At 43.4% G+C, this 72,089-nt stretch overlaps 1 long non-coding RNA gene across 4 annotated transcripts; it reads left to right on the plus strand.

Moving 5' to 3' along the window:
- The first annotated feature begins 9,198 nt into the window (after positions 1 to 9,198).
- Positions 9,199 to 37,295, plus strand: LOC102398520. 4 transcript variants are annotated; one of them, XR_006544270.2, is made up of 5 exons: positions 9,199 to 9,429; positions 29,839 to 29,948; positions 34,656 to 34,774; positions 35,242 to 35,984; positions 36,533 to 37,295. It is a non-coding gene; the product is annotated as an uncharacterized LOC102398520 (long non-coding RNA). The 4 variants fall into 4 exon arrangements; XR_006544269.2 differs by having other exon boundaries at positions 9,217 to 9,429; positions 35,258 to 37,295; XR_006544271.2 differs by lacking the exon at positions 35,242 to 35,984 and having other exon boundaries at positions 9,218 to 9,429.
- The last annotated feature ends 34,794 nt before the right edge of the window (positions 37,296 to 72,089 follow it).

Below are 72,089 nucleotides of genomic sequence, written 5' to 3' on the forward strand. Positions count from 1 at the left end.
AAAAAAAAAAAAATTCTCAATTTCAGCTTGATTCACTTCATTAATAGGTCCCTATAAAAATAACAGCTAACACCTCTACAAAAATAACAGCTAACAACTCAATGTGTCAGGCAGTTTTCTAAGCCCTTCACATATTTTAAGTGGATTTAATCTGTACATCTACTCTATGAAGTAGGTATTCTTATGATCCAGTTTCACAGATGAGGAAACTGAGGCTCAAAGGGGTTGTGACTTGCTTAAAGTCCATTGCTAGGATTTGGACGGACCCTGTAGGGATCTGAATGCATGCCCCTCTGACACACATATACAATACCAGCATGTAATAAGAACAGCTAGCGTATACTATCTGCCTAGTATGTTCCAAGCACAAGAAGAGGCTCTTAAAATATAGATCAATGCAGAAACTTACGGTGGGTTGCAAAAAGGCTACAAATATAATAAGATGTTTCAAAGGTTAAAAAGAGAAAACGGTTTAACTGCTACACGGAGTGCCCAGAGGAGGCTCAGAAGTAGTTTTCACTGAGGAGGTGAGGGCCGTAATGGACCTTCAAGTGTAAGAAGGCAAGAGATACATAGGTTTGTGGCTCGAACATGATGGTCTTTGGAGGGAACGGACAGGAAAGTACAGGACACAGCCCGGGAAGTCCAGGGGCAAGACCAAGGTAAAGCTGAATGCTGTTTCTTTATATTTCTTGAAGTACCAACAAAACATCCTGCATTCTGGAGGAGACATGGATGAACAAACCTTGACCCTGCCCTCAAGGAGTTAACACATCAGGGACTTCCAAGGTGGCACAGTGGTAAAGAATCTGCCTGGAGGCCAGGGTTCGATCCCTGGGCTGGGAAGATCCCGTGGAGAAGGAAATGGCAATCCACTCCAGTACTCTTGCCTGGGAAATCCCATGGTCGGAAGAGTCTCGCTGGCTACCGTCCATGGGACCACAAAGAGTCGGACACAACTGAGCAAATGAGCACACACACACACACACACACACACACGCAGTCAGAATGCTAAGGGCTTAGCACACAGTAAGTGCTCAAAAACTGTATTCTTTATTATAAAGATTGTTGTTGTTGCTATGTAAAGAATAATGCTGAGTGTTTCATAAACCAGGTGAGCCGCATCACTGCTCCCTTCCAGCAGATAATCAACAATTCCAGCATACCTCCAGGTCCTTAGGGTCTTGTGAACTGTGAAGCTAACCCGTGTGTTCTGCCTCAATTAAGAGTAGAGAAATGGCATCTTCTCCATGCTGTGATTTTAAGTAATATCAAGGTTTCATAAAACATATTAGCATAGGTCTAGGTGAAACAAAAATAAGATAGCACACTGGGAAATTAATTTTAAACAAATTACATGTAAAATGCAAGGATTCATAATATTGTCTCTAAAGCAGTCTAATCTTAATATCATATATTTTGCTTTATGAAGCTCCCAGTTTTAGATTAATCATATTGTTTTTTTATTTACTACTTCATATAATAATTGGCTTATCTGTGATATTAATATGTATGAATTTTTTTAGTTTGCTCCTTCAAGAAAGCATTCAGCTTGATGCTTATAATATGTTGATTTTAATATGCAATGGATGTGTTTATATGCAGATTAAATTGGATTGCATTTATACTAAACAAGAAAACCAAAATGTAGAGAGGTGCTGAGACCTGAGTAACTCTCATTAAAGTATGGGAATCCATGACAGAGCTTTCAGCTCACTCCCCTCTAACAGCACAGCCGTAGATGGAAACTTGCCATTTACCTCATGATGCGCTGCGCGTTTTTACAACGATATAGCAGTACCTGACTCTGGGTTTCTCCCATCACAGTGGTTCTCGGTGAGGGAAACGGGGAGGGTTTTGACCCCGGAAGGACATTGAGCAACATCTGGGGATAGTTTGGTTGCCACCACTGGTTGGAGGCAGGGAGGGAGGAGTTACTGGCATCTAATTAATAGAGACCAGAGATGCTATTAGGGGCTTCCCTGGTGGCTCAGCTGGTAAAGACTCTGCCTGCAATGCAGGAGACCCAGGTTCGATCCCTGGGTTGGGAAGATCCCCTGGAGATGGGCATGGCAACCCACTCTACTACTCTGGCCTGGAGAATCCCATGGACAGAGGAGCCTGGCGGGATACAGTCCACGGGGTCACACAAAGTCGACATGACTGACTGACAAGCAGCAGCGGAGATGCTATTTAACATCCTACAATGCACAGAACAGCCTGTCAAACAAAAGTATCCCTGCCAGAACGTCAAAAGTTCTGAGGTTGAGAACTCAACCCTTATTACACAAAAGTAAAATTGTTGTTTTTTTATAAGTAAAGGATCCTATATATGTACATATATATATATATATAATGTATATACTCATTTATTCAACAGATATATATTGAATCCCTACGATGTATCAGAGAGACTCTTCTAGGAAAAGTCTTTCACAGAGTTTACATAGACAGATTGAGATAAAAGATAGGTATAAAGATAGAAAAAGCACGTGATACAATGTAGCGGGTAAGCGCTATGAAGGGAGAGGTAGGAGAGCCGCACTGACACGCATACACTGTCACGCGCAGAGCAGACGGCGAGCAGAGCCCGCTCAGCGCTCGGTGATGCCCTAGAGGGCGGGAGGGGGGCGGGAGGGAGCGCAAGAGGGAAGGGCTACATGTGAACTGAGCTGACTCACGCTATTGTATGGCAGAAACTAACACAACATTGTGAAGCAATTATACTTCAATAAAAAATACCGTATTTCAGATATAATACTTGAAAATACACCAAAACACGAATATCTACAGTTTGGTGTATATTCCTCCATTTTTTGTTTCCATGAGCATACGAACTCTACCATATGTACTGTTTATTTGTTCATTCACTTTTTTACAAGTGAATATACAAATACATATCCTTCTTGACAACTTTCCTTTTTCCCACTTACTTCTAAAGCCCAAATGGTCTTGCTTTGTCTCGTTTTGACTTTTGCAACAAGTCACTGAAGAGGAGCAGAGGAGGGAGGGGCAAGTATTTAAATAAGTTTTGTTTCCGTCCCTTACCTTTTCACATCCAGTGGAAGAGCAATCAACAGAGGAGAGAGACCTGAAAATCAGACCAACAAATAACACAGGGTTGCAAGGGGCAGCCCAGGGCTTCAGGACTTCTCTTTCTCAAGGGTCTGGTTCATGTCCTTCACTCATGCCTTGTCATTTTCTCCATAGATATCTTACACAATTTTTGTTCGTTTTTTCCTAGGCGTCACTGTCTTTTAGGAACACATTGCCTCCCTGTTTACAACCTCCCAAAGCGTCCCTAGGGACTGCTGCTGCTGCTGCTAAGTCGCTTCAGTCGTGTCCGACTCTGTGCGACCCCAGAGACTGCTGGGTAAATGCCAAACCCCTTGTTTGACACACTCAGTACTTCTTCATTAAGGATCTTCCCAACCACCTGTTCTAAAGCTGCAGCCGTTTCCACAAATGTTTCGTGTACTTTCAGACACCTTCCCTTTGGGGCCCTATCCTTTCTGTCAAGAACATCCTTTTTCTTTACTTTACCTCAGAGACGAACTTATCCTTCAGTACCAGCAAAAACAACACCTCTTAGCAAAACCTTTGATGACCCTCTAATCAGGCTGTGTGGCAGGAGCAGCTCTTGAACGATTACCCTGTGTTTTCAGCCTGGCTCCCTCACCCTTTGTTTCCTCACTAGCATTCCAAGGAACATTTTCTCCCAAACCAAAAATGAAGACCCAGAGAAGCTACAAGACTAACTCCGAGATGGAATGATTTACATGCGTGTTTCCAGGGGCAGCTTCTGTCTCTCAAGAAACAGGGCTCAGACATGGATGGAAGGAAAAGAGGAAGGGGAGGGGGCAGACGAGGGCCTCAGCCTGGAGAAGGAGTCAAAAACTTGGCTTCCTGAAGCTGCAGGGGAGGATTCATTACCAACAGGATTGTGTCTCCAGGACCTCAGAGCAGAACATGAGACCAAGTGTGAGCATGTCCCCATGTAGACAGTGCGACCCAAGGATCTGAAGTACCTATAAACCCTCTGAGCAAAGAGGGGTCTGGATATCTTGAGAAAGGGAGAGCATCTGCCAGGGAAACCCTTGGCCCCTGAGCAAAAACTAATGAAAGAAAAACAGAAAGGTTCTTGTGTGAGTTTCCTAGCAAGGGGAGGAGAATCTCCAAAGAACGCAGGACAGTGCTCAGAGGAAAAGAGTCAGTGTACACATCTGCTGGGGCCAGAGACCAAGACGCAGTTCACAAGGCTGTCAGTCACTTCCATGCTCGCCCAACCTCAACCCCATCCCCACTCTCTGAAGAAGAGGGTCAGAAGCCCCTTTGGACAGACTTGTGACTACAGAGTAAAGGAAGGAACAAGGCGACCACTTTCCTATTTACTGGATGTAGACTTTCTTGGACAGCTTGTCTAAGGGAAGGAGATCTTTTTAAGTCAAGTTCAGAAATTGGCTTATTATATGAGGCAAATAATACCATTTGTAGCAACACAGAATGTCCTAGACATTGTCATACTGAGTGAAGTAAGCCATACACAGAAAGACAAATATCATATGATATCACTTAGATGTGGAATATAAAAAAACAGGGGTACAAATGAACTTAATTGCAAAACGGAAGCAGAGTAATGGATGTAGAAAACAAACTCATGGTCACCAAGGGATGGGGGCGGATAAACTGGGAAACTGGGATTGACATATACACATTGTTATTAATATAGCCAAAATAGAAAACCAATAAGAACCTGCTGTATAGCACAGGTGCATACATGCATGCTAAGTCGCTTCAGTTGTGACTGACTCTTTACGACCCTATGGCCTGTAGCCCACTAGGTTCTTCTGTCCACGGAACTTTCCAGGCAAGAAAACTACAGCGAGTTGCCATGCCCTCCTCAAGGATAGCACATGGTAAATTCTCAATAAACGTCCTGAAAGAATGAAGACATCCTTGAAAACTACCATTTCAAGATAACAGAAAGAGAAGAGAGAGAGTATAAGAGGACAAAATCCCCATAGGTAATTTCTATGCACATCTCTTACATCTCCTGCACTGGCAGGTGGGTTCTTTACCAGAAGTGCCACCTGAGAAGCACCCATTCCTGTTACTAAACCAGTGAACAAGTGAGGTTAATAAGAACCCAGAGATCCAGGGAAGAAAGGCCTTAGGAAATGCATCTTCTCCTTGAAGAACAGTATGATGATACTGCAGTGTTTCAGAATCTCAAGTACTCTGAATGGCCTATATGGCAAAAGAGTCTTTCAAAAAAAAAAAGAGTGGGTATATGTATACGTATAACTTGTTGGGGGCCGGCATGAGGCACTCCGCCCATGGCAAAGGTCATGAGGAAGGAGGCTCGACATACGCAAAGGCGGGATCGAGCCTCAGGAGTCCCCCTGGAAATCCTCGAGCATCTACCCCCATAACCAGAGCCTGCCTACTTTACTACTTTGTGCTCTCACCTACACCTCTGACTTTACGGGGGGCTGTCCCCCACCACCTCTTTCGGAGAAGGAGTTAACTTAAAGCTCCAGTTGATAAAAACCCCTGGGCGTGACAAGAGTGTTTTAACCTACAAACTCCTCTGAAGGTTCTCTAGCCTGCCTGACAGGCTTGTCCGGCCACATGTGATTGCTCACAGCCTCCCAACCATGAGAGGCACAAGATGCTTTAAACCTTCTAAAAACAGGTTCCTTAGAAAAGTTAGAAAATTATTAGTATAAGTATAATGGGCTAATTAGAAATCATATTGGTGAAGGGTTTTTCATTTGTTGAGCCAATGTTTACTGCTAAGTCTCCACATCCCCTGCCCTTATACACATTAATGAATATATAGAAGAAATAAGTATTAACCTTTGATATTAATCACGTTAGACCTTAGGCTAAGTAAATTCTTTCCTTAACTAAAACCCACTACACCCTCACCCTATAGGAATGTAACTTTATTTGGGTGGCGTCTGTTTTAAGAATAATCACCCCTGGAGAAATAAGTGTCCTGGTTGACTGACCGCTGTCACAAGGAGAGGGTCGTAAATTGTCAGCAGGCCCCCTGGCCAGAAGATGATGTAACACCCCTAAGACTTCTGTATACATTTGTATGAAGCACCGGACTTTGATAAAAGTCAGGACTGCTGACCCCGCGTGACTTTTGCATAACACCTCGGTGTATAAAAGTAGACCATGGAAAATAAAGAATTGGGATCAGTTCCTCGAAAGACTGGTCTCCCCATGTCTCTCTCTCTCTCTCACTCTGGTTGAGTCTCCATCTGGAGCGCGGAACCCACCATGCTTACTAATTATGCCTGGGCTTCTAAGATCCGACCGGGGAGGCCTCAGTGTCTCCTCTCCTTCGGGAGAACGGAAGGACGCCTGCGGCCTACGTAAGTGGTGCAAGCTTCTTGTCTTGAAGTTTTATTGGTCCCCCGCGTAAACCAAGCTACTCAGCCTCTTTTCTCCACTGAATTTTCCTCACTGAGCTATCCTTATTCTATTCCTTAATTAACGTTTAATTAAGCAGTTGTTCCCCGACCCTCGCCTAGCCGTCTCTCCTTCGAATACCCTGGATCAGCCGGGGCTGGTCCCCGGCAATAACTGATTCATTTTGCTGTACAGCAGAAATGAACACATTGTAAATCAACTATATTTCAATAAAAAATTTTAAAAGATACAATTAAACAGATTCTGTTGAAGTAAAAAGAAATTCTAATTTTGGAACTAAAACTGTGTTTAGTAACCTAGAGCAACTGCAGAAGTTTCTATTAACATAAATGATCAAGAAAAATCATCTAAGAGCAGAGGAAAACCCCTCCCAGCTCAATAAAGTTTTAAGTGATAGAGGGAGATAAAATAAAATTGCTTTATGTTTACACCCCATTATTCCTAACCTGTTTAATGTTCTATTATATACATAAAGCCACTGCTTAGCATAATGTCTTACACATGGTAAATTCTCAATAAACGTCCTTGAAAGAATGAAGACATCCTTGAAAACTACCATTTCAAGATAAAAGAAAGAGAAGAGAGAGAGTATAAGAGGACAAAATTCCCATAGGTAATTTCTAGCCCACTTAAATTTAAAATGACATTAAGATTATCATTCCATTTATTTCTGGGAACTTGAAAATTTCTCCTCTGCACCCATGCATGCGTGCTAATTCGCTTCTGTCATGTCCAACTCTTTGCAACCCTAATAACTGTAGCCCGTCAAGCTCCTCTGTCCATGGGGATTCTCCGGGCAAGAATATTGGAATGGGTTGCCATGTCTTCCTCCAGGAGATCTTCCCGACCCAGGGATCGAATGCACATCTCTTACATCTCCTGCACTGGCAGGTGGGTTCTTTACCAGAAGTGCCACCTGAGAAGCACCCATTCCTGTTACTAAACCAGTGAACAAGTGAGGTTAATAAGAACCCAGAGATCCAGGGAAGAAAGGCCTTAGGAAATGCATCTTCTCCTTGAAGAACAGTATGATGATACTGCAGAGTTTCAGAATCTCAAGTTTTCAATAAATTATTCTATCAAAACACAAGCACCCATAAAATAAGGACTCTGTCTATAGAAATTCCCCCAAATGGCCAAACTATTTCTCAAAACATTTATTCAAACAGTAGCCATACCTCCCAGTGGGGATTCCCTCTCTTCGTTTCTTTTTTTCCTTTCGTGTTTATTGAGATATAATTGACATATCCCAGCACTGTACAAGTTTAGGGTGTAAAGCATATTGACTGACTTACAAGTATGAAATGATGACCACAGTAAGTTTAATGACATCCATCATCTCATACAGATACAAAATGAAAGAAATAAAAATATATATATTTTTCCATATGATGAGAATTCAAGATTTACTTTCAACTTTCACATAAAACACACAGCAGTGTTAATTATACTTATCAATGTTGAACGTCCCTCAGTTCAGTTCAGTTCAGTCGTTCAGTCGTGTCCAACTCTTTGCGACCCCATGAATCGCAGCATGCCAGGCCTCCCTGTCTATCACCAACTCCCGGAGTTTACTGAAACTCATGTCCATCTAGTCAGTGATGCCATCCAGCCATCTCATCCTCTGTCGTCCCCTTCTCCTCCTGCCCCCAATCCCTCCCAGCATCAGTCTTTTCCAATGAGTCAACTCTTTGCATCCAAAGTATTGGAGTTTCACCCTCAGTATCAGTCCCCCCAGTTAACACCCAGGAGTGATCTCCTTTAGGATGGACTGGTTGGATCTCCTTGCAGTCCAAGGGACTCTCAAGAGTCTTCTCCAACACCACAGTTCAAAAGCATCAATTCTTCGGCACTCAGCCTTCTTCACAGTCCAACTCTCACATCCATACATGACCACTGGAAAAACCATAGCCTTGACTAGACGGACCTTTGTTGGCAAATGTCCCTAGTACTTATTTATCTTACAATTGAAAGTTGGTACTTTTCAACTGTCTTCATTCAATTCCCCCTCCCCTCAACCCTTCCTGAAAGAGAAAAGATCTCTTTTTCTGAGTTTATTTTGATAACTATATCAGTTCCAGTTATACAACAAAGCTATTTGATACATCTATATATTTCAAAGTGAATTCCAAAATAAGTCTAGTTACAATATATCAGCACACAAAGACATTAAAACATTACATAGTTCCTGATATGCATTCCCACACCATCTCCATTTCTTTTTCTTTTTGGCTTGTGGGATCTTAGTTCGCTCACTAGGGATGGAACCTGTGCTCCCTGAAGTGGAAGTGGGGAGTCAACCGCTCCACTGCCAGACACATCCCTGCTTTTCTTCTTAAGGGTAGTTAGGATTTTGTCTCTAAGAACCAGTAAACAAGGAACACATCAGACAGAGAAAACAATTGTGCAGAGAAATATGGGAGCAAAGAGATACTGGAGACACGTTATCTGCTTTTGTTACGACCCTCCGGAGTCACTTCTACCTCAAGTGTCCTCCTGCCCTGTGACACTCGGGACAATGGAAGGAGACAAGCTCAGTCAAGATGCAGAGGAAAGCCTCGTGGTCTGATCAAGGCATGGAGGGGTTGGAGTTCCCGCTATAGAGACAGGCAGTGGGCCTGCCGGAGAGGCAGTGGGCCGGGCTGCTCTGTGAGGTCTCACCAGCCGAGGGGAGCAGGCTGAGCTCTGGCGGGCTGGCTACGGGGCTCAAGGTTGCAGCTCACAGCGCAGGCGCAGAGCCTCAGCTCACAGCGCAGGCGCAGAGCCTCAGCTCACAGCGCAGGCGCGGAGCCTCCGCTCACAGCCCCGCCGCCATCTTGGACGGAGCGCCGAGCGCCGCGCCGCTGCGCACGGCCCCAGGCGGAGGGGCCGGGGCCGCCATTTTGAGCCAGGAGCTCTGGTCTCAGTGACTGGGTTCAAGGCCTCTGCGTGCAGCAGCCTGTGAGCCAGTGACACCAGAGGAAGCATAAAGGGATGACAAAAAAGGTAAGACTTTGTTACCCAGATTCTATTTTTATTTCCTGGGAATTGTGGATGGGTTTTGTACGTGATGGTTTGGTTCAGCAGGAACATAGGTTCTCTGGAACAGGAAGAGGCATAAATGTCGGGGCGTGAGGTCAAAATAGTGGACCAGTTCCGCCAGCGGTCCCGACGTACACCCTGCAAGATGTCACCCTCTGGAAAAGGAGAATTTTCTCCCTGCATTGCCTCACTGGCTTCCTCACTTTTAATCAGATCAGCGGATCTGCAGTCGACAGGTCGGGACAGAACACAAATTGTCCTCAAGGTTTTCAGGCTCTCTTTTCTCAAAATCCTGCAGTTAACAAATGTGACTTTTAAAATAGGTTTGAAAACAAACCAATTTTTCTACTAAAAGGAAAAAAACAAAAGAAAGAAAACAAACCCAAAGTATTAATATATTGGTTGAAATATGTAGGCAAGGGCGTTTCTCCAGAATGGGAGGAGACTCCTTCCAGGCTGGAGAAGATGAATTTAAGCAAAAGAGACAAGGGTGGTCCTGTGGTGTCGCAGAGGTGGGAGGCCTATACCTCACTTCATATAGCCCACTAGAGAGGCAGCAAGTGGGATGGACATTTAAACTGTGCTCTATTTAGAATCAATAACCAGCAAGGACCTACATGTAGCACAGGGAACTCGGCTCAATGTTATGTGGCAGCCTGGATGGGAGGGGAATTTGGAGAATGGATACATGCTTAAGTATGGCTGAGTCCTTCAGCTGTTCACCTGAAACTGTTACAGTGCTGTTAATTGGCTGTACCCCAATACAAAATGGGCTTCCCTGGTGGCTCAGTGGTAAAGAACCCACCTGCTAGGCAGGTGATGCAGGTTCAATTCCTGGGTTGGGAATATTCCCTGGAGGAGGAAATGGCAACCCTCTCCAGTATTCTTGGAAAAATCCCATGGACAAAGAAGCCTGGTGGGCTACAGTACATGGCGTTGCAAAGAGTCAGGCACAACTGAGCAACTAACACAACCACTGTAGCTCACAGAATCTCTCAAAAGTTCTGAAGGGCCTCCAAGGTGGCTCAGTGGTAAAAAATAAATAAATAAATAAAGCTGCCAGTTGATGCAGGAGCCGCAGGAGATGCAGCTTCAATCCCTGGGTTGGGAAGATCCCTTGGAAAAGGAAATGGCGACCCATTACAGTATTCTTTCCTGGGAAATCCCACAGATAGAGGAGCTTGGTGGGCTACAGTCCATGGGGTCTAAAGAGTCAGACATGATTGAGCTACTGAGCACACATGTACGCAGTCAGAATAAACCTAAAACTGAACTGTGATGCTGGTCCCAAGATGACCCATCCTACGGCCAGCACTGGGCACAGACACTGTAGTTTAAACAGTGCTGGACATCAGACACTGATGTCAGAATAGCTTCTACCTCTACTTAGATATGACCACTGCTTTTACTACAGTCAGATGGATCCTGTGCAGTCTTTCCTTTCACAAGCTTCTCAACAGAATCTGGAACCTGCAAGGAGGCTGGGGAAGCACTCATCTAGTGCTGTTCCCTCATCAGAAGTGGGAGGTGAGCTCAGCTTCGTAAACATGAGGGTTCCTCAGACTTGAGAAGAGAAGACAGACACTCAGCAACCAGAAACAATAACAAATCTCCAGGACAGAAGGTAATCTGCAGAAAGAACTTAGTTTAACAATTCAGCAGAATGGGAGCTCCAAGTTAACAATTAGGTCGAAATCCAGAGAATACAGTTCCATTGTGCATTTCACTTTGCAAACTAAAATTGATACCCACTCCACCATGGTGATGTGAGATTTTCAAAAACTAAAGTTGACAAGCTACAGGTTTTCTGTTTGTTACAACCAAATTCCCTAGTGCAGCAACAAGCGCCCAGATTCTCTCTCAATTTCCAGCTGGAGGTTTTTTTTTTTCTGTTTATTGCATTAATTAAGCATCCTAGGCATTAACTTCCTCTGCTGCAAAATGGGAATAATAACACTACCTAAACTCATAGCATGATGGTCAGGATTAATGAGCTATATGATAGTCTCAAAGTGCTGCACTCAATATGCCAGCAAATTTGGAAAACTCAGGAGTGGCCAGAGGACTGGAAAAAGTCAGTTTTCATTCCAATCCCAAAGAAAGATAATGCCAAAGAATGTTCAAACTACCACACAATTACACTCTTCACACACACTAGCAACCTAATGTTCAAAATTCTCCAAGCAAGTCTTCAACAGTACATGCACTGAGAACTTCCAGATGTTCAAGCTGGATTTAGAAAAGGCAGAGGAACCAGAGATCAAATTGCCAACATCCATTGGATCATAGAAAAAGCAAGAGAGTTCCAGAAAAACATCTACTTTATTGACTACACCAAAGCTTTTGACTGTGTGGATCACGACACACTGTGGAAAATTCTTCAAGAGATGGGAATAGTAGACCACCTTCCTGCCTCCTGAGAAATCTGTATGCAGATCAAGAAGAAACAGAACCAGACATGGAACAATGGACTGGTTCCACACTGGGAAAGGAGTACATCAGGGCTGTATATTGTCACCCTGCTTATTTACCTTATATGCAGAGCACATCATGCGAAATGCCGGGCTCAATGAAGCACAAGCTGGAATCAAGATTGCCGGGAGAAATATCAATAACCTGAGATGCGCAGATAACACCACCCTTATGGCAGAAACCTAAGAGGAACTAAAGTGCTTCTTGATGAAAGTAAAAGAGGAGAGTGAAAAAGCTGGCTTAAAACTCAACATTCAAAAAACTAAGATCATGACATCTGGTCCCATCACTTCATGGCAAATAGGGAAACAGTGGAAACAGTGAGACTTTATTTTCTTGGGCTCAAAATTCACTGCAGATGGTGACTGCAGGCCATGAAATTAAAAGACGCCTGCTCCTTGTAAGAAATGCTATGACCAACCTAGACAGCTTGTTAAAAAGCAGAAACGTTACTTTGCCAACAAAGGTCCATCTAGTCAAAGCTATGGTTTTTCCAGTAGTCACATATGGATGTGAGAGTTGGACCATAAAGAAAGCTAAGCACCAAAGAATTGATGCTTTTGAACTGTGTTGGAGAAGACTCTTGAGTGTCCCTTCGACTGCAAGGAAATCCAACCAGTCTATCCTAAAGGAAATCAGTTCTGAATATTCATTGGAAGGACTGATGCTGAAGCTGAAGCTTCAATACTTCGACCATCTGATGTGAAGAACTGACTCATTTGAAAAGACCCTGATTCTGGGCAAGATTGAAGGCAGGAAGAGAAGGGGACAACAGAGGATGAGATGATTGGATGGCATCACCAACTCGATAGACATGAGTTTGAGCAAGTACTGGGAGTTGGTCATGGACAGGGAAGCCTGACGTGCTGCAGTCCATGGGGTCACAAAGAGTCCGACACGATTGAGGGACTGAACTGATAACAGTCTCAGTTACGGGCCCCAGTTCTTCTTCATCTCTGTATGTACACCCTTTGCCAGATCACTTTACAGTGTTTCTCAGTAAAGAAGAAGAATCCTTTATATCTGGGTTGACCTTGGACTTCCTTTGGCTGATAGAATGTGTTGGCAATGATGGCAGTTTGAGTCTAGGTTTCAAGAGTCAGATGTATCCTGGTTGGCCTTCAGCCACCATCATGAGGACCTGCCTGCCTGCCAGAGGATGCAAGACATGGAGCAGAGACACATCATCTATCACCCAGTGGCCCTAACTGACACTCAGATATGGGACCAATCCAGACAAAGGCCACTTAACTGGCCACCCTCAAGCAGGAATAACAAATGCTTATGTATACGTCACTGAACTTGTATAGCAATACCTTACTGCTACAGAATGGTTAAAAGAAAAAAACAATATTTAGCAAACAAAAGGCAACGAAGCACAGAGTAAGAACTCTATAAATATTAACAAGCATGCCAAGAGGAAGCATCCTGTTAGTGCCAGCAGCTGTGTAATTTGACAGACCAAGGGCTGCTATTCCGTATAAAATCATCGTCAAGATTTTCCAGTCAAGGGCACTGTCCAAGGCATAGATATTCTTAATGTCACAGGTAGAAAATGTTGACCCTTCCCTCTGAAACACAGACCTGAGTGAAGGCTAAAAAATAAAGAACTTGCGGACCCCAGCTGTCTAGATTTGATGTCTACTAGAAGTGTATTTGGCCTTGCTGACTCAACACATAAGTAACATGTGATAAAATAGACCATTGCAGCTCAAAATCCTATTTAAGCCTCAGATCAATGGTTTAACTCTTAGGTCAAGACAGGTAGACACTGCTATGTGATGGAAATGTTGTTTGGGAAAAAATGATTTTTAGTGGTAAAAACCAAGACAACCACATCTCTTTTCACTGCTTTAATGTCAAACCAACTCTTCAAAAGGTAAATTCCAGATCCATGTGAGTAGATTGTGGTGCAAGCAGGTTGTTTTTATTCTTTATGATTTTATGTTTCATCTAGCCCCAGTCCCTTCCCTTACAAACTTGTCTCCCCCAAAAATTCACATAGTAATCACAAAATAGTTTACTTTGCAAATCTACTGAGATTGTCAAAAATCTGTTCCTTGTGCTTGAAAAGTAGGTGGTGTATAATGAAGTCAAAAATTCAGTAAATAGAGCTCAGCAGGCCCTGCTTTTTTCTCCTGACTCCAGTGATGATCATAATTTGATTTTATAGTTTTCTATCCTAAGCTACCAGCTAGAGAGCAATCTTTACTGAGTCCTGAACTTTCCCATCATTAAATGTCTGCACCTATTTTCAACATATCAAAGTGTCCAATAACTACATTTTATCTACCTTGAATAAAGTTGAACAGAGACATGGGGGAGCATACACATAATAAACTTTCCTTTATGCTTTAGCAAAGTCCTTGTGGTTTGGAGTTTCAGCTTTGTCTATGACTACTTTTTCAGGAGCATAAAGATTGTATAACACATCTTCCATAGAGACCAGGACATATGTTTACAAGGACAGAAATCTGAGTAATTTCCCACTGGTCCAAAGGGAATATTAAACTCTTCTGTCATTCTGTAGTATATTATTTATGGTTCCTCTTTTGTTGGCTTTTTTTTTTCATTTGTAAGTTCAACTCCATGTCCTGATAGAGGGTGATAAAATGCTCAATATGTTAAAAAATCTTATCACTAAATCAGGAACAAAACTATAAATTTTGGCCTTTGAAATCAAACTGACTGGTGAGGATCATTTTGCTCCTGAAATATTACAGTAGTGATCAATTTGCTGTAAAACTAAGCAGTTTAGCTCAGCAATCTATAGTTGGAAAGCAAGTTGTTCAACAGGAAAGTTTATGCCCAGCCCAAGGGATAAATTAAATTTTATGGGGAAAATATGCATTATTACATGCTTATCTGTTTAACATATTATTCTTTTCCACATCAGTATAATAAATATTTTTAATCGTATATTTTATCTCACATACATATAGTGATGTGGTAATTTTATTCCTCCTGTATCAGCCCAAACATGTTCAATTAATCACAGAATAGAGAAAAGCTTTCAAATCATTTTTTTAGAATTCTGATGTGCTTAGCAAATGTACATTCCCAGCTACATGGAGTTGCCTTACAACAGGAAAATAGTTCAAATTCTATTTCCTCAAAGGGCAAGCATCAACTGATCTATTTTATCCTTTCTCCCAATTTCAACCCCCTTCTCTTTGCATAGCAGCTCTCAGCCGAAAATGCTTTGGCCTTACTTGATTCCATTCATAAGGAGTGATTTCACTTTGAAGATTTTTTGCCTCAGAGTACATGATGGTTGTAAGAAATCAAAGTTAGAGAATATGAATTCAGGGCCTGTGCATATAGAAGTAGTAAATCATGAGAGCTAACATTAGTTCAGCCTCAGTACTTGTCAGGCTGACTTGCCTTATTCCATGTAATTCTTAAAAAATTCTATGGGGTAGGAATGTTGCTATTCCTGCTTTAGAGATCAGAAAACTAGGCTTTGAGAGACTAGCTAAGCAGTGGCTGGAGCAGACGGAAAGAACCACTTAGGAAGCCGTTGCTCTAACCCCAAGAGAGAAAACTGCAGCCTGAAGCAAGATGACAGCATTGGAGGTGAGGACGAATGGGTGAATTCAGGAAATATTTGGAAGATGGAATCAATAGGACATGATGGTTTGGTGGCTGGTGCCATTCCCAGAGAAATGCATTTGTGAATGTTTGCCAGGGAGTTCTATCTATGCATGTACAAGAATAATTTAATACAGAAAATACCCAGGCGTGTTTCTACATTTTCTCTTCATCCCTTCTATCTTGCATGCAAATGAATATACAAGGAAATGTTACCTCAAACTTCAAAGGGTAAAAAAAAAGTTGATTCTGAAGCTTATTCTAAAAGCATTAACAGATCAGTGCATCATGGTGACTCTCAGGCGGAGGTGGTGAAGCTCCATGGTGTTTCAATGTCTTGTGACAGGTTTTGTCCCAGACTGTCTACTCAAGGATGTTTGTATAGCATATAGCCTTGAAAACTAGAAGTAGTGTCTTCCTCCAGGGCAGAAAACAGATTTGTTCCTTATCTGGAGAATAAAAAGGTAATGCCCTCTCTTTAAGGCAAAGTTTGGGAAGATATGCCAATGGCCCCTGTATAATATTGGAAGTTTCTTAAACATGGGGATCCTCAGCTGCAGCATAAACCAGCAGTGTGTGCAAATTCTACTGAGGCCACTCCACAATATCCACATGGGACTTGCAAGCAAGGGGGACAGACACGAGGAAGCTCATGCCTCCAGCTGTGCTGTGAGTAACAAAACCTTTTGTATCTGACCCGCGTCTTATGGCTTCTGCCAGCATCCATGAAACTGTGGCGGGCTAACTTCTTAGCCCGCAAGCAAAGTCAAGTCATAGACCTTCCATAGATCTTGACAACAACATGAGCCATTATTGAGTGATTTTTAAAATTAATTTATTTTTGAAACTTACTAAATTAACCAATATTCCTCCCTCCTCTCCAAAGTACCTAGAATAGCCTATCAATTTACATTGCTCAAATTCCACCTTTTGGATTTCTACTTCCTTTTCTTAGTTTAGTTTTCAGTTGGTAAAATTACATGGCACATCAGTATTATCACAATCCCGAAATATAAATTATCAGAACTATCTATACTTGGAAATATCTTAACAACATTCTAAATAGACTGTTTCATGTAAACAAACGGGCATAAGCACTCCATCCATCAATCAATATTTACTGAGAGTCTTCTGTGTGCCAGACATGGCACATGTAATAGTAAGAAAGACAGACACAGTCTCTGCCCTGGAAGAGCATTGAGTCTAAATAGAAATGCAGATAATTGATCAAGCAATTACAATGAACGGGATTAAGGATCATGTTGGAGAGATGGTAGCTGCCGTCCAGGGTAGCTAACCTGTAAGTTGATATCTGATAACCTGTAAGTTGATATATACACCACTCAAATGCATAGAAATCAGCCAGGAAAAGGTGAAGAGGGTTGTGGAGCAGTGACTCAGCTTTTGGAAACAGCTTATGAAACGTCTGTAGGAGAGCAAGGACAAGGTGCATATACAAAATAAAAGTGGGACGGGAAAAGAGATGAGGGGAAAAAACAGGCGAGGGGGGTTTATAATCATGAATAAGTATTCAGGTCTTACCCTGCAAGCAATGAGAACACAATAAAGGGTCTTAAGCAAGGAAGTGACCTGATCACATGTACTTTTCTTGGGCCAAGCTGAGTAGCTTCTGGGATCTTAGTTCCTCAACCAGGAACTGAACCCAGGCCACAGCAATGAAAGCACTGAGTCCTAACCCCTGGACCACCAGGGAACTCCCCAGATTTACATTTTAGAAAGTAGAAATCACTCTGGCTGCTGAATTGAAAACCCATTGTGGGGGAATGACTAGAACAGGGACCTGGGCACTACTGACATTTTGGTCTAGAGTTTTTTGTTGGGGATGAGGGGCTGTGCTGTGCATTGTAAGATTTTATCACCATCCCTGACCTGTATCCACTGGATATCAGAAGCATCCTCTTGATCATTAAAAAAAAAATCCCCTGGGAAGCAAAATCAGCCCATTTGAAAACCAGTGGAGAGGAGGGAGGCCAGGTTGGGAAGCCATAAGCCAGGAAAGAGATGCAGGCAGCCTGGACTGCAGGAATGTGGAAAGGAGATGGATGTAAGAGAAAAGCAGAAGCGTCCTTGACGTTTCCCGCCCATCTGTTATGTCCCTGAGAAGGGTCTGCTGCAGTGACCTACTGCTCCACTTGTGTAAGGAAGTGAATTTTACTACTTGCTTTTGCAAAACCTACTCTTGTGTGTGCCTGTCTCATCCCTGCTAAGTTGTATACTTTCATACATATGTATGCATACGTTAAGTTTTTGCAAGCATAATTTAGACTTTTCAAAACAGTGACACAGTAACAAAGAAAAATTGAGACATGCATGCATTTTGAATATTGATTCCAGTTTCTCACATACTACCCCTGACATTTTCCATGCTGCTTTGTTTTTATGCATTTGTTTTCTCTGCTTTCCTGTGTCTTGCCCAACTTTAAAGGAATCTGCAGCTAACAGGCAATTAGGCCCACCATTAACTGTAGAATGTAAACACTATTCCAGACCAACCCACCAGAAAAATCTGCTGGTTAACCAAATAGGGCCTTCATAGTCTGAGGGAAAACTTAGATAACAATATTTTCATAAAATTTTCTGTGGTAGAAATGGAAATTATGTTTACACGAAGTGAACTGTGTGCTAGGAGCTTTGCAAGTATTTCCTCAAATGTTAAATCTTCACAAGTGCTGCAAGGGAGCAATTATTTATCTCATTTTATATTTACAAAATCTGAGACTCAGAGAAGTAAAGGAACTTACCTAAGGCCACCCAACTAATAAGCTACAAAGCTAGAATAGAAAGGCAGTAGAGCAGGGCTCAGCAAACTTCTTCTGTAAAGGTTTTTAAGTATTTTTAGCTTTTCAAGCTATTCAGACTCTGTCACAACTACTCAGCTCTGCCTCTTTAGTTGGAAAACATACACAGGCGATATGTAAATGAATGGGCATGGCTGTGTGCCAATAAAACTTTATTTATAGACTGACATTTCAATTTCATATCATTTTCCCATGTCAAAAATATAATTTTTCTTTTTATTATTATTTTTTAATTATTGTAAAAGGTAAAATTAATCATAGTTCATGGCCAGACAGAAAAAGGCAGTAAGCCAAATTTGGCCCACAGGCCAGAATTCACCAAACTGTTGGTGGAGTGTGGGTAAGAAGACAAATTCTAGAGGCCAGCTCCATTGGTGTGAATTCCTGGTCCCGCCCACCACCCTCCCCCGCCTTCATCTTAAATATGTAAACTCATTGAATTATTTAACCAACATCTCTGTACATCAGCATCTCAAGTTGGTTCCCCCAAAACAGACCCTGAGACAGGTTTTGAGGGCTTATTTGGAAAGTGATCCCAGAAGCACTGGTTGGGATGTAGGAAGCAAAGACATGGAGGAGAGGGAGCCCAATATGGAAACCATCAAGGAGCAGGTCACTCCTGGGGACAGCTGGGCCAATCCTGCCAGGCCCTCCAGGAAGTAAGCCTCAGCACCAGCACCATCCTGTCTAGCAAGGAAGGGGAGGTGAAGGATGTTGACCGTCTGCTCCAGGGGTGGAGGGCTGCCAGGGATAATGACAGGGCAGCACCTCTGCACCCTTGTAGATAGACCATTCCCCGGGGACAAGAGAAGGCCCTGGGGCACAGTCCCAGAATGCCTAGGAGATAGGGGAGTGGGGTGAAGAGTCCCTATCAGTCAGCTTCATCACCTGCAAATAGGCATAATAATAAGGCCTACCTCTTGGGCATATTGAAAGGCTAAATGAATAATAATGTTAAGTGCTTTAGGTCTGAGACTAAAAGAGGTGGGTGAGGCACTTGCCTCAGGCATAGAATTTAAGGGGACACCAAAAAACTCAGTAATCAGCATCAATCATATTTTGGTGCAACCTTTAAAAAAAAAAACCAAGGTTAAAAAAATCCGTGATGAACTGAATATCAAAATTTTGCAAAGAAGTAAGATCACTAACAGCTCTGTGTGAATCTACACTAGATCCTGAGTCAAAACAAACACACACATGCATTCCCACAGGTATGCTTTTATATACTTTTTAGAAGTTGAACTTTTTTCAGAATTAGATTTTGAAAAAGATAGTTTTGCACCCATTCAAAGAGAAAGTGAAATTATCAGTTCTGTTTGGGGTAAAAATAAAATATTTAGACTTAAAATAATGTTATGCATTTTAATACACCTACTTATCAATTTTTCAGTACTTTTTTCAACTTTAACATTCTGAGGGAAAAAATAACAATTAAAAAGATACATATAAGCATGCATATGGGAAAAGCACATTTGCCTCAGGTTTCAATATGATTCTGTCTTTATTTAAATTTTTGATATTTTGTTCATTTGGGATTTTATATTAACTTTGTTTTTTTTTAAAATGTGTAAAATGAGTTAACTTCATACCTGAGTTTTTTTGATGTGCCCTCTCCCCCAAATTTTGTACCCACAGTGAATGTCTCACTTTCCTCACTCTAGAACTGGTCCTGGTTAGTTCACACTGGCATATAAGTACTTAATAAATGTTACAGCTCATCCTCAAACCCAGCTGGTCCAGCACAGCTGCAAGTGTTCTTTTTTTACAACCCCTACACTGCCTCCTTGGTCTACCAGGAATAACCACATATTCACATCTTAACAGGTAACCAGTCACCACAATACATTGTATCTTTTTTTTTTTTTTATCATGGCATGTGGAAACAAAAATGGCAGCCTTTTATTGAATATTTCTGAGGCATATGTGTTGATAACTACTCACATAACCCGTTATGGAGGGGGGGAAGTTAGCAAAGCCAAGGCAATTATGGCTGGATAATTTGAAGGACCCACTTTTTCTTGACAGCAAATTAATTGACGTTATAATGGGTATGTCACCCTGTCATCCGTCAGCATTTATTGAGTTCTGACAGCGTGCTGGGTTACACGTGAAACAACACACGCACGCCAGAATTCCAACTTGTTCCTTGCCAAGTGTGATCCATCGATAATGTGGTTTGCAAGGTATATTTTTTAAGTAAAAGGGAACTCATGTTTCCTGTGCTCCCTGTGTCGTCTCAGCCTGCCTCTCTCCTCTCTGCCTTTCTCTCACTCTTTCTCTCACTCTTCCCTCCAGGCGCCCCCCTCCCCCTGCACCCTGTATTTATCTTAGCGCAATGCTTCTGGTTTGTTTTGAACATGAGTTGTAATCAGCTTCTGAAATGGAATAAAGAGAATTCTGATTTGTGGGAAGAAATAGATTTGTCTGATAGATGCATTTTAATGATTTCTGTTTATTAATGACCTAGGCTTTCCAGAACACATTCAAGAACTGAAGTTGCACTCGGCTCTGCTGATCTGGCCTCACAGCGTATTACTGTAAAAACAGTGAAAAGAATCAGCAGCAGCAGCCCAACCAGCTAACCTGAGCTCCCCAGGCCTGTCAACAGCTCTAGAGGCTGGGGTCTGGAGGAGTAAATACACAATAGCTTTGTTGAAAATGATCCGGGGAGGGGTTGGGGGGGAGGAACGTCTATGGCTCAAAAACAAAAACACAAGTAATTAAAAAAGAAACTTCATTTCCAGTTGCTGAATAAGACATTAAAGAATTGCAGGGAGAAAACCCAGTAGAAAAACAGCTATTTAATTTTTGAGTCATGGTTAGAAATTAAAATGAAAGAACACTCTGGAGTGGATTTATTACTTTGTCCTTAATTCCACATTCCCATTTTTTTTAATTTATTTATTTGTGTGTGTATACTTGCTTTGGGCAACACATTCCAGTATTAGATTGAGGCCTAAGTAGTGAAATTTCATCCTTAACCCCACATTTCCTTTATTCCAGCAGCTCTAGTTACAACCTAATGTTATTTTAACAGTTTTTCTTTAATTTAACGATATTTAATTTGCATTCGCTCAAGTGACATACAATAGATCATGCTATTACCATGATTTATATCAGATGAACTGGCATAAATTCAACATTATAAATTGCGCCTGTAAATGAAACTATTATTTTACAGGAATTACTGAGCAGAAAGGGTAAGGACCCTCCAGTCAACCTTAGTCAAACCCACTCTTTAGAGTTTTATATTTTATGCCCGCAATAAATGCTTTTGTGAAAGCCCATAACCCACAGAAAAGTCATTCGAAGTACATTAATTACGATAATACCATCCAAAAAGCTGCAAGGGCCTATTTTTGTGACATCATTCTCTGATTTCTTGCTGCCTTAAATTATCCCTTTGATGGCTGTGGAGATTAACAGTCATACTTTTGTCATTAAATATAAGGCATTTTAAAGCTTAATCCACCTAAGTTCTAATTGATATTGCTTTCAGTTGGCAGATAGCGACCTGATTTATAATTTAAATATGCGGCATTATATGCATCTCTTCAGTATAATGAAAAAGCAGAGTTCCTCTCATCTTTCTCGGCAATGTTAAACATCAAGGGAAAGGCGCTTTCTTTTTTCCTTTTATATCCTAAGCCTAATTGAAAACTGTTCATTGAATTTCAACATGATAGAAAAGTCTTTTTATCTCTCAATTTGTCCATTAGCGATTATAATTGAAGTATCTGCTACACAGCTGAATAGATATTGTTCTTGTTTAAATTCTGAATTTCTCTAAATCTTTCAGAAGACATCAAAAAATATATATGTATATGTATGCACACACAGACTCGCATATGTATGTGGCTGAGGCGATATCAGCTAACGACTTTGCTTAAATGGAACATTAGACTAGCTCACTCTCCACGTGGATAAAGCCACACAAAGAAAGAAACCATCTAATTTTGCTGGAGAATGTGTTGCATAATAATCTTACCGGCATGACCATAAGGTTTGCTAATTGCCACATCTGTTTAACAGCTGTCAGAGGCTTCCCACATGTTGTCATCAATATTACAACACAGTGCATTACCAGGAATTTTATTGTTTTCAACTGTTATTTATTTGCCATAGACATTACTACAGCTAATGATGTCTATTTATGTTATACCACTAATTGTTTCTGTTTTTTTTAGAAACCTGTATTCAATCTACTGTCTTAGTTGGGATTACACCTTTCTTTCCTGCCCCCCATCCCGTGACCCCTGGCTTACTGTAACCCCCCTGACAACCTCTTCATGTTAATGATGCTAATTCTTCTTCATCCGCAGTCATAAATATCCTAATGGGTTTGTGGAATTGAAAAGAAAAAAAAGTTTGCAAAATGTCCTCATTTCTTACTGGGGCTGCTGAATTCTTTCAGTAAATCACTAAGCTGAGCCCATGTTAGTGAGGATCACCGTACAAATACATCACTGTTTAGGCTGCCTTTGTGGAGGAGGAGTGAGCCGTGCCGGTTTTTTGTAATTACCTTTGTATCTCACCTGGTTCCTCTCTACAGTGTTTCTTTCTTGTAAAGCACAGCAAGCCACAACATCTATTAAGCAGAAAGCAGAGACTGACGAACTGTGGACTGAGTGAAGTGCGCATGACCTGATTTAGAATGAACTGACAGGTGTCACTGATCTCTATTATACATAGAATGTGTGAACTCCATATGATGTATTATTTATCCCTAGTAGATGCCTTTTTGTTTCATTAATAAACCTGTATATCAGAGATATACAGTACTGATGCAGTTTGAGGCAGTACAAAACGACAGGGTATTTGCCTGCCATTGCTCAATTATTTTCCTCATTTTTCCCCTGCGTCTTTGCATGAATTATTAAGACCTTGGCTGTTTATTTAAGAATCTAATTTTAGTGCATGTGTCCAGCTGAATTCTGTTTTCTTCTCTAATGAAAGGAAAATCGTGCGAGAATTTCCAATCTTGGACTCTGGTTTTAGATTTGCAGTGCACAATGCAGGTTGTAAAGGTCACTCTGCTTTTGAACCATATAGCATAGACATTCGATGAGCCCAAAAATCCATTTTGGTTACACATCACATCGTGCCAGCAAATTAAAGCAGAGTTGCTTGGTTAAGTCAAGCACAATTTGCATGTGCTTAGAGAGAACTAGATTAAAAGAGCAAGGATCTGATTTGAGTGAACCCTACAGAAAATCTCTTAAGCTAAAGGAAGGTAGACGATTGGAGATAACTTCTGGAAGCTGCTGTGAGCGACCATTGTTCATCGTTATGTCTAACACTGCCTGTTCTAATCACCACATTTGGATGTCTCTGGTTTTCATGTCTAGTAATGCACATTCATTTATAACCAAATCATCCCACAACCTGCACAGAGATCTTTGAGAAGTCTCATTGGGAGAGTAGATAGAGATGACCTTACACATAAAGTTTGCTTTGCTTTTCTAAATAAGAACTGAAGGATAACATTTTGTTATGGATTAAAAGTGATTGAAGATGATACATAGATGTATAGTTGGGGGATTTTCTTAATTATTTTTTTTTTCATTAAATGACTTCTTCAGAGATAGGTCTGAGACCAAATCTCTTTAGCTTGTTTGTTCAAGATCTAGTGGAAGGAAAATGATAAGAGTTCAGTGTCCACATTGCTTTGAGAGAGGAGTAAGTGCTGCGGTGTCTGATAAGAAGTCTCATGTGGTATAAATCAGGCAGTTTCTGGAAGCACACTGTCCTGCCTCATTCAAATTTAAAATAACTAAGGAAATGCAAAAAATCACTATATGCATCAAAACCACCTTTTTCAGAACCGGACACACTCCTTCACACTAGTGGAAGTTTTAATAAATTTACCCTTTTTTAGGGCAGCTTGGCAATAGCTTTCAAAATGTGTGATTCTGTTCCAGCTGACCCCAGTGTTCTCTTTATAGAAACATAACACTGTTGACATGCTTGCGCAGGGGTACAAAGTTAAATGTACAAAGGCAATCTTGAAAGTTGTTTGTAAGATTAAAGATTTTTAAAGAGAAAACTAGAAATGCTTCAAGGTTGACCAATAGAGGAATATTTGCAAAAATTTATGCTTGATCCATTGTTTGTAACAGCAGAATATTGGAAGAAAACTAAAGGATTATTATTAAATAAATAATCAATTTGTATGAGATACCACACATTAAAAATAATAAAGATCTATAGTACTGATGTGGAAAGACATACTGGATGATAAGTGAAAAAAAAAACAAAACAGTAGCTTACAGAACACCATATGTAATATAGCCAGAAAGTGTCTGTACATTTGTGGATATAAGGTGTATTGGCTGGTTAAAGATGTACACATCCACTACAATGCGTGGATTCCCACAAGGGAAGGGCTTTGGCCTGTCTCACTCACCAGCATACTGCCTACATCTCCATATCCATGCCTGGCACAAAAGAGAGACTCCAAAATTACTTGTTAAATGAATAAATGAGTGCTCATATGCTAGTACAAGAAGGTGTGTGTGAAGGGATACAAAGGGAAGGATACAATCCAAGTGCATAAAGGATGGGGTGCAGGATTAGAGGAGAAAGACGAGGGAAGTTTATGCTGATCCTCTACACTGTTGGAGTATTTTTTGAATGAGTATCTTTCAAAAGGATTTATCAGAAAATTAAAAGGATTTCAAGATAGAGTAAAACTGCAAAATGGAAAGGCATGTTGTGGCTCCCATTTGCCGTTTTTGTGTGAGTATAGGGTCTGTCACAAAACTCTGTAGGGTCTCTTCCATCGTGCCCCATTTTCCCCTTCCCTCAGTTTCCATTAGAAAACAGTGGGTGACGATGTGACCGGCAGGAGTTAGAAGGAATAAGTTGCTCTTCTAAAGCTCCTGTGATTGTGCTCTTGGGAAGCTGACCTCAGTGCTGTGGATTCTGACCTTGTGAAATACTCAACAGGAAAAAACCTGAACAAAGCCATCAAGGACAGCTCAATCAAGGTGTCTGACTGTCTGCAGCAGCAGTCGAGAGAGCAGGGGAATGGATGGACATGTTAAACATTAATAGAAAGTATATTAAAGGACTTCCGGTTTAAAATGGCGGGTTGAATTCACCCGTTTATCTTCTCGCCTTCTCAAAACCTTGCTACCATGACAGTAAAGGGACTCAGGAGTTATAAACTCCACAAGGACAAAGAAAGAGAGTGGAAGAACAGACAATGACAGGGGAGAAATGTCAGCCTGATTTTGAAAGACGGCAAGTGAATGAACCAAGTGATAACTGACTGGGTTCCAGAACCTTCTCATTAACCTAGGACTCTTTGCAACCCCATGGACTATAGCCTGCCAGGCTCCTCTGTCCATAGGATTTCCCAGGCAAGAATACTGCCATGGGTTGCTATTTGCTTCTTCAGGGGATCGTCCCAACCCAGGGATCGAATCCGCATCTCCTGTGTCAGCTGCCGAGCCATCGGGTAGTCCTGCTTGAAAATACAAATGAACATTCAAGCATCACCGTGTATTTGAGCAAAGCCTCTACGATAAAATTCAGGCATGTAAACAAACGGGAGAAAGGAGGAGCTCTAAGGAACTAGACTGCGTGGCATGCAAGAAAAAATTATCAAGTGTTCTGAAATATCTAAAGTGGGCTGTAGCTTTAGTGCATACAACAAAAAATAACTTTTGGAAATTGAAGGATAGAGTGCAACAGTTAAAAATTCAAATGGTGGTTTAGAAGATGATAGTGAAAATTCTCCCAGAAAGTAGAACAAAGGGGGGTGGGGGGGCGAGAGAGATGATTAAGAGAAAATATTAAGAACATTAAAGATACAATATCCAAACAATAGATGTTTTTAAAAAACAACAGCAATAAAAATTAGGAGTGAAAAAGGAGAAATAACATAAATTATCCAGGAAAATTTCTAAAGATGAAGAAGACCAGCTTCAGGAACCCATCAGTTACCCAGCTCCAAAAGTGAGAAAAGTCCACACCAAGTTACATCATCATAAAATTTCAAATCCTAAAAATTTTGCAGAGAGATTTTAAAAGTATCATCACACATCACAGTAGCCATGATGAAACCTGAAACACAATACATGTCTTCAAAACACTAATATGAAAGTATATCTTTCTGGTAATTTCATAACTAGCCAAATTATTACTCAGGAATAAAAATATTTTCAAACTTGCAGTATCTCAAAAATTGAAATTTCTCCAGAAAAAGGGGAACCTTTTCTTTTTCTCCAGATAAAGGGGGTACATCTGTCTAAGAGTGAAGCCAACCAGAAGGAAAAAGAGAGGGCACGGGGCGGGGAGGTGGAACCTTGCTGCCATCCCATGAGCCCTGGGCCCAGAAGTGAGGAGAGGGTGGGCATGGGCCTGACCACAGCGTCTGCTTCACTCTGACCAGTGCAAGCCCTGTTATTAATGGAACCCTTCTGTCTCTGCCACATTCATAAGTTTTTCTGAATTGTGCCAAGCAACGTGGATCTCTCTTCTTCCTGATCATGAGTCATCCTTGTTGATAATATTAAACCAGTGAGGCACTTTATTTCTAAGGTCTTGCTTCCTTTGCTTGTAGGTTTTGTGTTTCTCTCCTGCATATAATCCTGTCCTTCCCAAAGGGTTAGTTAAAGCTTCTCTTGGACAGAAAGGGTGAGTTCCTGGATCCACCTCCCCCTCACAGCCAATCGGCCACTAAGTTGACTGTTTCCCCTGCTTGCTCCTCCCACCTTCTCTCACTGAAATCCCTGCTGATCTCCTTGCTTTCAGATTCACTCCTCTAGGATCAGTCCTCCACACAGATGCCCAGCCATTCTAGAATGCCAGTCGGATCATGACCTTTCTTCCTGTTTGAAACACTTTGACTGCTCTCGGTGGTAGTGGAGCACAGCCCAGCGTCCTTAACACATCATGCAAGACCTGGCTTCCCACCTGAGTCCCACCTGAGTTCACCTGAAATCACTTGGAGGTCTTTCATACCCTATGACTGCAAACTCCAAACCCTTAGCCTGGTGTGCCCACCCCTTTGTCTGACACGTTCCCGTGCATCCTTCTAAAACCAGCACAGATAATTCCTGCTCTCTGAAACTTTCTATAGTCCTTCGCTCCCCAAACAGGGACTGCTGGTTGCCCCCCCTAATACCTGTCCTCTATTAGAGCACTTACCATATCTTCTACAACCTCTTGTGACATGTCAGCTTCCCACGCTAGGTGATGAGTTCATTTCTGTGCCCCCAGATTGAGACAGGCTCTGTCCTTGGTGGATAATAAATACTTGGTGACGGATCAGTGAGTTCTCTTCTAGAACCTACTTCCTAGCACATTCATGGAAATACATCTCAATAGGTGTTTAGCAAAATAAATTGAAGCTTCTTTACTCTCAGTAGGGTGCATCTGTTGGCTTCGTCTGTCCCACATCTATTCCTCATCATCCTGGTGCTAGAATGATGAATTTTTTAGGAAACTTTCTCCCATGGTCTCTGCCACCTCTCCCTTGTCTTCCCAGCTCACGAAAGCTGACTATCAAATTGTTAGCAACCTGTGAAGTCATTTGAGATTGTGCAGGTAAGTTTGAAATCAGCCACAGTGGGAATGTTTGCACATAGAAATGTAATATATTCAGAAAGATTAAAACTAACACATCTAAAGGGATTCCATAGATATCATTACTTAAAGTGAGTTGCTCAGACTCTTTGCGACCCCATGGCCTATACAGTCCATGGAATTTTCCAGGCCAGAATACTGGAATGGGTTGCCATGCCCTCCTCCAGGGGATCTTCCCAACCCAGGGATCAAACCCAGGTCTCCCGCATTGCAGGCAGATTCTTAACCAGCTGGGACACCAGGGAAGTCCATTATCTTAGGATGAAGCTAAAACAGGTTTGTGTTTTTTTTTTTTTTTTTTTTTCAAATTTGTCCATTTCAAGGAAAACATTCAATAAATATACCCATCAGCATTCTTGACTCCAAGCAACAGAAACCAAGGTTGGTTAACTTAGCAGAAGTTTTATTTGTTGGCAGGAAATCAGGAAGTCCCCCCAAAGACAAGAAGGCTGGAAAAATGAGTAGGAACCAAGTTATGTCAGAGGAACCACTTCAAGGTCACTCCAGAGGAATTTTAACTCTTGTTGAGACACTAGTCTCCAAGTGCCATGGTCACTGCTGCTACAGGACATTTCTGCCATTGGGCTCACAACACTGTCCCAATGCCTTTGCCACCAATCCTCACTAAGGGACCTGCTTGTATAGCCCCAAGGTTTAAGTGCAACAAGATATGTTATGAGCCAAGCCAAGACACCCTGTACCACAGGCATCCCCACATTAGTGGGGAGAGGGAAGGAGTACTTGCTGCTGCTGCTAAGTCACTTCAGTCGTGTCCGACTCTGTGTGACCCCATAGACTGCAGCCCACCAGGCTCCCCCGTCCCTGGGATTCTCCAGGCAAGAACACTGGAGCGGGTTGCCATTTCCTTCTCCAACGCATGTACATGAAAAGTGAAAGTGAAGTCACTCAGTGGTGTCCTACTCTTAGTGACCCCATCAACTGCAGCCTACCAGGTTCCTCCGTCCATGGGATTTTCCAGGCAAGAGTACTGGAGTGGGGTGCCATTGCCTTCTCCTATAGGGGGTCTCAAATGTGGCTGCTCCTTGGAGCCATCCAAGGAGCTTTACAATATGCTGCTGCCTGATCCCACCCCCGAGGTTCAGACTGCATTGGTCTGGAATATACCGTGGACATTCGAGCTTTTAAAGCTATCTAGGAGGTTTGATTGTGCAGTCTAGGTTGAAAAACACTAGGCTAGGCCGCGCGACTTTCATAGTGGGCAATTTTCTTCACTGAAAGGAGAATCGGCCTTATCGGAGCCTCTTGCCTACATTCTGCAATTGATTTCCTTGCTCTCCTTATATGCTCTCGTGCTAATGCTGTTTTCAGCTCTTTCAATTATGCGATTTCCTTATCTTTGTACTATTGAGAATACCTTACAAGATTTCTTAAACAGTAACTAAATTTATCTGCCTGTCATTTTGTTTTCATTATCCATGATAGCAATCTCTCGCATAGCTGATGAGAACATATCAAGTGATTGGTTTTAAACAAACAAACAGAAATCCACAGAGTCAACATTTATCCCAAGGTGTATAGGATATGTGTTGCTTCGGTGGCTTTGGCGTGCTCTGCATCTGATTCAGGCGTTCACTCCGGCCCACAAAGACTTCTCCCCTGAGCCCGTGGTTGGTTGTTCTTATCTACTGCTCCCCTCTTATCACAAAGACTGGTGTGCTGTTTTCTGGAGTGTGTTGCTGTGGCCCAAGTTTTGCTCCATAATGAAAGCAATAATTCTGAAAACATGCCGAAGGAATAAAGACGCGTGGTAATTGTCAGAAGTTCATCATTTTGAACAGAAATTGCTCATCATGGTTGACAGTTGATGGCTTTTAGCTGTAGAATGCCTGTAAAAATAACAAGAATTTTAGCAACCTAACTTCTGTCTTGCTTTCAGATGAGCTTATCGACAAAGGTGTGGATCCATGGAACACATGAGGAGATCAAACTCAAAGCCATGTTGAACTGCAGCTATGACTCTCCGTGGTTACCCACTTGGCTATCTGGGTACAGTGTTCATGCATTTCTATTTGCCACCACCTGCCCCAGAGTTAAACTCAGATGATGCAACGGGCCAGTCCTCTGTGATTCCTCTAACCCAGAATTTCTCCCCTCAGAATTCCCGATGTCTTGAGCAGATGTGTATTTAGCACGGCAGGCGCCATAGGCACTGAAGGACGTTTAGCTGCATCCCTGCTCGCTCTCGGTCCACAAAAAGAGACAGCACATGTCTCTCCCGGAGCTGTGCAGACCAGAACTGCTCCAGCCATTGCCAAGTGTGCCCTGGGTAGGGGCAAAATCACTGTCAGTTGAAAACCACTGTTCTAATCCTTGCTGAATACCCTTGATGCCATCCCAATGGAATCAGAATCTTTGGGCATGGACCCCAGGTGCCAGCATTGGAAAAGCTACCCAGTGCTTTTAAACCATAGCCCAGGTTGAGAATTTCCATCCTAAGCAACTGGTCTAATATTGCTATAGAGCTTCCTAAAGTCCTTCTCAAATATTTTTATAATCGGGCCCTCCACTTAGCAACACATGAGCAACTACTATGTAGAAACAATATTAGCTGTAATGTCAAGTACCATCTCATGGAATTTGCAATTTAATGAGGTCATGAGAGTGCGAGGGAAATAAATTGTTTTTCATGTGTGAGTACATATGGAAAAATACCTAGAAAGAAGACCTAAAAGGAACGAGAGAAATGAGTGCTGATCTATGGAAGAAGGGCAGGGGAGTTAATAGACAGGTGGGACCCAGGAAGCTCATCGGGGGTGAAGAGCCACACGACCTCTGAGAGGACAGGAAAGGGGTAGGGCACTGTGATGTTTTGAAGAGCCTGGTATATTTTTTAATGAAGAGGGTTATGAAGACTACAGTATATGTTAAGCACTGATCTTTTTTTAAATACCAGCTTGATTATAACACACACACCATAAAATTCACCATTTCAAAGTGTACAATCCAGTGATTTTTAGTATATACACAGAATTATGCAATTGACACCACTATCAAATTTCAAAATATCTTCATTACCTTAAAAACAAACCCCATACTCATTAGTAGTCACTCTCCATTCACTGCAACCACCCCAGCCCCTGGCAACCGATAATCTACTTTCCGTCTCTATAGATTTGCCAATTCTGGACATTCCATATCAACAGATTCATGTAATATATGGCCACTTGTGTCTAGCTACCTAGACAGCATCTGAAAACAAAGCAAAGCAAAATGAAAGGGAAAACAAAATCTTCCTCCCAAGAGGCGATTTAGCCTAGAGCCCAAGAGATAGGCTTTGGCACCAGACAAAATTTCAAATTAAATCAAGTCCTCCCTCTAGCTGTTTGATCTCAAGCAGACACCGTTGGTCGACCACCCAACTCCCTTCTCAATGTCCAACTCTCACCATAGAGACTGGAAAGTCTAAGTAGCATTGTCCCAAGTCCTCCAGTTTTGCCAAAAAGGAGACAATGGAAAGTCTCAGATAGCTCCTAGGAAGGATATTTCCTTCCAGGATTAGAGAGAGACGTACCAGAAGAAAACATCGTGTCATTTGTCCTCCACTCCTTCCTTCCTTCGAAGGATGTGTGAAGGCAGGAATCTCGGACACACGGCTGCCATATTGTGACCATGAGGGAAAGGCTAAGAAGATTCAGAAATGCCAGCCCAGATTCTGATTCTGTTGCTCCAGATCCAATAGCAGCAACTGTGTTCTCAGTGATTAGTTATGCCTGAAAAATAAGCCCTTGTATGTCTAAGCTTCTGTTACTTGGGTTTTGGTTACTGGGAGTATCAAATTCCTGCAGCAGAAAGTTACTTCACTTCTATGCACAAGTTCACACACTGGGGAAGAGCTCCCTCGCCTGTATCTCAAGAATACACTACTATTTGTTGAAAATTGGTTTCCTTTTGGGAGTGTGTCTTCTTTGGGGAGGCTCATGGGATTTGCATCCTGTTCTTTTGCTAAGATATGAGCCTGTTAGTCAACCTACACTAATCAGAAACCCCTCCCTGAAATTTGATTTTTGAGATGGAAAGTTAACCAGAATTCATTCTTCCCAGTGGAAAGCACAATGACTAATGAGCCTGTTCCCACCACAGGGCTGATCCTATATTTATCCGTGCATACCTTCATCCATTCATTCTAAAAAAAATGTTTATTGAGCACCTAAGATGTGGCTTCTCCGGTGGCTCAGCTGGTAAAGAACCTACCTGCCAATGCAAGCGATGCAAGAGACATGGGTTTGATCCCTGAGTCAGAAAGATCTCCTGAAGGAGGAAATGGCAACCCACTCCAGTATTCTTGCCTGGAAAATCCCATGGACAGAGAAGCCTGGCACACTGCAGTCCCTGGGGTCTCAAAAGAGTTGGATACGACAGAGTACACACACACGCAGTTTAATAGGTGCCAGTGTAAGGACATGGAATTGAAAAAAAGAGACAAATATAAGTTGTTTATATCCTAAGTAGCTGGTGAAAAGTGAAGTTGCTCAGTCGTGTCCAACTCTTTTTGACCCCATGGACTGTATCCAACCAGGCTACTCCATCCATGGAATTTTCCAGGCAAGAGTACTGGAGTGGGTTGCCATTTCCTTCTCTAGGGGATCTTCCTGACCCACGGATCAAACCCGGGTCTCCCACATTGCAGGCAGATGCTATACCGTCTGAGCCACCAGGGAAGCCCCAAGTAGTTTATATCCTAGGACTATAAACATCTGTGTCTTATATAACACCAAGTGGTGATGAGGCTATGAAGAAAAAGTAGACTGAAGGGGATAGACTGTGAGAGAGATGGGGAAAGGTGACTTCTATTTTAGAGGGTGATCAGAGAAGGCCTCACTAAGGAAGCTATGTTTGAACAGAGAAGCTCTGGCAAAAGTGTTCCTGGCGGAAGATAGAGCAAGTGCAAAGGCCCTGAGGCAGGAGCCTGCTGACTATATCTGAGAAACAGAAAGGAGGAAGTCAGTGTGGCTGGAGCAGAAGGATGGAATGGAAATGTGATTGATGAGCAGGCAGGGGAAGAGGCAGGACCCAGATCAGATTGGATCAAGCCACTCACCAAAACATGAGCAAACCATTTCAGCTTAATCCCTCTGGCTGCTGGATGTCGTAGCCTGAGAGGGGAAGGCAGGGAGGGCCAGCAAGGAGGTGACGGCAGTGTTTCCGGTGAGAAATGATGATGCCTAGGATCCAGTACTCTTGTCTGGAAAATCGCATGGACGGAGAAGCCTAGTGGGCTGCAGTCCATGGGGTCTCGAAGAGTCAGACACGACTGAGCGACTTCACTTTCACTTTTCACTTTCTTGCATTGGAGAAGGAAATGGCAACCCACTCCAGTGTTCTTGCCTGGAGAATCCCAGGGACGGCGGAGCCTGGTGGGCTGCGGTCTATGGGGTCGCACAGAGTCAGACACGACTGAAGCGACTTAGCAGTAGCAGCAGCAGCAGGATCAAGGTTGTACCCGTGGGGTGAATGGGAAGTAATCAGATACCATGCATATTTAGAAGGTAGAGCTAACCAGGTTTACCAAACACCTGGATGTGAAGCGTGAGAAAAATGGGAGAGTCAAGGACTAGTCCACCCTGATGGGCTGAGGAGCCATTTGCTGAGGGGGAGGACCACAGGAAGGACCAGATTTTTGGTAGACAGGGTGCTGACAGACATCACGATGGTGGTCATTATTGTGGGCCTCGGGGCTTCCCCGTGGAAAGTCTAGTCCCTCCGCTTTCCCACCATTCAGAGCTCCCAGCATCCTTCCAGTAATTTGGCTGAAACTAAGCAGAGTTCGTTTCTATTATTTGACACCAAACCCCTTCACTGATACAAGGGGCTCCCTTGGCCCTTGAGTGTCAGCACAGGAAACTAAACCCCGTCCTGACTGTGGGAACATGTGTTCTGAGCAACAACTAACAAATTCACAAATGAACTTTCGGACGCCACCCACTTCTCAGCAGGAGGCTGACTTTTCCTCTCCCGGTGTCTCTCCTCAGAGAGACAGCTTCTGCCAGTACAAGGTGGGGAAGTGTCAAATACTATTAAAACCTGATTGCTAATTCAAATGCGATTGTGCTTGATATGCTTGTCGTGTAAAAGTGCGCAATGTAGCTTCATAAAATTGATAGAACTCCCTTTGAAGATATTTTTGTCACAGAGGCACTCAATAAAACTGTTTCCATGAGGCTCCTCTGCCTCTTCAGTATTTTGCTAGTGACACGTGAGTGAACTAGTCCAGAACCTAGCGAAGCATGTTTCCCAAAGAATGTTAGAGGAGAAGGAGGAGTGCTCAGATCCTTCCTTTTATTTCTTGTCGTTAGGAAGTTCTCTCCCAACTGCCTGACGATACGGTTCATCTGGTCACTGGGAAACCAAATCAAAGCTGTTTTGCTTCAGAATCAGACGCGATGAATAAATAACCCACAGAGGTTGCTGTCACTAACTCAAAAATAGCTAATTATAAATACCAAGTCCAAAAATTAATCTGTTCAAGGAAATGTTTCTTTTCTTCCTGCCAACATCCAACAAGCGTTTTCAGCCTGGGACCCAAGAGAACCACAGATTCCCATTCACTAGCAAGATGGTGGAACTTGACTCCCGTCTTTGTTTTTCATTTGTTTGTTTTCCCATCTAATGTTTTAAGTTGATACACTGTAGTTTCCTTCTTACTCGATTCAAAATTTTTTCTTTTTTTTTTCCACGTGACGTGTGTGATCTTAGTTCCCAGACCAGGGATGGAACATGCACCCCCTGCAGTGGAAGCATGGATCTTAACCACTAGACCACCAGGGAAATCCTGACTCCCATACTTGGATGCAGCCAGCATGGAACAGAAGTAGGTAAGTGACTTCTTAGTGGTAAAGCTGACCAACTTTGGAGGGACACTGACTTGAGTTCAAAGCTGGGTGGTCTTGGGAAAATTCTGTCATCCTGGATGCTCGGTTCCACATCTGTAAAATGGGGCTGGTATACTACCACTGCAGTGAGAGGTGGTACTCTTTTAAGTGTAAGTGACAGAAAATCCTATTCAAATGGGTTGAAGAAAAAGGAGATTAACTCAAATATTTGAAAATATTGAAACTAGAGCTGGCTTCTACCCCAGTCACTTTGGGGAGCTCAGGACCTGGTAACCCTGTGTCTTGGCTTTGCCCTCCACTGTATCAGCTTCACATTCAGGCTGACCAGTTCCAAATGGGGACAGGATGGTGGCCGGGAGCTCCTGGCTTTTGTATTTTTCTAATGAAAACTAGAACAGCCCTCTCCAGCCATTTGAACACTGGCCCAGTGTCATGTGTCCATCCCTAAGCCTATCTCTGAACCAGTGATGCTCTGCTCATCCGGAAACCTGCGATGGAGCCATAAAGGTGTCGGTGCTGCTCAGAACACAGGGACACGTGGGGAAGACGCTGTTCCCAGAGGGAAAGTGAGTGCTGCTGCCAGGACACGGAAGAACTCAGGCCGTGAACCCGAAACCTGGTAAACGTGCAGCCTAGATCCTGTCAGGGTAGATGTTTCAGATGCAGTTTATTAAAATGAAAGCTAAAAAAAAAAAAAGACAAGACTGGAAAACAGGAAGTGATTGGTGCACAGCAGCACACAACAGCTGGCACCAGTATCTACTTTATTAGGCCCGTCCAGAGCGTTCAATAAGAAAACACTGGGCTAACGCTGGTGTCAGTTAAGAATTACTTTGGTTCGGGGGTGATGAAGATGTTTTGAAACTAGACAGAGGTGGTCGTTGCACAACATTGTGAATGTGCTAAATTTCCCTGAATTGAATTCACTTTAAAGTGGTTATATGGATTTCACCTCAGTATTTTAAAAGAATACTTTGGGCTGCAAATAAGAGAAAGCCCTAAGCTACTGACCTTAAAAAGTAGAGATTTCTTCATCTCATACAACAGGAAGTCCAGAGGTTTATAGACCAGAGCTGGTCAACCAAGCCCTCAGGCCTTCCTTCTTTCTGCTTCATCACTCTTGGCATAAGGCAGTGATCCCCATGGTCACAAGGCGACTGCTTCTGCTCCAGGCCTCACATCTGTATTCCAGGTGAGAAGAATAAAAATGGCAGAGGGACAAAAGGGGGAAGGTCGGAAAGAAAACTGAAGTTTAACAGAAAGGCCGGTTTAGTCTTCCCCACGAGAACTGTGCTAGTGTCCGCCCCTGGTGGCGCGGGAGGTGGGAGAACAGCGCGTTTGTTTATGTGGACACCCTGAGCGCCGAGGCAGAGTCGGAGTCTGCTGACAAGGAAGAAACAAGAACAGAGGTTAGAGAGACAACGAAGATTGCCTTCCAGTGCCCACAACGAAGTAGGGCTTCCACAGATGTCAGTGGACACAAAAGGAGCAGGGTGTGGTGCTGAAATTCTGAAGACAAAAGACACAGTCCTCTGTGCCATCACCTCTGAAAGCTACTGATTTCTAAGTGTGAGATTAATTAGGCTTATTTTTGGTATTAAATACAAGTTGATTGAATAGGAGAGCAATGAAAAGGTAAGCAAAAGAGACCAATAATCCTCTTAGACCAATCATTTGCCTTTTTTCTTGTCTTTTCTTTTTTTCGTTTTCATTTGAATGAACTGCATGCATCTGAAACAGCTACCCTAACAGAATCTGGGATGCAAGTTTACCAGATTCCAGGTTCACTGCCTTCACATCCCCCGCAAAGAATCTCTCTGTAAAAGCTTGATTTTTGAATCCCGGTACCTCTGTGTGTCTTGTGTTCACGCAGGACGTTAATGTACTGAGGATGACTTCTCTTTCGAGGTACAATGAAAACATGAGAAATGGTTTTAATAAAGAGGGTTTGAGAGAGGTCTCGGGGGGAGCAGAGGAGGGACTTGGTTTACATCTGCACACTGAAAGGGCAGCAGAGGGCTTCTCCCGGGGTCCAGTGGTGGGCAGTCCGCCTGCCAACGCAGGTGACACGGGCTCGGCCCCTGGTCCAGGGATACCCCACGTGCCTCAGGGCAGCTCAACCCGTGCGCCACAGCTTCTGAAGCCCACGCACCTGGAGCCCATGCTCTGCAACAAGAGAAGCCCCTGCAACGAGAAGCCCGCACACGGCAAGGAGGAGCAGCTCCCTCCCCGCCCCCGCCCCCCACCGCAACCAGAGAAAGCCTGCAGCAGCGAAGACCCAGTGCCGCGGAAGAAAAAGACAGCAGAGAACACACGCAGAACCCATCACTGCTCTCATCGTGGAATCTGTGTCGCTGGATTGTCAATGTTTAGCTAACTATAAAAGACACTTGCTGTTGTATGACTAAATGTCATTTACATACCGTAAGCATTACACTCCGTTTGAACAGAAACTTCATTCTCTAATGAAATATGTTTCAGTTTTTTTCCTCGTGAAAAATAATTATTGTGCATTTTTGAAAGTCCAATAATAACAACTGAAGATTCCCTCCCAGCCCCAACCCACAGGGAAAAATCCTGATCAAACATCCATCTCAGGCTCATTTTTATACCTATTTCCACCAACATACACACATTCTTAAAAAACAGAAATGGAATCCTATGGTGCTATTGAGCCAGGAACGTTTATTCTCGTGTCTCGCGTTTCCCTGGAGAGAGACCACGGGCACGTGACACGCGTGCTCCCGCCCCCAGAGAAGTGAGTTACTTGATTGACGGGCGATAGCCATTGGTCCACATGGCTCAGGTGGGCGGGCTAACAGTAAAAAGCTAATTTAGAACCTGCTGCTTGGAAAATCCCATGGATGGAGGAGCCTGGTAGGCTGCAGTCCATGGGGTCGCGAAGAGTCGGACACGACTGAGCGACTTCACGTTCACTTTTCACTTTCATGCATTGGAGAAGGAAATGGCATCCCACGCCAGTGTTCTTGCCTGGAGAATCCCAGGGACAGCGGAGCCTGGTGGGCTGCGGTCTATGGGGTCGCACAGAGTCAGACACGACTGAAGCGACTTAGCAGCAGCAGCAGCCATTCTTCTCTATCCCAGAACCATGTAACCTGAGGCAGCAACCTTTGACAAGTGTAACTTTTCCCTGGGTAAACTGCCCAGGTGGACATACTGCTCAAAACAATCCTCAAAAAAAAAAAAAAAATTTTTTTTTCATCAGAAGTAAAGCTGACATTTTTATATCTCCATCTATCTGAAAGTCCTCTGGACTCATCTAATTATTTTCCTAAGTAAACTCCTAGACATGAAACTGCTGGATCAAGACACATAGACATATAAAGTTAGTTAGCTAGTTATCGCTAACTTCCTTCTGGAAGGATCTCTGGAATATGATTGAACCACAAATGTCTTATTTTTCACATCTTTATCAGCACTGAACATTTTAAAAAAACCTTTCCCATTTCTCTGAAATAAAAATAATGTGTGATTTTACTTGCAGTTCTGCTATTACTGAGACTATTATGATTTTTCATGTGCTTAATATATTCTTTTTGAATTGTCTGAGAAATTAAGTTTTATTATTATAAAGCCAATGTCCTACTAAACCCTTGTTCAATGTTAAAGTGTTAGTCATTCAGTCGTGTCTGACTCTTTGCAACCCCTTGGACTGTAGCCCACCAGGCTCCTCTGTCCATGGGATTCTCCAGGCAAGAAGACTGCAGTGGGTGGCCATTTCCTTCTCCAGGGGATCTTCCTGACCCAGGGATGGAACCCAGGTCATTGCAGGCGGGTTCTTCACCGTCTGAGCCACCATGTGAACACATCACAAGGGCCTCACGCAGCCTCCTCTCTCACCACTCCTCAAATGCAGCCATCCCAAGGTCAGGACTCGGAGTTGCAACAGAAACCATCTCTGGCTGTCTTGAGTGGAAAAGGATAGTTTATAGTGAGAGAATCTCCATGAGGGACTGAGAAGCGGGCTGGAGGCAGCCCAGCCAGGAAGCTCGCCTGCGGTGGCCATGCAGACCTGCTCGGGGACAGACGTCCCCTGCAGCCTCAGCCCCTGAAGCCGGCCCCCCTGCTTGGCCCTGCGGTGGGCTCTGGACAGCACCCAAACGCCCCTGCAGCTGCTGCCTCCAGAACCTGGACGGGGCTCCCCTCCACTCACAGGAGTGCACTCCACGGGGCGCCTGCAGGAATCTCAGGGTCCGCAGTGGGTGTCTGAGTTTTGCTGTATGAGAGCTGCCGGGGAGGCTGGGACGGTGAGCCTTCTAATGACAGACGATGGGCGCTCACGTGTGGCGAATCGCCCATGCCTGGGGAGGATGCAAAAAGGGCTTGTGCTGCCAAAGAAATAGCAAGGGCCCAGCACAGTTCTGGAGGACCAGATCTATGTGTTACAGTGCCTTGGGACCTTCAGAAGCTTCCATCCAAGTCAGGCAGCCCAGAGTCCCTGCCCATCCCCCAGTATCCCTATTATCCCATTGTCCCTCCCTCTAGGGTGCGCCCTCTTTCTTCAGCCTATCAAAGCCCTGCTGATCCAGGCTGCACTCCAATAAAAATTATGCTTAAAATATATTGCAGGATCTGAAGTTTCAAACAGTCTCTAAAAAGAAAAAAAAAATCAACTTGTCCTCTGCTTCTTTGTTGCTACATTTAGAAGACACTTGGAGTGAGAGACATTCTTCTAAGAAAGAGAACTTTCTCCAGGATGGAAGACAGATCCCCTAAAACACACACCCTAAAACAGAGATTCCCGTCTTCCTAATACTTATATTATTTTTTTAAGTTTGCTTAATGAACAAATAGAAACTTATTCCTTAACCTGGAAAGCCTGGAATCCGCCCGGCTATCCCTTAGCACCGTTCTGGCACGAGAATGTCGGAGCTCTGGGCAGAAAAATCTACCTCACAGTGTTGATTGACATCTCAACAAGCGTAGAAAGATGTAGCGTGTTTTGATAGGTACGTCCCACATTTTTTACTTTCTCTTCACTACACCGGATGGTTCCTTCTAGAAATGGTGATCAGCCACTTGTATATCCCAGACTGAGCTTGAGGAAGGAGTATATTGTTCCGTAGCGTTCCAATTGCATCATCTCCTTTTAACAGGCAGTCGGGCCCTTCCCAGATGCCCTCAGGGTAGTGGGGGGGGCCTCTGCATCTGCTCCTGCCAGCTGAGCCAGGCCCACTAAGGACACCCACAGTTGAGAAGAGCAGACCCCGCATTACAAAATACGCGTTGGGGAAAAATACTCAAATATGCCAGAATTAGCACAGTGGTTGTCTTCAGGAGATCAAGTTCGCGGGATTTCCTCAGGTGGTTTGTGTTTTCTCAATTGTCTACTAGGTGCGTGCATTTCATTTTCACACAGTAGCTCATCCGCTCCAACCCCTCGCCTCTCTCCTCTTCATCTTCAGGGGGGAAGATCAGCCCATCTTTCAAGACCCACGCCGCCTCCTTCAGGAGTCCCCACAGCTGGGTGATCTCTCAAGTCAGTCTCTGTCTCCCCGGCTCCCCTGTCTCGCACTCTTGCCGCGATTAGGTTTGGCTCCGTTCTCAGTTAACCCTGCCTGCCCCTGCTGCCCTCTGTGAGCACCGACTCTGTCTACTTTTTCCAGCCATTACTGGCACAGTAGCTTACATGGATCAAGTACTCAACAGTATTCAGAGTTGAATTCTCATTTTTTTCTTTAACAAAGGTTTACCTTATCAGATTAATGGTCTGAAATGACACTTCTCTCTGAGAAATCGAACCAGGTAGGGCACAGCCATATCCTTGAAGAACCAGAGCCTGAGATTTTTCACAAAATCCACACATGGAAGCTCAGAGGCTTTGCCACATTCTCACAAGCTTCGGGTGATCCTGGAAGCCCCCAAACTCCACCCGCACCCCTGTAGGAGATCCACTCAACATACCCACCAACACGGGCACCAAAGACACACAAACCAAGACATCTCCTGCAGGGTAGTGTGAACTACTCTAAAACTTGGATTCAGCCTTAATCTCTGAATATAAGTGAAAGAACATCCACAGAGACTGTGGAATATTCTCCAGTGGTTATAAAGACAATGTTAGTTAAGCCTACACATAGTGAAATAAAAAGATCACCAAGACACATTGTTAACTAGAAAAAGCAGTACATCAATACATAGGTTAAAATTCCATAAAAGTAATAAAAACTAAAAGCTCACTTTTAAATGACAGATACATATAGGAGATATCTGTAGTCTATACATGGATATGTGAACAGTGATTATTTCTGGGGAAGGAGGAGAATTTTCAGGAAGGGATAAAAAGGGATGGTAGCATATACCTCTATGTTAAAAATTATGTCCTGAAATGATTATTGTTTGAATTTTTATGAAAACATATTCTACATTATATGTGTGATTATAAAAATAAAAAAGAATTGTAATTTTAGGACAAGTTAGAATTCCCAGACATGTTTAGATGAAGTCTTCTGTAGAACACCATGGGAATCAACTTATAAAACTTTAAATAACTACGTTTTGCTTGTCTGCGTTATGTCAGTGGCATATTAAGTTACAGCCTTAATCTGCAGCAGTTAAAGAAAACTGTAATGCAGTGAAACAACTTAAATTGAGAAACTTGTATTGATTATTTTACTTTTCTGAATATTGGGGCGGGGGGAGTGAGTCATAATTTATTTTTAAACGTGTGGTTTCAGAATCACCAGAATCTCATACAGTTTGCTTTGAGAAGCCCAAATCTAAGGAGAAAGGGAAAGAATCTAGAAAAAAAGTAGGCCATGATTATCAGGGAGCTAAGACAATACAAGCTGAACAGACTGAAATCTTGAAAAATTAAAAGAATGTCCTGGAAAACTGGCTTAGATAACAAAAATCACTCTGGAAAAAAAACAGCAGAATCACCCACCTAGACCACACTGCTTCTCTTTGTCTTTTCACAAAGGATCTAAGCAGACAGTATTAATATTTACAATAAATTTTCTTTGTGCAGTAACATATATAGAGAAACAATAGTCAAAAGACCTGTGGGATTGCAATAATTTAAACTTATACCTTTGCTTCTATTGTAGCATAATACCATGGGGATTCTATACATATTGAAAGACTCAGGATCGTGTTATACTTCTTAAAGTGGAATTTCACACACATAAGCTGAAAATAAAACAATGTCTTGGAGAAAATTTCATAACATGCTCAACAAGAATTGTATCAGAATTCAGAGCCCCATAGTCATTTTTTCAAATTATTTTTACAAGAAAAACGTTAAATATGCAACTAAAGAGCGCCCTCTAGTGGGGGATAGTGTTTGTACAAAAACTCAGAATTTGACCTATTTCCAGAAAATACTGCATCTCAGATTTGCTGTGGATGAAACAGACTATCCTTAGAATATATTGCTTCAAATCACAAAATTCTTTTTGAAATCACTGCATTTCACAATTCTTCTCTCTAACTATTAAATGCAATTGGCTATTCTTTAAAATAATTGTTTTTCTTTGAAAGCATATCAAGACTTAAAACCATCACTTTTTCCTATTAAAACACCTTCCTTTGTTTAGAAATCCTTGAGCCTTGCAAACGTGATTCCAAATGAGTATACAATGAGGACACATTTGCCCCTCTTTGAAACATATCTCCTTTGGCCTTCAGCGCAAATCTGCTGATGCTGTCCTATGGCCTGATGCAGACAATGATAACCAAATTAAAATCCCTCTTTAGGCAGAATTGAAAGGTGCTGAGGAAGCCTGCCGCGGCACATTTCAGCAATGTGCCTGAACCCGGCCATCTTTATACAACCATTTATCCTAGTTCTTCCCTATTAGGTACACACACGTGAATGCGGAAAAGAGTTTAAGCCCTCAAATGCCGAGAAGGTTGAACATACGACCCAAAAGATCAGAAACAGGAGTTTCACCAAAAAAAAAAAACCCTCAAAGAAACGCAGGAACACTGACCTTGAATCTGGACAGCATTTAGTTTATTTTACTCAGTATCGCACCCTCACGATTTTTACCAGATTAATGTCCCATCTGTACAGCTCTTACCTGTTTAACTTATTTAAAGACCAAGATCACATACCATAAATAGAAACTAACCACAAAAAGAAAAGAGTAGTATATTACATTCTAGAAACTGGATTTTCTATTGGGGTTTGCTTCCTTCTTAGTGGAAAAGAGGAGATTGCAGGATAAGTGTTTAGGACAAAGCAACACGCAAGTAGACTCTCATCCGTGTTTCTGGAAGGACTGAACAAATCAGGATTCAGTGTTACTGAAGCTGTGTCCATGTAGCACCAAAATCATCTCTCATCCTGGCAGCAGTCCATGTCCACATTTTTAGGAGGCATTCTTCAAACTCGCGCTTCTCACATGATCACAGAAAATAAAACTCAGGAAGGGAAAGTGCCTTGCCCAAGGCTGTTGGAGCGGGCCTGGCTGGGGCCTGCCCACAGTCCCTCAGGCATTTCCACCGCAGTGCTCTCTAGGGCAGCTTCCCGCTGCTAGCATCCCGTCTCTCTGCCTGGGGGCTCCTGCGGGGGGGGGGGGGGGGGTGCGGGTGGCAGCCCACTCTGCTCATGCACTCAGGGCTGAACCAGGAGTCCTGGAGAATTAACATCCCAGGGGCAGTTCTCAACCAGTGACCAACAGGAACCGGTATATAAATACCCCAGCTCCCTCTCCCTCCTGTCCAGCAGGCATGCAGTCCGCTCTAGCTCCTACGGTTCCCACGAGGGATGAGGCTCCTGTTACTCGCAGAACTAACCTATTTTATCTTGTTGCTTAGTCGCTTAGCCACGACCATCTCTTTAGCAACCTCATGGACTGTAGCCCACCAGATTCCTCTGTCCATGGGATTTCCCAGGCAAGAATACTGGAGTGGGTTGTCATTTCCTTCTCCAGGAGATCTTCCGACCCAGGAATGAAACCCACGTCTCCTGCATTGGTAGGCAGGTTCTTTACCACTGAGCCCCCAGGGAAGTCAGCTTGCTTGACAGCGCATCTTTCACTGGCTGTTCTCAATCCTAGTCTCACTGCCCCATTCCTTTATGGATGTTTCTTGGGGTCACTCCCCAGATAATCTACTTGCACTTGGGTCTGTATCTCAGGGTGTGCTACAGTTCAGTTCAGTTCAGTCGCTCAGTCGTGTCCAACTCTTTGTGACCCCATGTATCGCATCACGCCAGGGCTCCCTGTCCATCACCAACTCCCGGAGTTCACCCAGACTCATGTGCATCAAGTCGGTGATGCCATCCAGCCATCTCATCCTCTGTCATCCCCTTTTCCTCCTGCCCCCAATCCCTCCCAGCATCAGGGTCTTTTCCAATGAGTCAACTCTTCGCATGAGGTGGCCAAAGTACTGGAGTTTCAGCTTTAGCATCATTCCTTCCAAAGAAATCCCAGGGCTGATCTCCTTTAGGATGGACTGGTTGGATCTCCTTGCAGTCCAAGGGACTCTCAAGAGTCTTCTCCAACACCACAGTTCAAAAGCATCAATTCTTCGGTGCTCAGCTTTCTTCACAGTCCAACTCTCACATCCATACATGACCACTGGAAAAACTCAAATTAAGACAATTAAGTAGGAAATGAGCAATAGAATCCGTTTCTTAAGCCCACTTTTCCACTTCTTTTAGGATGGTGTTATTTGTCTCTTCTTTGCCATTGCTTCCTTGTCCCAAGGTCTTTGGACTGAGCCAACTCTAAACCATGGTGCCTTTCAGTTACAAGTGTGCTGGCTAGAAGGTGCCAGGGCTGAGGAGTTCCCCAGAAGGTGGAACTTGCAGCGCAAAGTCCTGGGCAAACCAGGACCCGTTGCTCACCCTAGTCAGCCACCACTTTTCCCTTGTGAAGGGGCTACAGTTCTGAATCCAGAAAGCCTGGCCTCCTATGTGTAACACGTAGGCACAATCCGTAAGACACAGCTCTGGTAATGCAGCGCCTGGAGTTCCCCAGGTTATTACAGACAGTAAGTCTGCTGCGTACAAACCTTCCAGCTGCCAACTTTAAAAGATGCAAACGCGTTCACGTGTCCAGTCACATGTTAGTCCACGTGTCTGGTGCGCATTGTCACGTGTTGCGTCCTCTACGAGTTGTTGTGCTTTCATGTACTTTACAGTATAGGTGGTGCTGGTGGTGAAGAACCCGTCTGCCGTTGCAGGAGACACGAGAGACAGGGGTTCGATCCCCAGGTCGGGAAGATCCCCTGCAGGAGGGCATGGCAGCCCACTCCAGTATTCCTACCTGGAGAATCCCATGACCTAGGAGTCCATGGGGTCTCAAAGAGTCAGACGTGACTGAAGCGACTTAGCACGCACAGCACACACAGAGCGTTTGCCATTCCCTTTATTTCCTTCCCTTTATTCCGCTCCCTTTATTTTGAGCCCAGGATGTCCGGAAGTCAGTGTTAAAGCTGGTGATGTAGCTGGGACTACTGTGCTTTTCGAGGTGTATGTGTTAGTCACTCAGTCACGTCTGACTCTCTGCAACCCCATGGATTGTCGGCCACCAGGCTCCTCTGTCCATGGAATTCTAGGCACGAATACTGGAGTGAGTTACCATTCTCTTCTCCAGGGGCTCTTCTCTACCCGGGGATCGAACCCAGGTCTCCCTCCTGGCAGGCAGATTCTTAACCATCTGAGCCATGAGGGAAGCTGTTCTATAAGATTAAAAATAGTTTCTTTACTCTTTGTGTTTGTTTTCTGTGTGCTGTTGTGTGAGAAGTGTTATAAAGCTATCACATACAGTACTACATAGCAGATTGTGTTAGTTGGGTACCTGGGCTAACTGTGTCGGATTTGTGAACAAATTGCACGTAGGAGCCCACTCTTGGACCAAAACTCAATCATATGTAGGGGACTTGCTACATTCAAGTGACATAAAGGATGACTTTTTACTCTGCTGGGTATACGTTTATCTTCTTGTGTGTTAGGAAACATTTAGCACAGCAAATGTGTATTTTAGAGACATTCATGTCGAAGAGGATACTCAGACAGTCATTTAGATTTACTTTTCTAAATGAGCTCATTAAATAGAAACAAATTATGGTACACATTTTACACACTCCTGGCAAAAAGTCTTGTAGAAGTTTGTTAGCTATACAGATAATACTAGAAATCATATATTTATACATTTTTAAGTAAATTAAATTCACTCTTTTAATTTGTTAAATAGATATCTTTTCAACTGTCCTTCAGTAGTCATTCCTCTTAACCTATTAAAAATAAAGGTTTCTATTTGACAGAATCTCAGACAAATGAAGCCAGCAGCCTCTATCAGGTGGCAGAAAGATTCAGTTCCTGAGCAACTGCTGGGTGCCGGTCATTGGACAATTAGAAAATACATACTGAGCACTCACTCTTGTGCCACTCGGTCCTTCATCTAATAGAGAGGGAGGCAGACACAACCCCGGCCTTGGGGAGCTGACAGTCAAGAGGGTGAGACAGACATTAACTGAATACTTACGCAAGTAAGTACGCAATTATTGTAACTGAGGTAAACAAAAAAATAACATTCAGGAAGCTGTGTTCAGATGCACAAGGGAAAATGTATCTTTATTTTCTGTAACAAACCCTGGAGTTAGTGGGGTGGGCGGATGAGAAGATGTGCAGAAATAAAAATCAAAGCTTGCTCTTTAAGGTATCTCGGTCTCTTCTGGTTTAAATGCAGCCTCTTTGGGTTTGAAATAGTGTCTTTCAAGTGAACCTCAAAGACGTGTCTCTGAAGTAGAGGTCCACGCTGTGGGAACGAACTATAGCTCTGTCACGCCCTCGCTGTGAGATCTGGGGCGAGTCATTCAGGCCCCCTGAACCGCAGCTCCCAGTCTGTGAACTGGGGGTGGGGATGGCGATGCCTGCTCCTCACTCCAGCGGGGTGGTGAGAGGTATATTCTCTTTCCGTCAGAGTTCTTCAGTGGCAAGCAACAAAAACCGATAGGCCACTGTTGTTCGGCCAGCAAAAAGGAAATGCACTTGGAAGGAGATTTGGGAGTCTCCAGAATTTATGGGGAGGCTACAGAACCGGGCGTGAACAAAGGTCAGGACCGAGGCAGGAGCTCAAGCAGAACCACAGACAGGGGTCACTGCCTTTGGACCCTCTTCCCGTCTCTGAGTCGCTTCACTCACAATCCAAAGTCCAGGGTTAAGAGAGTCTGATTTACTGAGCTTAGTTCACTTGCCCACCCTTGCCTGCCCTGGAATAAAAAGAAGTTTCTACCTCTTTGGCCTCTATAGTGGGACATGTGAAGGCTTTGATTAACCATGCTCATGAGGGAAAGATAATTTCTAAAAATGAAAACAGGATCCTGTCGAAAGAGGGGGAAAGTACTGGGAAAGTACATGAAAGGTCACCGAAATGTAAAGTGGTGGTTATTCCATTTTTCTTAGCTTTAGTGGAAGCCTTGTCTGCGCATTTGTGGCAGAGGGCGGTGGGGAGGGAGCGTCTGCTCCCCTCAAGGCTTCTTCACACTCTTGTTCCCAGCGTCACAGCAAAAATACAGACACTTAATGGCAAACCTAGGCGCCGAGCTTCGATTTATACTAAATCCAAATTCTTCTCCCAAAAGCATCAACCATAAATAGCAAAAAGATAAATAAGAGTATGTGACGTGTGAGGAAATCCATGGGCTTCGTGATTTGTGTATGAAATTACTGATGATAAAAACATTATCAGATTATCATGCATTTTCAAGGCAAAAATAGTAGGTCACGGGGTAGGATAAATGTGAGGCATGACCATTCAGTTGGGAAAGAAATCTTTTTTAAGTTCAAAATAGAGTGAATCATGACCGGACAGTCCAGGAACATAAATTTTACCATCATCATTTACAAAATATTACTATTGAAACTAGGCCATTATGCAAAAAATACAGGTAGTTCCTCAAGAGAAAATACTTCAAACGTTTATGTAAATAATAATGTTTTAAAGTTAAAAAAATATAACCACGAATGCAAGAGTTATAGACATAATATTTGACTCTCTTTTTGTTTAAATGCTGTTCCAAGAAAAAATGTCTTCTCTTGGGCACATACATAAAGGTTAAGAAATATTAGCAGATCATCTGTATATACTAGTTTTGTTTTTTTACCATAAAACAAGGAAAAAATGCAGCACAAATTAAAAAATTTTAATGCTTCGTCCAAATGATATGTTAAAATATCCCAGAAAGAAAATTTTTTTTTTTATTTTATTGCTTGGCCACACCGTTAGGCATGTGGGATCTTAGTTCCCCCACCAGAGATGGAACCCACACCCCTGCCTTAGAAGCTTGGAGTCTTAACCACTGAACCACCAGGGAAGTCCCAGAAATTTTTTTAAATAAGCAATAAAGTTAATACAGAAGTTCTCCTACTTCGTGAATGTATTGAAGAAGGAAGAAGAGGGAAGAGAAAACGAAGAAAAAAAGAAAGTGAAAAAGAACGCAAATTTATAATGCTAAAAGAACAACTGTGCAGCTCAGAAAATTCATATTTGGTTATAACATAAATGCAACACTAGAACCAAACTGAAGTAAGTCACCTCAGAATTTTTTGTTAATGTTTGATTGACAGCGTTTGAGTGATCTATTTAACAAACACCAGTTGAATTTCGAGATGATTCAACATTGCATGAGGCAAAACTATAAGAGGGACTTACTATTTAAATTATATGATATGTTACTATCAACATAATTGTATCCCACATGTGACTAAATTTTGCCTACAGGTTAGAAAATAACAGATAACAAAAGCTTTTAAGAAATACACTTTTGTGTAAGTTCCATTTTCTATTATCTGTTGATACTGTATCTCACATTCTAATACAGTGGTTGTTTTGAAGACACAAATTATACAGAAACTCACTATTCTCCCCCCCACCCCCCAATTTTACCCATCATTCAAATTCCAAGGCAGAGAAAATTTTCGTCTAAATGAATTGTAGGACTTCCTTCTCCTTCTGTTAATTTTTTAAGGCATTAGGCACCTAACAAAAGAAAAATACATTCTATGCATTTTACAGTTGTTTGCAAATATCACGCTAGTGGAAGAAGCCATACAGCACTGTTTTAAAGTCTATATCAGTACACATCAGCCGGTGTAAAAACCACAGTGCTTTATCTATAAAGCTTTGACTGAAGGAACTGGCATAAGATTTGTTGAGTAAAATCTCCACAAAGAATATTACTCTGGATAAGATTTGGTGTGTATGAGTTAATAAATTTTTTGTCCGGCTGGCCCTTAGGATTACTCTTCTGTGTGAATTTTGGTTTTGTTTTCTCTCTGTTCTTCCCTCATGGAGTTGAACCTGGAAATAGCATCACTCTTGAGCTCGTTAGTTTGATAAACTGGCCTAAGTGCACAGCAACAATGGGCACCGCCAGCACAGAAGCTTTTGTGGGTCTCCAGGGAATTCTGGAAAACACCAGGAAGTGTTTAGGTACTGAATCACAGCCAAGTATTCTGAATCTTTCATTTTTTTTTCCTATGAGGATGTCAGCATTAAAATATAGAACCTGCTTTTCCCACTTGGTTTCTATTACTTGTAAAGCATTCAAGAGCTCATAGGCTAGAATTACTTCCTTCCCACACAAGAGAACAGGCAAAAATTTGAAAATGCATTAACACTTCCTCTGCTGGTCTTTAACATTTTTGAGCCAACAATATAATAAAAATGACTAAATACTAAACCTGAGCATTGAGCTTCTAAATCCATCATATTTTTATCATATTTATCCATGCAGTGTTCTCATCTTTGGTGGTTTAGATAATGCATGTTGAAATAAATTTCACACGATAACTAGTGTGTTTTCAGATATGATGCATCCATCATCCAAATAACCAGGCAATTATGACATACAAACCTTTGGGATAAATGATTTGTTTTAAAGGTTGTTTAGGTTACAGGTAAAAATTAAGCTTACTACAAAGGCAGGAAGAAATAAGATAAAATTAAGGTTTGTAAATAAGAATTTAAAACTGAAATTTGGGTGGAAATGACTTGTTGTTTTTTTCTAATTAAGCACATGTATTATTTATGTTAGAATACTTCAGACACCCCTTGAGGGGGGTGGGGGCAGGAAACGAGAGATAACTGTATTTCCTCAAATCTTAGCTTATCTATCTTTGCTTACTGACTGCTTTAGCATTTTTAAAAAATCATCCCAACAACTGAACATTGAGATATTTATCTACAATCAAACAAGCAAAAATATAGGTGCAAAGATGCTGAATGCACCAGAATGTAATATTAACAAACTGGAGACAAGTGTCCATCAATAGGGAATGACTAATAAATACTGATTAGAGTCATATAATTGGGATATAGAATGCTTTGCAGACATTTTGAAAAATTGAGATCTGTGTACACCAGCGTGGAAGTTCATGCATGACTTAGTGTCGAAGGCAAAAAGTGTTCTACATTCAGTAAGAATAGTAAGATGTCATTTTTAAATAAGCATTCATAGATATATTTGAACATTGCTTACATTTTTACAGCAAGAATATATTATTTGCTCGCTTTATTATTTTTCAAATAATTATTTAAAGGCTCCAGAGGATACCAAAAAACCTGTTAATAGTTATTGTAGTGAGCATGATACAAGACAGACAACATTCACTTTTTTACCTGTGTCCATTTTACTTGTTTTAAACAAAAGACCCCATATTGCTTTAAACAATACTCATTTTGTCTGGGCACTGGTTCAGCAAACAATGAAAAAAATTTCCTTTATGTGAGGTATAAGGGGATAATATTAAAATCAGTGCAAGTATCAGCAACTAGAGAAGGAAGAAGACATGAATGTCTAATGAAAGAAATGTAAACTAATAATAATCATAGTATCCAACATGGCAAAAAGGATATTTAAAATATTCCAGCTGGTGGTAGGAACAGAAATCGGCATCGCCTTCATAGAAAGCATGTCTGCATTATATAGCTTGAGTTTCACAAACATTTGTGTTCTTAAATCCAACATTTCAACGTGTAAAAATGTAGCCTAAGAAAGCAGCTGGCGCCAACAGCGGCACTTGAAAAGGCAAAGCGCAGGGAGCAGCCTAGACTCCGGCAGAAGGGAGAGGCGCCCGTCGTCACTTTTACCCATCTTCCCTTGAGGGGTTAGAACCAGGCATCAGAACCGTGGATTAGAACCAGGCATTGTTCCGTTAAGTTCCAAGGGCTTAATAAACATTCTGTCCTGTGCTCTTAGAGCAACCCTATAAGATATACAGTTTCTTTCTACTTTTACAGGTACGAAAACAGAGACACGAGTTGTTTCATCACTTGTCTAAGATCTGCAACTAGTTAAGAGGAGTGGAGGGATCAGAACCGATGGACAAGCTGCCAAAACCTGTGTTCTTAACCAGCACATCAATCTGTGTTCATCCGATGGGATACAGGCAGCCATTAAAGATCACGGAATATCACTGACGAGGAAAAATACTCATGATTTCTTGTTCCATAAAAATATATAATTCAATATAGTATTTATAGTATGATGGTTATTCGGAAGCGCATATTCACATGTAAACATAGAATTTTCGAAAATTAACATTTCTTTTTATATGAATAGAACACACTAGACATAAAAGAGGCTATTTTTAATCATTCTGTGAATGCTTAATGACATAAATTGGTAAGCAAAAGTAGAAGATGCTGGAATTCCCTGGCGGTCCAGTGGTTAGGGCTCCATGCTTTCACTGCCGAGAGTGTGGGTTCAATTCCTGGTCAGGGAACAAGTCTCATGATGTAGCAAAAAAAAAAAAAAAAAGCTCTTTTTAATGCTAAGAATGTGCCCTGGGACTTCCCTCGTGATCCAGTGGCTAAGACTCTGTGCTCCCAGTGCATGGGGCCTGGATTTGATCTCTGGTCAAGAAACTAGATCTCCCATGCCACAGCTAAGATCCTGTATAGCCAAATAAATAAGTAAATATTCTTTAAAATAAGAAAAGGGGGGGTACCCCAGTGTTCACTGCAGCACTGTTTACAATAGCCGAGTCTTGGAAACAACCCCAAGGCCCATCGACAGAGGAGTGGATAAAGAAGGTGTGGCGTATGTTTATACACCTGGGAAGTCCACACGCAGACACGCAAAATATCAGGCTGCAAAATACAAGGCTGCAGTATATAAAAGCATCAGGGATCCTCCGAGAGGTGAGGTTTAATCTTCTTCATTATACTTGCAAAGATACTTTCCAAATTTTTACAATATAAATCTGGAACTTTAAGAAAAAATGTTATAATTAATACTTACATTTATATGCATAATAGCTTCCTTGGTGACTCAGACAGTAAAGAACTCACCTGCAATGTGGGAGACCTGGGTTCGATCCCTGGGTTGGGAAGATCCCCTGGAGAAGGAAACGGCTACCCACTCCAGTATTCTTGACTGGAGAATTCCACGGACAGAGGAGACTGGCGGGTGTCCATGGTGTCGCAAAGAGTCGGACACGACTGAGTGACTTTCACTTTTCACGTATGTAATATATAAGTGAAGCAAGACAACAAAGCTTTTCTGTTGCACATATATTAGTATTTGTATTGTTTATAAAGTTATATGTTTTATTGGAAAATTCGAAATACACAATAGTCTGACATTTGGTAAACTCATTATCCACATTCAAGAATTATCAAGAATTGGTAAGACTGTGCTGCGTTTACTTCAAGTTATCAGGAAAGATAGCAGGGCCAAGTTTAGAATGAGGCCAGACACACATCTCAGGTAAAACACTTAAGGAGCCAACAAAAAGGTCAGTAATCAAGATAAATAATATTTTAATGCAATATTTTTTGCCTTCAGGAAAATCGTGCCAAACGTTACAACCTTGTAATTTCTAGTAAGAAACTTTGGAAAACTACCACATCACAGGAGAGAGCAGTTTGAGAGCTAAACTTCAGTCTGCCAGGGCCCTTGTTTACATCCACAGACCCCCATTTAGATCCACAATGTTTTTCACCAAATCCATCTTCAATTAGGAAGTCTTGTGGGAATACATCTTTCTGCAGAAAGCGGAGGCGGCGGGGACCCAGGGGGACACAGGGCCCCGCGCTGTCCCTCTGGAGGCTCAGCTCAGAGTAATTAAGCCTGAGTTTGGCGTAAGATGTCGTAATAGAAGGACGTGCAATCAACTTCTCCTGTGAAAACTCCGAAACTACAACTCACTGCTGAACAACCATCGACTGGAGAATGTTGGAGCCCACCAAAAAAGGATACCCCACAACCAAGGGCAAAGGAGAAGCCCCAGCAAGATGGTAGGAGGGGTGACATCATGTTTAGAATCAAACCCCTTCCCCTCCAGAGATGCTCAGAGGGCTCAAACATACCTTGTGTGCACCAGGACCCAGAGACCCCACAGAGACTGAGCCAGAACTGTGTCTGAGTGTCTCCTGCAGAGGAACGGGTCAGCAGTGGCCTGTCACAGGGGCAGGGGCTCTGGGTGCAGCAGACCTGGGTATGGCATAAGCCCTCTTGGAAGAAGTCACCATTAACCCCACCATAGAGCCGCCAGAACTTACACAGACGGGGAAATAGACTCTTGGAGGGCACAACAGAGCCTTGTGCACCAGGACCCAGGAGAAAGGAGCAGTGACCCCACAAGAGACTGACCCAGACTTGCCCGTGAGTGTCCAGGAGTCCGGGGCAGGCGTGGGGCGGCGGCGGCCTGCTGCAGGGCCGGGGCACTGAGTGCAGCAGAGCATCTTGGGGCCTTTTGAAGGAGGCCACCACTGTCTTCATCAGCTCCACCGCAGTTTGGCCTCAGGTCAAACAACAGGGAGGGAACACAGCCCCATCCAGCAACAGAAAACTGGATTAAAGGTTTACTGAGCATGGCCCTGCCCATCAGAACAAGACCCAGTTTCCCCCTCAGTCAGTCTCTCCCATCAGGAAGCTTCCATAAGCCTCTTACTCTTCTCCATCAGATGGCAGATAGAATGAACACCACAATCACATAAAACTAACCAATCTAATCACATGGGCCACAGCCTTGTCTAACTCAAGGAAACTATGAGCCATGCCGTGTAGGGCCACCCAAGACAGACACGTCATGGTGGAGAGTTCTGACAAAATGTGGTCCATTGAAGAAGGGAATGGCAAACGACTTCGGTATTCTTGCCTTGAGAACCCCATGAACAGTATGAAAAGGCAAAAAGATAGGACACTGAAAGATGAACTCCCCAGGTCGCTAGGTGCCCAATATGCTACAGGAGATCATGTCCAAACTACTGCATAATTGCACTCATCTCACATGCTAGCAAAGTAATGCTCAAAATTCTCCAAGCCAGGCTTCAACAGTACATGATCCGTGAACTTCCAGATGTTCAAGCTGGATTGAGAAAAGGCAGAAGAACCAGAGATCAAATTGCCAACATCCATTGGATCATCAAGAAAGCAAGAGCAGTTCCAGGAAAAAAAAAAAGAGAGAGTTCCAGAAAAACATCTGCTTTATTGACTACACCAAAGTCTCTGACTGTGTGGATCACAACAAACTGTGGAAAAATCACTGTATGGATCACAACAAACTGAATAAAAAATTCTTCAAGAGATGGGAATACCAGACCACCTGACCTGCCTCCTGAGAAAACTATATTCAGGTCAAGAAGCAACAGGTAGAGACAGACACAGAACAACATGCTTCCAAATCGGGAAAGGAGTACGTCAATGCTGTATATTGTCACCCTGCTTATTTAACTTATATGCAGAGTACATCATGAGAAATGCTGGGCTGGATGAAGCACAAGCTGGAATCAAGATTTCCGGGAGAAATATCAATAACCTCAGATATGCAGATGACACCACCCTTATGGCAGAAAGCAAAGAAGAACTAAAGAGCCTCTTGATGAAAGTGAAAGAGGAGAGTGAAAAGTTGGTTTAAAACTCAACATTCAGAGAACTAAAATCATGGCATCCAGTCCCATCCCTTCATGGCAAATAGATGGGAAAATAGTGGAAACAGTGACAGACTTTATTTTCTTGGGCTCCAAAATCACTGCAGATGGTGACTGCAGCCATGAAATTAAAAGACACTTACTCCTTGGAAGAAAAGCTATGACAAACCTAGACAGCTTATTAAAAAGCAGAGACATTACTTTGCCAACAAAGGCCCATCTAGTCAAAGCTATGGTTTTTTCAGTAGTCATGTATGGATGTGAGAGTTGGACCACAAAGAAAGCTGAGCACCGAAGAATTGATGCTTTTGAACTGTGTTGTCAGAGAAGACTCTTGAGAGTCCCTTGGACTGCAAGGAGATCCAACCAGTCCATCCTAAAGGAAATCAGTCCGGAATATTCATTGGAAGAACGGATGCTGAAGCTGAAACTCCAGTACTTTGGCCACCTGATGCAAAGAACTGACTCATTGGAAAAGACCCTGATGCTGGGAAAGATTGAAGGCGAGAGGAGAAGGGGACGACAGAGGATGAGATGATTGGATGGCATCACTGACTCAATGGACATGAGTTTGAGAAAACTGTGGGAGTTGGTGATGGACAGGGGTCCTGGCGTGCTGCAGTCCATGGGGTCACAAAGAGGCAGACACGACTGAGCGGTTAAACTGAACCAAACTGATAGGAATGCACACATGAAAAATTATTTGTGTATAAGTTATAAACTAAGTATAATCACAAAAACAAGAGAGAGGTTCAGTTTATATCACTGTAGATGATGTCAACGTACACTATCAAAAGTGTTAAGACTAAATTGGGAAGAATTCATTGAGGATATACGTTCAAGGTAATACTTAGAGAATGAAGAGAAGCACATGATTTCTATGTTTAGCCCCAACAGTGTTCCGGCAAACAAACCAAATTAGAAGAAGGTACAATCTTTATCATGACGGAGGAAAAAAAAAAAACCCTGCCCCTTCTCCCACTGAAAAAAATACCACAAAGTTTTCATGAACAGAAAATTCTCATACTATTGCCATTGACATGTCCTAGCCACTGGTTTGAAACCTAAGACATTGTCTGGAATTTCCCTAGAACTTATTGACCACCAAGTAACATATTTGGACAAAAAGGAAGCTCCCACATAATACATTTCAGAGGAAAAAGTAAACACCACTTCAGAGGTTGATCCTCAGCTCTGACAATATACTTAATATTTCCTTCACACTTCCTCCCAAATTAATAATTATACATATTAGAAGGAAGCAGACGAATTACTCTTTTAACATAATGAATTTGACACTTAGTCATTGTTGGGAAACCACGATTGTCACACACTCACGCCTTAATGTGCACATGTCAATAAGGCGGGCCAAGGACGAAGGCTTTACATAGTTTCAAGAAGGAAGAGCGTTGATTTTTATGATTGTTGCATAAACACTGAGCTAAGTGTCAGAGTGACACACTGGAAGAATTCAAATGGCTTCGTAAAATGGAAGAGAAGGAAAGCCATAATTAAACATATCAGAGAATGACTAACTATTCTTTCAAAAGAATTCCTTTGCTGAAGATTAGCAAACCTGGTTTCTCCCAGAATGTTCCAAAATGTGCACCTTCAGTGGGATGGGAGATAACTATGATTCTATTTTAATTGTTATTTTAATGTGTCCTAGAAATATCACTAACGAGCCAAGCCTGTGATACCCCAGTAGTATTGCTCATGGTGAACTTTTGTTTTAAAGGAAGTTCTTATAAATGAAAATAAAGCTAAGCCACGGTGTAAGTACTGCACAGATGAGAACACGTGATGTGAGTATGCTGTGTCCCTGAGCGTCTTTTTCCTATTTTCCTGCACACAGACTCCCGACAGGCACCTGCTTCTAACAGCCCCACACTTGGGCTCTTTCCATTTCAAGCTGCCCAAGCCTGGGATTAGGCAGAGCTAGAAATGCCTTGGGCTTCTCTAGTGGGTGAGATGGTAAGGAATCTCCCTGCAGTGCAGGAGACCAGGGTTCCATCCCTGGGTCAGGAAGATCCCCTGGAGAAGGGAATGGCTACCCACACCAGTATTTTTGCCTGGGGTTTAGTCCATGGAGTCATAGAGAGCTGGACATGACTGAGAGACTAACAGACCCAGAAGAATGCCTGAACCAATCCCCTTCACCAATGACCAGGTGCGAGGATGTAAACCTGCTTTGTCCAATAGAAACATAATGCGACCCATCTCTGTTACTTGCAATTTTCTGTTGGCTACTGTTTACAAAAGTAAAAATAAACAGGTGGAAATAATTTTGATGATGCATTTCATTTAGTCCATTACAGCAAAACTATACCATTTCATCATGTAGTCAATGTTAAAAATTACTAGTGAGGTATTTCACATTCTTTTTTTGGTATTAAGTGTTCAAAATTCAGTGTGCATTTCACACTTACAGTACATTTCAATTTGGACTAACCACATTTCAATGGCTCAGTGGCCACATGTGGCTCGGGGCTGCCATCTTGAACAGAACAGATCTAGACAGCCGTTATGCACTCAATGTTTGTGTCTTCCTGTCTGTCTCTCTCTCTCTCTCTCTCTCTCTCTCTCTGTCTGCAATGTGAGAATTCAGCAAGAAGACATCTACTTATATACAAACCAGACAGACAGCTCTCACGAGGAACCGTACTGGCCAGCACCTTGATCTTGGACATCCCAACTTCTAAGAGTGTGAAGGACAAACCGATGTTGTTGAAGTCTCCCCAGGCTATAGCATTTTTGTTACAGCAGCCCAACTGCCTTCAGTCAAACCAGTCCATCCTAAAGGAAATCAGTCCTGAATATTCACTGGAAGGACTGATGCTGAAGCTGAAATTCCAATACTTTGGCCACCTGATGCAAAGAACTGACTCATTGGGAAAGACCCTGATGCTGGGAAAGATTGAAGGCAGGAGGAGAAGGGAATGACAGAGGATGAGATGGTTGGATGGCATCACCTACTCGATGGACATGACTTTGAGTAAGCTCCGGGAGTTGGTGATGGACAGGGAAGCCTGGCGTGCCGCAACCCATGGGGTTGCAAAGAGTCAGACATAACTGAGTGACTGAACTGAACTGTCTCCAGAGCTCTCTGGGGGATTCAACCCACATAACTTTTGGGGTGGTACACAATTCAACTCACAATAGAAACTGTGCCCTAAACTAAGTTATCTGTGTATCTCTTTAAGCATTACCAGGTTGGAAGGCTTTAAGAAAAAAAAAAAAATGTGTACCAGAAATGAGCTGTTATGAGACCTCATTGAAATCTTCTTGGTCAGTTCTCCCTTTTCTTTCCCCTTTTTGCTCTAGGCCTGGTCAGCCAAGTATACTCACCAAAGTCATCCTTTTTTAAAACTTGAGCCAAATGTGCTAGGACACAGGACCAAAGACTAATGACACCTTGAAGTGCTGAATAAGTTTTTTGGAAAAACTTATGTCACGTATCTGCCAACGAAAAAAATGAAGCGAACAATGAAATCTCTGGTAAAAATCAAAAAGGAAGTCAGTTGTGATGTTTCAACCATCGAGTCATCTTTGCAATGTGGTAAAAGAGATTAAAGTCAGTGGCCATCCCTGTATAACTCTCTTCTGCCTCTGACACCTCCTGGACGTGGCCTCATTAATGCCAACTTTGTTTCCTATGACTGTAGGAGCTTTTGGGAACCTTTCATGTACTATGGTCAGACAGAAATGCTGACCCAAGGAGATCCTTGTTTCTCATACTTTTAGCTGAATTTCTGTTACAGTAAGAGGAGTTTGGGGGCTTGAATGCGTTTTGAAAACCGCATAAGTGATCCTGATGAAGAAGCTTACTTTAATTCAGGCTGCAGGGTTCGCTTTAAGTTACTAGCTTAGTGAGCTGTTGAAGCACTTCTCCACACCCACCTCTCCATCTCAGGCACTGGCACTCATGCTGCCTTTGCATCCAGAAGCAGAGGAAAGCTTCCCCTCGCTGCTGTACCAAATGACCACAAACCCAGTGGCTGGAAGCCTCACAAATGTATTATCTCACAGCCAGGGAGGTCACAAGTCCAAACTCAGTCTCACTGCACTAAATTCAAGGTATTAGCAGGTCTGGCTCCTTGTACTAGAACCAGTTCAAAGGAGGATCTAAAGAAACCAGGAATGTTGAATGAATGTATGAATAGAGGTGTACTGGTTTCCTAATCCTGCTGTAACAAATCACCACCATTTAGTGGCTTTGGAACACTAAGTGGGGACTTCCCTGGTGGCCCAGTGGTTAAGAATCTGCCTGCTAATATGGGGGACAAGGGTTCGATCCCTGGTCCTGGAAGATCCCCATGCCACGGAGCAACTAAGCCTGTGAGCTGCCATGGTACTGAGCCCATGTGCTGCAGCTCCTGAAGCCTGTGAGCCTAGAGCCTGTGCTCTGAAACAAGAGAACCCGCTGCAAGGAGAAACCCATGCACCACAACAGAGAGTAGCTCCAACTCGCCACCACTAGAGAAGGCCCACAATGCAGCCAACGAAGACCCAGTGCAGCCGTAAATAAGTAAATGAAAATTTTAAAAAACCGTAAGCAGCTTATTATCTTACAGTTCTGGAGATCAGAAGTCCTAGAACCAAGGTGTCGGCAGGGCAGTTTTCTTTCTGAAGGTTCAGTGGAAGGATCCATTTCCTGGTCTTTTCCAGTCTCTAGAGGCTGCCTGCACTCCTGGGCTCGTGGCTCCTTCCTCCAGCTTCAAATCCAGTAGCGTAGCATCTTCAGATCTCTCTCTTTCTCTACCTCCTCTTCTGTCACCACATCTCCTCCCACTTCCCTTATATAAGGACCCTTGTGGTTACACTTGACCCACCCAGACAGTCCAGGGTCATCTCCCCAACTCAAGATCCTTCATTTCATCACACCTGCAAAGTAAGGTAACAGGTCCACAGTTTCCAGGAATAAAGACATCCTGGAAGGGGAGGGCATTACTCAGACTACACAGGAGGAAAAATGGGAAATTAGAGATTGACTTGCCCCCAATGCAGTGTCAGAGAAGGAAGGGTGTATGGAAGCTCTATCAACACTCATACACCCTCTCTGAACCTCAATCTCACTCCCACAGAGCCCGGTTCTAGGGCTTCAGATTATACACCTTTTAAGCCTTCCCTATAAAGAAAGCTGAGTGCCGAAGAATGGATGCTTTTGAACTGTGGTGTTGGAGAAGATTCTTGAGAGTCCCTGGGACAGCAAGGAGATCCAACCAGTCCATCCTAAAGGAAATCAGTCCTGAATATTCATTGGAAGGACTGATGCTGAAGCTGAAATTCCAATACTTTGGCCACCTGATGCAAAGAACTGATTCATCTGAAAAGACCCTGATGCTGGGAAAGATTGAGGGCAGGAGGAGAAGGGGACGACAGAGGATGAGGTGGTTGGATGGCATCACTGACGTGATGGACATGAGTTTGGGCAAACTCTAGGAAATGGTGATGGACAGGGAGGCCCGGCATGCTGCAGTCCATGGGGTCGCAAAGAGATGGACATGACTAAGCAATTGAACTGAACTGAACAGAAGCCTTCCCTTAAATTATTCACTAATTCATTTTTTTAATTTAAAATACAGATAACGATGTTTTTGTTAAATGTACGGTGGTATAAACGCTATCTCACCTGGAAATCCGTATAACCACCACAGTCAGGACACAGAAGAAGTCATGATTCTGCCTTTTGTGAGGATCCTCGTGTGTGTGCTCACTCACGTCCAACTCCTCACGACTCCATGGACTGTAGCCCACCGGGCTCCTCTGTCCATGGGATTTTCCAGGCAGCAAAGCCACAGCAAAACCAAATTTTAAACATAAAGAAATAAATAATTTAAAAGAAAACAGAAAAGGAGAGGCGCAGGGCAGGAGTTCCAACGCCAGACTCTGGGGGGCCCAGGACGAGAGCAGAGGAGACGGCGGGGACAGGAAAAATCCAGAGGACAGGAGTCACTCAGTAATTAGACAGCCAAGATCCATGCAGTGGGTAGAAATAGACCCAAACAATAAATATCATCATTAAAATTCAGATTACAAAGGGACAAGGAAAGGTAGCTGAAAGCTGGTGGGAAAAAAATACAAAGTTTTCATCTAAAAATACAACTATCACAATGGTCCCGACATACGATCGTCACCATGGGAAGCCCAAGGGCAGGGGCTGCCTCGTGCCCGCGCCTAACATCGGTGTGGTGTGTAAACTTTACCTGGGCTTCCCTGGTGGCTCAGAGGGTAAAGAATCCGCCTGCAATGCCGGAGACCTGGGTTTGATCCCTGGGTGGGGAAGATCCCCTGGAGAAGGAAAAGGCTCCCCACTCCAGTATTCTTGCCTGGAGAATCCCGGGGTCAGAGGAGCCTGGTGGGCTGCAGTCCATAATATCGCAGAGTAGGAAGACTGAAGCGACTCAGCACGAATGCACGCACAATTAACAGTTGGCAGAGTTCAGCACTAATGCAAAAATAATATATAAGATGTCTTTCAGTAGAAACACATAAAATAAAGTTACGTATTGATGTGTTGATGACACCATCACGGCTAGGGGCTGAAGGGAACCTGACTCGGCGTTTCTCCTAGAAGCAGGGGTTCGGTATTCGCTGATTTGGTGGTCATGGCGACTGCAGGGCCACCTCCAACAGCAAGAATCGACTAGAATCATAGCGTAGAATGTTTCTTTCGTTTTTGCTTTATAAGATAGACAATGACTTTTTTCCATCCGGGAGCAGTTCTGTGGACTTATTTATCTGCTGTTGGCCGTGCCAGGTCCTCGCTGCTCTGCGTGTGCTTTCTGTGCTCGCGGGTGGTGCTCTATGGCTGTGCGCAGGCTTCGCATCGCAGGGGCCTTCCTCGCTATGGAGCACAGGCCCTGGCGCTGCGGTGCATGGGCTCACTGCCCCGTGGCATGCGGGGTCTTCCCAGACCAGGGGTCACACCCAGGTGCCCTGCCTTGGCAGACAGATTCTCGTCCCCTGCACCACCAGGAAAGTCCAGGCCTCTGAGTTTTAACACATGTATAGACTTCGGTGACCAGCGCCACAATCAGGATACCAGGTATTTCCATCCCCCTCTAAATCTCCCTGGTGTTGCCCGTTTTTACTCACAGCTTCCCCTCCTAAACCCTGGCGCTCGCTGATCTGTTCTGTCTTTTAGAGGGTGTCATATAAATGGACTCCTGCAACACGTAACATTTTGAGACTGGCTTCCTTCACTCAACCAGTGTCTTAGGGACTCACCCACGTTTGTTTGTTTGTTTGTTTCCATTTAATATTTATTTGCTTATGTGGTCGCACTGGTTCTTAGTTGTGGCCCACGGGATCTTTAGTTTGGGTGCAGTCTCTTAGTTTCGGCGTGTGGGATCTGGTTCCCTGACCAGGGATGGAACCCACACCCTCTGCGTTGGGAGTGTAGAGCCTTAGCCCCTGGGCCAACAGGGAAGTCCCCAAAACTCACCCCAGTTTTTACACGTATCCATCATTTGTTCCTTTTCCCTGCTGAGTCATGGTCTGTCCAGCCTAGAATTTTAAACTCAAGTCAATAAAGCAGGAGGATACACAGATCTTAAAATGTACTTTACTTCTACTTTGTCATAGGAATCGACTATACCAAAAAAAGAAAAAAGTGGAAGGTCGGAAATAAACCAGGAAGTGAAGACGTAAGATCTGTAAAACCAGGGGCTCTGCCATGAGGAAGAAACGTAACAAAGCCCTGGGATGACGTGAAGACGTCCTGAGACAGTAGCTCCTCAGCGGCTCCCGTCTGCACTGAAGAGCTCCTTCGGGGGGGTAAAATCAATAGGAGTTGTCAAGTGTTTGGATCCATCGAGAAGAGGTTTACACACCTGGTGGTAACTCACTCAGGTGAATTAATACACAGATAAGTAAGTAGACGGAAAAGGAAAACTTTTAACTCGAAAGAAAACAAAAGCTTGTGCAGAACAGGAAAGGTAATCAGAATATCCTATGGTGCAGCTGTGACCACTGAATATTTGTCTAAACATAATTGTACCACAGTTCCCTTGCGGTCTGGGAAATAGGAGTGGGGAGATCACTCTCATTGATAATAAGCCTTGCAGAATTATCTAGCTCTTTAATATATGTGCCTTAATAACACAGATGAAAAAACTAAACTTAAAACGTTAGCTTGATGAAATAAATTTTTTCCTAAATCAGACCAGAGAGACAGAGAAAGCCATTCCTGATAACACTATCCTTGAAGTGGAAGTCATTCGTTCCCATCTTTGTTTAAAGCCAGTTCAAATTTGGATTTCTCTCTTTAACGACCAAAAAATAACGGACAAATACCCGAGCCGTGGACCCGCCCCACCAGGAAGCACCGTGTCCTCATTCTGGTCCTCCGCTGAGCAACCCGGATGGTGCGGGACGCGCTGAACGTGGTCAGGAAGGTGCTGCCCAGCCAGAAGTCCACGTCAGCTGCAGAGCTCGCGGCTATGAACAGTGACCAGGGAGTCCTGGGTGCTGGCGGAGCTCGTGTTCCTGATGCCCAGGAATACCGTGCCCTGGCCGACCAGCGTGGAGCTGGTGGGGGTCTGGCCATAACTACTGGTGGGTCCATTTCCAGGTACGCAGTGGTCCTGACCTGCCTTTCTGTAAACTGGGTACTTCACGCCATCCTCAGCTGTGACCCTTCAGTGGGTGCAGGCTCCCTGCAGGGGATTGCTTGAACCACACCTCTGTGTTCTGCTGGTGAAAGTTCATCATTATTGTAAAATATGATATTTTACCTCTAGGTCTGACTGGACCTGAAAGCTATTTGTACTACCACAAGAAATTCCAGCATTGACCAATGACAGGAAAGGATATGTATGCTGGCTGCTAGACCCATTAAAAAAAAATGTTATTATTGGAAATTTCTGAAAGTTTGTTATAAAAATAGTATGCTTTTACACAGCTTCCTTGTGCTAACAGAGCTTCTCATGCGTGGCTCTCCTCGTGCATATAACACAGCGCTAAGAACTGCACGGCCCTGAACTGAAGCCGCTCAGTCTGTCCGACTCGGTGCGACCCCGTGGACTGTAGCCCGCCAGGCTCCTCTGTCCACGGAACCTTCCAGGCAAGAATACCAGCGTGGATTGCCATTTCCTCCTTCAGGGGATCTTCCCGACCCAGGGATCAAAGCTGCGTCTCCTGTATTGGCAGGAGGGTCTTTACCACTAGGGCCAAATGGAACACGTGTGAGGTGACCGTAGGTGACTTGCTCGGTCGCCCGGGCACGTCCGGCTTTCCGTGGCGCCACAGACGGCAGCGCGCCAGGCCTGCCTGTCCTGCACCATCGCCCGAAGTTCGCCCCAGTTCATGTCCATTGCATCACTGGTGCCATCCAGGCATCTCATCCTCTTTACTGAGGATCACTTAACATGATCCGCATTAAAAAGACAGGAATTGCATGGAGCCGCTTAAAGCATAAATCCGATACACAAACTTTATGGATGCAAACTCAAATTTCTCATGTAAAAAATGTGATATTTTGTAACAAGAACTTTTGTAAAATTGTAATCGTTAATTACTTTCTAAAACTTTCCATTTTATTTTCTATATTCTTCATGGGGTCGCAAAGAGTCGGACATGACTCAGCGACTGAACTGAACTGAACTGAAGGAAATAACATAAAGAAATAGAATTGATTTTCTTTTCCCAGCCTGCATATCGTGCTTCAAAATTTCTGCCATTTGACCCCAGTGTGATAATAACTTAATTATTATCATTTAGATGATCATGTACCCTGTTGTGAAAAAAGTTGGAGAGAACTGGCTGAAATCATTCAGTTCAGTTCAGTTCAGTCGCTCAGTCGTGTCTGACTCTTTGCGACCCCATGAATCGCAGCACGCCAGGCCTCCCTGTCCATCACCAACTCCCGGAGTTCACTCAGACTCACGTCCATCGAGTCAGTGATGCCATCCAGCCATCTCATCCTCTGTCGTCCCCTTCTCCTCCTGCCCCCAATCCCTCCCAGCATCAGAGTCTTTTCCAATGAGTCAACTCTTTGCATGAGGTGGCCAAAGTACTGGAGTTTCAGCTTTAGCATCATTCCTTCCAAAGAAAACCCAGGGCTGATCTCCTTCAGAATGGACTGAAGAATGGATCTCCTTGCAGTCCAAGGGACTCTCAAGAGTCTTCTCCAATACCACAGTTCAAAAGCATCAATTCTTCGGCTCTCAGCTTTCTTCACAGTCCAACTCTCACATCCATGAAATCATTAGGACATCTGTTATTACAATTAATGAAAAGTCATGAGGTAGGCAGCCTCAGAGCAGGCTAAGTAACACCAGCAAAAACCCAGACTCTTTTTATGTTTGTTCTCCTCCTGCCTCAGCACTGCCGCCCCCCTCCCTACGCCCCGACTTCCGCCGCCAAGCCCGGCGTCCACAAGGTGGCTGTCAGAGCTCTGGAACCCAGGTCCACTCCTGACAACACGCAGAGAAAAGGGGATAACGCTGGGAATGAGGTAGAAGGAGCTTTCTTCTCACATGCAACTTTCGGTTCAGAATGAGAAGTCTTTCTCAGAAAGCTTCAGATTTCCTCTACCTCTTACTGAGGTAGGTAGTGTCAGATCCCACAAGTCAAGGGTTCGGTCCTGCAAGACGGCCTCGCCCTCTGCTTCAGAAGCCAATGACAGGCCCGTGTTGACACGAGCTTCTGACAACAGCTGGAGATCTGCGTGTCCCAAGACACGCCACCCCGCTTTGAGCTCTGTTAACCCGCTAGAGTCACTCACAGACTCAAAGAAACACTTTACTTATTTCTTACCAGTTTGTTATAAAGGGACACAACCTAGGAACAGCCGGGTGGACAAGGGCACAGGGTGAGTATGTAGAAAGGGGCCCAGAGCCTCCCTGCTCCGCTTGATTCATTGCCAGATGTTCACCAGCCCGGCACTGTCTGCAGCCTGTCCTTTTGGGTTTTCGTGGAGGCTCCCTTACCCTGGCAGTGTTGATTAAATCCCGGCCATTGGTGGTAAAACCAATCTCCAGCTCCTCTTTCCTCCCTGGAAGTGGGGGAGAAGGGCGAGGTGAGACTGCAAGTTCCAACCAGGGCTGAACACAGGCTGGGTTTCCCTGGCAACCAGCACCCTTGCTTAGGTGAGGCGGGGCTTCCCAAAGTCACCTCATTAACATGACAAAAGACACTTCCATCGCTCTCATCTCTGAGGAAACTCCAAATGTGGAAAACCCAGCACACGTGTCTCATTATAAATCACAGTATCGCACATGTCCACTGGTGAACGTGTCACTAGCGAGGAAACAAGTATTTTCATGTATAGCTTAGACTGAGGCTGGGCACCCAGACCAAAGCTAGTCTTGACCACCGTAACCAGCCCAGGAGCTCCAGCAAACCCACTTCTGTCCATCTGCTGATAGGATTGCGGTGACCTATGCATGAGGCATAACTGAGAAAAACTCTGTGTAAGACGCTGGCAGCCAAAGGCATCCTAACTGAGACAGACCAACGACCAACCAGCACAAAACGCTCCCTGGCTGGCTCAGCTGGTAAAGAATCTGCCTGGAATGCAGGAGACCCCAGTTTGATTCCTGGGTCAGGAAGATCCCCTGGGGAAGGGATAGGCTACCCATGCCAGTATTGTTGGGCTTCCCTGGTGGCTCAGACGTTAAAGAATCTCCCTGTAATGTAGGAGATGTGGCTTCAAACCCTGCGTTGGGAAAAACCCCTGGAGGAGGGCATAGCAACCCACTCTGGTATTCTTGCCTGAAGAATCCCCATGGACAGAGGAGCCTGGCGGGCTGTGGTCCATGGACTTGCAAAGAGTCAGACATGACTGAGCGACTGAGCAGAGCACAAGTGCTAGGCTCCGGTCACACAGAGGGACCTGTAGGGAGAGGCTCAGAGACCAGCCGAGGCTTCAGAAGAGGCTCCATAGAAGAGGAACTTAAGCTCGTTCCAGTGGTCATGTGTGGATGTGAGAGCTGGACTGTGAAGAAGGCTGAGCACCGAAGAATTGATGCTTTTGAACTGTGGTATTGGAGAAGACTCTTTGAGAGTCCCTTGGACTGCAAGGAGATCCAACCAGTCCATTCTGAAGGAGATCAGCCCTGGGATTTCTTTGGAAGGAATGATGCTAAAGCTGAAACTCCAGTGCTTTGGCCACCTCATGCAAAGAGTTGACTCATTGGAAAAGACTCTGATGCTGGGAGGGATTGGGGGCAGGAGGAGAAGGGGACGACAGAGGATGAGATGGCTGGATGGCATCACTGACTCGATGGACGTGAGTCTGAGTGAACTCCGGGAGTTGGTGATGGACAGGGAGGCCTGGCGTGCTGCGATTCATGGGGTCAAAAAGAGTCAGACACGACTGAGCGACTGAACTGAACTGAACTGAACTGATCCTGATAAAATGAGAAACAGAATTTCAGATGGGAGACAGGACAGAAGGTACAGAGTACAGAAGTTTGGAGGAGCTTCAGGTAATTCAGGATGATAGAAGCTGTCTTGGTCTGGATCACGTGACCATTTTGGTTGACAACTGGGCTGGGGGGAGGGGTGGCTGTGACTTACTTTATGTGGAGTCAGGGCAATCATTCTCAAGGGAAGTCACAGAAAGAAGTAGTCCTGATCTCAGAAGTAAGAAAGAGATACTAGGAAGACCAAAACAATAGCTCCTCCGTCCACAGAATTCTCCAGGCAAGAATACTGGAGTGATTTGCCACTTCCTCCTCCAGAGGATCTTCTCAACCCAGGGATCAAACCCAGGTCGCCTGCATTGCAGGTAGATTCTCTACCATCTGAGCCACCGGGGAAGCCCCTAAATAATAATAGATTGAACTAAACCCTAGGTTACCCAATGTCCTGGGTGATACACCGTCTGAGAAAAAGCGGAGAATCCTTTCTGTGGCAGACAAGCTACTTGTACATCAAAAATACACCTCCTCCAGTCTAGAGGGGTCCGTATTTCCTTCAAGGAGACCCCCTTCCATGGACGGGAACACCCGTCTTAGAATGCAGAGAATAAGAAATTAGTTTCTGTGACTGTGAGCCCTTGTATCTTGGGGACTGTTGATTTCAGTAGGACATGTGGCCCTAACTACAGTATTAACGCTTCCTGGGGCATCATCTCACTGAACACCTGCATTATCCACACAGCTGTCATATGACTACCTTCTGAATCGGCTGTGGTCTTGGATGGGTAAAAAGCATTGAAAAGGAATAAACATTTCAAGATGTTCTTTGTTTGGTAACTCAAAAAGAATATGCCATTGTCCCTGGGGAGAAGGTAATATAAGAACTTTACTGTTTCCACAACTTTTTATGAATCTTCAATGATTCCAAAATTAAAAGGTATTTTAAAAGATATTCAAAAAGGCTTAAAAAAAAAATGTTTACCAACAGTTCTGGATTCCTACAAGGGAAGGGCCTCAGTTTTGCACCCTGTAAAATGAGGGTTTTGTTGCTTAGTCCCGAAGTCATGTCTGACTCTTGCAATCCCATAGACTGTCGCCCACCAGGCTCCTCTGTCCATGGGATTTCCCAGGCCAGAATACTGGAGTGGGTTGCCATTTCCTCCTCCAGGGGATCTTCCTGACCCAGGGATCAAACTCTCATCCCCTGCAGTGCAGGTGAGTTCTTCACCCCCGAGCCACCTGGGAAGCCCAATATGAGGATTAGATCAGTGATTTTCAAACCATACCATCATTTAGGGTTTCAAGATCTTAGCAAATAACTGATTGGAATTTTCTGTCACATATTAAAACCATTTGAAAACACACAAGCTAAAGTATTACCTGCTAATTTTTAACACACTGGGGACCCCAGCAAGTTGAGAGCTGACCCCAGCAGTCACATTCTGGGACGAGGTGTCTCCTTGGCCATCGATGCATTATGTCTGAACCTCTCTGAACTCATAATTACACAGATTGTAACTGCACTGTTCTGTTTTGTTGGAGACAGGTGTTGAGTTTGCCTTCCTTTGATTAAATTCAGAAGTATATCATAATTAGAGAAATGCAAATTAAATCCTTGACACAGAATTTTTTTTACCCACCAGATTGACAGACATCAGAAACCTGATAACTGTGTGAGTTAGAATGTAGGAAAGAGATGCCCTAACAAGTTGTTGATGGGCATTCTAAGTGTCATTGGAAACCATCAAAATCTGAAAGGCAGAGTTGTCCCTGGTAGTCCAGCGGTTAAGACTTCGCCTTCCAATGTAGGGGCTGTGCTTCAATCTCTGATCCAGGAGCAGAGATTATACATGCCTCCAGGCCCAAAAAACCGAAACATAGAAGAGAGACAGCATTGTAACAAATTCAATAATGACTTTAAAAATGGTCCATATCCCAAAAAAAACTTAAAAAAAACCCCCACTAAATGCCCATACCCATTGACTTAGCAATTCTACTTTAGGAAATTATACTATGGATATACATTCTCCCCTGTACAGGCATAGATACAGATACTCATTGCAGCTTTGTCTGTGGTAACAAAACCTTTGAAAGAAACTAAATGTTCATTAACAGGGATTGTTTAAGTAAATTTTAGTATATGTATATACACAATGAAAAACTGAACTCTTCCTACGGCAGGGAGGAAAATCTAGATTCACTTATAAGCAATATTTTCCAAACTACATTGTTATGCAAAAAAGCAGGGTGTTGAGTGTTGTTTACGTTGTATTTTCATTTGGAAGAAAAAGAAATGGAGGGAGATATGTATATAGATCTGTACAGATAATACTGTTCTGAAGAACACCCCAGCAACTGGCAATAATGACTGGTTCTTGGAAAGGAGACTGGGGCCTGTGAGAGGCTGCAGGGGCACGCCCTTTTTACGACACACCTTCTTATACTGTTTGAGCGTTCTCGTGTTCAGACAGCAACCATACAAAAGCATGAAAACACTCAGGTGTGTGTGTGCTCGCTTGTATGGAGTTATCCACGTGAAGCTGCTCTGAAAGCACAGGTGTCCCACCCTCAGATGCCAGACAAGTCTCAGAGCCAGCTCTCATCAAAACGATCGGTTGTATAATCACCACTTTATGCCCAACAGGTTGAGTCTTGACTATATCCTATTACAGAAGGTTTCAGTGGTTACTTTAACTTTCAAGTGTTTCTTCGTTGACTTTTATGTTTATGTAAAGATTGCAGGCCATCGTTAAATACTGTTGGCAAATCATTTCTGGAATATAAAAAATTTCCCCCTGGTCTGCTTCTAAGATTTTAGATCAGGTTTCACTGAGGTCAGGAGGGGCTAGCTCTTGTCACCCATGACGTTTCTCCAGGCTTGGTGCCTGGAACTCCACACCTCAAGATTCTGTTCCCACACAGCTGGGTGTTGCCCGGGTGTGTGTGTTCTCAGAAAGCTCCCTTGGAGATTTTAAGGCAATCTCCAATTAAGAATCACCTGCCGTATCCAGAAAAACCAGAAGAAAATTATAAGCCCCACACACCTTAATCCAAACCTTAAACCAGAGCCCAACCAGGAAAAGAAAGCAAGTCTGAGGATTTAAGTTAAGCTAACATCAGGAATTGATAGCTGAAAGGCCAAATGGGAATGTTTAGGTAACCAGAGATTATAGCATCAGCTGGAAGTCACCGGCCCATGCTCCCCAGGGAGGAGGCTGTATTTTTCAGAGACCAGGAATCAGAGTCCCCTGCCTGAGGCCATGGTGGGCCCATCTGGGATCTGAGGCCAGAGCAGAGACGCAGACCCTGCCACCCAGACAGGAAGACCTGGGAAAAGACTCTGGCTGCTTCTCCCGCTTCCTTCCACCCATTAGCAAACTTGACAGGACACTAGAAGCCCCAGAAGCCTGGAAGACACAGACAGGGGTCAGCTCCCCTGCAGAGCTGAGCAGGGGAGGCAGAGAAGGGATCACATGACAAGAGGCTCAGAGCCAGCTCACCCACCTCGGGTAAATTTATGGGTGGAATCTTAGGCCAGAATTTTCTGTAGTACTTTTGAGAAATGGAGAAGTGGAGAGGTTGCTGACACAAGTACTTTTGAAAACCACAAAGCCCTGGGTTAGCCATTCTTGTTAGCCTTTGTCTAGAAAACTAAGGAAGGCTATAAGGTATTTGCATATCAGTGACCATACAATTTAAATGAAATCTATAATTTTTCTAGATTCTGTCACTGTATCCTACTTTTGTCTGTATGTTTTACTGAAAAGGGAAAGATGCTTTCCTATAATTGTCAAAGATTTGCTTTAATAGTTGTCTTCCAAAGTAACCATGATACTAGTCATTCCATCCATCCATCCATCATCCACCCATCCATCCATCTGTCTGTTCATCATCCATCCCTTTTTAGATACCAGACACTATTATAGATGCTGGTGTGCAGCAAGGAAGAAAATGAACAAAAGTTTCTGCCCTGAGAACTTCAATTTTAGTGAATTGTGCATGGTTGCTATAGGAAACTAAGTCTGTTAAAATGGTTACTGTCAAAAAAATTTTTGATCACTTGAAATTATAAACTATTTTGTTAGGATAAGGATATCTTTGCTTGCAGAACTTACAACAATCAAGCCAGTGACTGTGACCTCAGTATTCTTGTTACAATTAATAAATACTACCAGCATAAAAATAGTGTGTTCTTTTATGTCTGGCTGCGCTGGGTCTTCGTCGCTGTGTTCAGGCTTTCTTTAGGTACAGCAAGCAGGAGCTACGCGAGGCTCAGTAGTTGTGGCGCATGGGTTTTTGTTGTTCCAAGCATGTGGGATCTTAGTTCCCCAAGCAGAGATCAAACTCATGTCCCCTGCATTGGCAGATGGAGTCTTACCCACTGGACCACCAGGAAAGGTCCTATGTATTTTCTTAATAATTGAAGAAAGTATCTGAAAATCTCCTGCCAGAAATCACTTAATGAAGGATATAATTCTAATTGATTGACTGTAACATACGCAAGTCTCCATTCTTCTTACAGTTTCGGTTACTTGTTCTCAAGGATTCATAACTGCGCTGGGCCTTTATTGGCCTTCCGTGTGGATGACATCTATTTAACTTTCAGGAGTCTCAGTTTCCACATCTATAAACTAGTATGACAGTGTCTACCCATGTGTTGTTCTAAGGATGAAATGACATAGCACAAGTAGTATAAGTAATTCCAGGCAAGAATCCTGCAGTGGGTTGCCCGGCCCTCCTCCAGGGGATCTTCCCAACTCAGGGATGGAAGCCGCTTCTCTTATGCCCCCTGCATTGGCAGGCAGGTTCTCTACCACTGGTGCCGCCTGGGGAGCCCTCACACACATGCAAACATAGACAAAAAGCAAACAAGACTTCATGTATATTCATCAACCAGAAAGTTATTTCTGGGTAGTGAATTATATATGGGTTTTCTTTTCTTACATTATTGGGTTTTTTTCTAAACTACTAACCAAGAACTTGTAATATGCCTATAATAAGAAGTACATGTATAGGAAGAAAAAAAGAAATAAAAAAAGGATATTTTAAGACCTGAAAAAAAAACCCACTGCATAG

The sequence above is a fragment of the Bubalus bubalis genome, chromosome 14 (genome assembly GCF_019923935.1).
Source record: "Bubalus bubalis isolate 160015118507 breed Murrah chromosome 14, NDDB_SH_1, whole genome shotgun sequence".
NCBI lineage: Eukaryota > Metazoa > Chordata > Mammalia > Artiodactyla > Bovidae > Bubalus > Bubalus bubalis.